The following is a 72089-nucleotide window of genomic DNA, read 5'->3' as shown; positions in this document are numbered from 1 at the left end:
GGTCTGAGTTTAGGTTCTTGCATGTAACTGACCAGTTTTCCCAGCACCATTTGTTGAAGAGACTTTTCTTGCTCCAATTTCTGGTTTTCTTTTGCACCTTTGTTTAAGATTAACTGATCACATATCTGAATGTCTGTCTTAGCTCTATTTCATTGATCAGAGAGTCTGTCTTTATTCTATGATCTTTTAGTTACTACCACTTTGTAGTAGACTTTGAAGTTAGGGAAGGTGATGCCTCCCATCTTCTTTATCCCAAGATATTTATGGGGGTTGAACGTTTCATATGAATTTCAGGAGTATTTGATCTGTTTCTTCAAAAAATGTCATGGATATTCTTACAGGGACTGCGTTGAATCTGTACAGTGCTTTGGGGAGTATTACCAAATAATATTCTGTCACTGTCACTGTCATCCTGTTGTTCATCTATTGCCTCGAGCAGGCCCCAGTAACGTCTCCTTCATCCTAGCGCTGAGATTTTAAAAAGTGCCACATTTGAGGCTCTTTTGGGGTCAGGAGAATGAAATCCATCATTTTTACTGGTTTTTGGCATATTGAATATGCCACGGGGAGTTTGTCAGACTCTGCATGTGGGCAAGATACTTTTGGTAGCCTGCCAGGTTCTCTAGAGTAGGAATTAGATAATAAGAGGTCACGGGGCCCCGCAACCATTGATGGGATTACATGGCACCGGGGGCAGTTGGTGGGTGTAACACGTACATACTGGAAGATGGGGGATCTGGGTGGAGGAGGCCCGTCCCAATCCGAGCAGGCTTGGAGATCTATGCCCTGGGTCCTGCATACCTGGGTTCCTCTGTCAGTTCCTTAATGTGTTAGGCTTGTCCTAACGTGTGGAGAGTGGTTTAAGCATGGCTGTGGCTGGAACCAGAGGTCTTCAGCTGCTGGGGCTCTGCTCGAGGCAATAGTTGGCAACTATAACTTCAAAAACATGGTCATTATAGTTGTAAATACAGAAAAAAGTTAGGCTTATTGATATTCTTTCTGTGCTTTGTCTTTTCAAGTGTATAATTATTATTGTGCAGAACAACAGCACATGAAAAGTTAGGTCCAAAAGACTGTGAAGATGTTCTTCCAGAGAATCGTGTGACCCTAAGAAAGACTTCCTGGGGTCCCCCTCATACAGTCTGACTCAAACTTACCACAAAGCTTGCTCTGCTGGGCTCAGAGCTAAGATTTTCCATTCTGGATGCTTCCAGGCTCCATTGAGCAGGGAGGGGAGAGGGAAGGAAAGGGAGGGGAGAAAAGGAGGGAGGGAGGAACAAAAGGAGGTAGAAGGAGACAGAGAGAGATAGAGAGAGAGCCCAAAAATGTCCTTCCTCAGTATCCCCATCCCATTCCTTGACACAAATAGGCCAAGGATACGCTCAATAGTAGGGTACCTGGGTTCCATGCCAATACACACACACACACACACACACACACTCACACACACGTTCCATCCTGAGGTACATGCACACACGCACACACACACATTTTTTTCTTTCCAAATAATATTGATAATATTAATATTGATAATATTAATTCCTCAATCCATGAGCATGGGATGTGTTTCCATTTTCCTGTGACCTTTAATTTCTTGGAGTAGCATTTTGAAGTTTTCTTTGTATAGATTATTTACTCTTAAGGTAAGCTGAAACTAGGGTACATGATTTTTGAGGTACAATTGTGAATGGTATAGATTTAAATTGTTACTCTTCTCTTTCGTTATTTGCATAGAGGAAAGCCTTGGACTTTTGGGTAATGATTTTGTAGCCCTTCTTCTTAGTATACGAATCTATTGTTTCTAGAAGTGTTTTTGGCATAGTATTTAGGATTTTCTAAACGTAGGATCATATCATCCATAAAAAGTGAGTGATTGAATCTTCCTTTCCTATCTGGATACACTTAATATCTTTTTCTTGCCTAATTGTTATGGTGAGAACTTCCAGTACTATATTGAATAGAAGTTGCTAAAGCAGACATTCTTGTCTTGTGCCTGATCTTAGAGGGAAGTATTTAAGTTTTCTCCCATTGAATACATTATTTGCTGTGGGCTTGTGGTAAACGGCTTTGATTATATTGAGGAAAGTTCCTTTAATTCCCATTTTGCTGAGAGTTTTTGTGATTCCTGAAGATCCTTTGGATTTTAGTGGTATCTGTTGTGACTTCCCCTCTTTCATTTCTGATTTGGTTTCTTAGGATACTTTCTTTCCTTATGGATCTTGCTAGTACTTTATCCATCTTCTTTACTTTTTCAAAGAACCTGCTCTTTGTTTTGTAATCTTTTGGATTTGTTTTTGAATTCCAGCATATTAATTTCTTCCCTGATTTTTATTATTTTCTTCCTGCTGCCTGATTTGAGCTCCTTGTGTTTGCCATTTTCCAGTTTCTTAAGTTGTACAGTAAAGTTATTTATATTGGCATTTTCTTCCTTTCTGATGAATGACTATATAGCTATGAACTTTTCTCTTAACACCACTTTTGCTGTGTCCCACAAGTTTGGGTAGTTCATATTTTCATTTTCATTTGTTTTATGAATCTTTTAATTTTCTGTTTGATTTCTTCTCAGACCCACTGCTTGTTCATTAAAAAAGCTATTTAATTTGCAGGCATTTTAGTTATTTCCTCTTTCTGTTTGTGATTAACTTTTATTTTCAGTGTATTGTGGTCTGGGAAGATAGTATGTCCCATGTGCACTGGAGAGAATGTGTATTTATATTTTGGAGGATGAAAAGCTCTAGCTACTAAATCCCTCTCTTCTATTTCTTCCTTCAAAGCAAGTATTTCTTTACTGAGCTTTAGTCTAGTTGATTTATTGAGAAGTGACAGAGTGTTGCTGAAGACTCCAACTACTGTTTTGTTGTTATCAATGTCTTTCTTCAAATATATTAGCAGCTTTTTAAAGTACCGTCCCCTCATTAGGTGTATATGTGAATTAATGAGTGTGAGTTCATCTTGCTGTATCTGTCTCCTGATCATTAAGAATTGACCCTCACTGTCTCTTAAAACCTTTTGGATCCGGTTGTCTATTACCAGTATGGCCATCCCAAAATTTCCTTGGGGATGTTTGCCTAACTAATTTTCTTCCAATTGTTTTCAATAAGCTTAACTCTGTGTTTGCTCTGATTATTCAAGTGTGTTTCTTGCAGAAAACAGCATGATGGGTTCAATTTTCTAATCCATCCTGCCACTTTGTGTCTCTTAATTTGTGCATTGAGGCCATTGACAGAGACTATTGTAAATGAGCTTTATGCCACCTTTCTGTATAAGTTTTGTATGCTTGTGGGATTCATCTTGCCTTAAAGTAGCATCTTTCACTTTTGTAAAGATGGTTATTCACCTACTAAGTTCTTGAGCTGTTGTTTATCCATGAAGTTGTTTACTATTCCTTCAAATATGAATGAGTCTGGTTTAGTAAAATTTTCTTGGTGAGGTGTTCATTCTATTGAGTAGTAGAATGAGTCACCATTCTCTTCAGGCTTCGAGGGTTTCACTTGGCAGGTCTGCTATACATCTTAAGAATGCTCCTTTGAATCTAACTTCCTTCTTTGATATTTCTGCTTTCAATATTCTATCTATATTTAGTCTTTTCTTATTTTTTTATTAATGAAACACCCTGAGGTACAGTTGTAAACTTACAAACTTTCATGCTTGGGTTTCAGTTATACAATGATCGAGTACCCATCCCTCCGCCAGTGCCCATTCTTTAACACCAATGATCCTAGTAGCCCTCTCACCCCCCACATCAGTCACCCCATCCATCCTGCCTCTGTGGCAGGGCATTCCCTTTTGCTCACTCTTTTCTTTAGGGTGTTGTAGTTTGCAATAGAGGTATTGAGTGGCCATTGTGTTCAGTCTATAGTCTACTTTCAGAACACATCTCACTTCCTGAGCAAGTCCTCCAAACATCCTTTACTTGGTGTTCCATTCTCTATCTGAGCTGCCTTTTCTCCTAGCATGTGCTGCTGGCTTCCAAGCCCTGAAGCAGACCTCCTGGTACTTATCTCAACTATTCTTGGGTGTTCAACTCCCATTCTGTTACTTTATATTCCCCAGACGAGTGCAGTCTTTCTATGTCTGTCCTCTTTCTGGCTCTTTTCACTTAGCATGATACTTTCCATGTAGAACCACTTGTATGTAAATTTCATGACTTCATCTTTTCTAACAGCTGCATAGTATTCCATTGTGTAGATGTACCAAAGTTTCTTTAACCAGTCATCTGTTCTCGGGCACTCAGGTTTTTTTCCAAGTTTTGGCTATTGTGAACAGTGCAGCAATGAACATAGAAGTCACTGTCACTGTCACTGTCCTCCCGTTGTTCATCGATTTTCTCGAGCTGGCCCAGTAACGTCTCCATTGTGAGACTTGTTGTTACTGTGTTTGGCATATCGTGTATGTCACAGGTAGCTTGCCAGGCTTTGCTGTAAGGGCGAGATACTCTCGGTAGCTTACCGGGCTCTCCGAGAGGGGTGGAGGAATTGAACTCAGGTCGGCCATGTTGGCTGCGTGCAAGGCAGATGCCCTACCCGCTGTGCTATCGCTCCAGCCCAACATAGAAGTGCAAATGTCATTTCGACTGTACTTTTTTGCCTCTCCGGGATATATTCCCAGGAGTGGTATTGCTGAGTTTTAATCTTCTTGATCTATTCAGGGATGATAAGGTGGTGTTGAAATCTCCAACTGTTATTGTGTTGCTTGTAATGTCCTTCTTAAGGTCTGTTAGCAGTTGTAGGTATTTGGCTGGTCCCTCATTGGGTGCGTATACGTTTAGGAGTGTGATTTCTTCTTGCTGTACATATTCCTTGATTAATTAAAAATGGCCTTCACTGACCCTTATAATCTTTTTCAACCTGAAATCTATGTTGTCTGATACGAATAAGGCCACCCCAGCTTTTTCAAGGGGGTTGTTTGCTTGCAGGTTTGTTTTCGATCCTTTGACTTTAAGTCTGTGTTCTGATCAGATGTGTTTCTTGTAGGCAGCAGAATCTTGGGTTCTGTCTCTGAATCCATTTTGCCACTCTTTGTCTCCTAATTGGTGAATTTAGATCATTGACCTTGAGAGAGATTATTGTTATGGGGTTTTGTGTCATCTTTCTGTATGGGTTTGTTGTGTTTGTAGGGGTTTGTCTTGTCTTACAGTAGCCCCTTCTTTTAGGTTTGATTTTGAGTCTATGAAGTTTGTGAGTTGTTGTGTATCCAGAAAATCATGTACCATTCCTTTGAGTTTGAGTGAGAGTTTATCCGGATAAAATATTCTTGGTGAAGCATTCATTTCAGTGAGTTTTTTCACTATATCCCACCATTGCCTTCAGGCTTGGAAGGTTTCCTCTGATAGGTCTGCTGTGAATCTAAGGGTTGCTCCTTTGTATGTGATTTGTTTCTTTGACCTTGCTGCTTGCAGTACTGTGTCTTTATCCGTGGCATCTATCATTCTAACCATATGACTTGGTGTATTTTTGTTAGGGTCTCTTTTAGCTGGGACCCTTAGGGACCCTTGAATCTGAATGCCTGCATTGTCCAGCTCTGGGAATTTTCCAGCAATGATTTGTTTAACCATGGCTTTTTCATTGGTACTGTTTCCCTGACCTTCTGGTACTCCAATGATTCTAATATTGTTCCTCTTGGAATCATCCCTTAGGACTCTGATTCACTCTAGGGCTATTTTGAAGTCTCTTGCCATTGTTTGTTGCTGCCTGTAGACTTCTTGCAGCTGATCTTCCAGCTCACTGATTCTATCTTCAGCTGTAGCCATTCTATCTTGAGGGCACAGACTGAGTTTTTTATTTCATCTACCGAATCTTTTATTCATGACATTTCTGTGCGTAGCTTTCCAATTTCTTCTCTCATTTCTTCTGTATTTTCTCGATTGTTTCTTTCATGTCCTCCTTTAATTTACTGTATATTTGTCTCACTGTTTCATTGAGTTCATTTAACATCTTCATTACTTCATATCTGAATTCTTTATCAGAGAGCTCCCCTAGGTGAGTAACACCTAATGAGGCTTCTGGTCTCTTTTCATTGTCCTTTCCTTGTGGTGGGGATTTGCGTTGTTTCTTCATGTTGGTGTGGTGGTATGGAGACTGAGATGCTACATGAGATTGCTTGGTATGAGTAATTACCTGCGGCTACGTGAGCGGCTGCAGGCCCAAAATTAGGCAACGCCCACTTCTGAAGAGGCCACACCCCCTACATGTACCTGGTGTGTGTGGGGGGGTACAACCTGGGGGAGGAAGAAGACCGGGCACCCTGTTGGGGATGAATAGGAAGAGCCTCAGGGATGGAGGGCAGCCCAGGGTCCTAGAGGACGCCTGGGGCAGCTGCACAGGGAAATCTGCGTCTCGGGTTCGAATAATGACTGACCTGGAGGAGGAAAAAGCCAGGTGCCATGTTGGGGACAAACAGGAAGAACTCTATTTGGTCTTTTCATCATTCTGATAAGCATCTGATAAGCGTGTGTCTTTTGTATTTTTATTTGTATATCTTTTTCATGGTACTCTTTCTGTCTCCTGGATCTGGGTGCATGTGCTCTTTAACTCTGGGAATTTTTCAGCAATGATATCCTTGACTGCTGCCCCTTCATCAAAATTTTCTTCCTGGCTCTTGGAACCCTAGTAATTCTTAACATGTTCCTCTTAAAGTCATCATAAAGCTCTGTTGTTATCTGTATGTGCTACAAGAGTCAGAGAACATGAGACCAGAAAAATAATACAGGGAAACAGTGCTTTCCTTGCACATGGCTGACCCTGGTTCTAAATCCTGGTATGAAATATGGTCTTCTGAGTACCTCACAGGTGATCTTCTGAGGACATATCCATGGGTAAGCCTTGAATTCTCTCATGTGTTCCAAACACCAAATAAACTAACAAAACATAAACTAACTGGGGCTGGAGCGATAGTGCAGCTGGTAGGGCATTTGCCTTGCATGTGGCCGACCTGGGTTCTATTCCCAGCATCCCATATGGTCCCCTGAGTCAGGAGTAATTCCTGTGTGGAAAGCCAGGAATAACCCCTGTGTATTGCCAGGTGTGACCCAAAAAAACAAAAAACAAACAACCAAACAAAACCAACTAACATACCTAGTAAGCAGAGAGCAACCAATGTGCTAAATAAATAAATAATCCGGTGTTTTAAAATAAGAAACCTACTGTGGAAATAAAACTTACAAAATAAAGGCTACAGGACCAAGAAATGCCTAAGGGAAAAATTTTAACACAGGAGTTTAGAGAGGCTTTATTGATAAATTGACATTTTAGCAACAGTGTTTGTAAAAGAGAAGGAAGCTAAGCATGAGAATATTGGAGCAAAGAACACTGCAAGAAGGTCTCCCAGGAGCTCTCAAGGAAGAGTATAATTAATATGGAACCAGAATCAAGCAAATAAGATGGAGAATAAAGAATTAAATGGCTTTAGGGAATGCTATACCTGGAGAGACCTTGATGTATACTCGAAGAAAATCAAGAATCATAAGAGATTGTTAAAGGAAAAGTTACATGGGGACTATCCATTTAAGTGTGTTCAGAAAATCAGCACAGAAGAAGGAGAAAGAGAAGGAAAAGAAGGAGAAGAGGAAAAGGAAGAGGAAGAGGAAAAGGAAGAGGACAGAAGAGGAGGAGGAGGAGGAAGAGAAGGAGGAGGAGGATAAAGAGGAGGAGGAAGAGGAAGTGAAGGAGGAAGAGGAGGAGATGATTGCACAATCTTCCTAACATCATTTAAAAGTCATTCTGACTCTCCCTGAGGCTTAAGAGTGGTATCAGTAAAAACTGGAAGAATTCTGAGAACACATAATTAGTGGTTGAGGTGACAGTTGGTATAAATATGAATTTGTTTTGAAGACCAGTTAAACAAATTGTGAAGTGTAAGATATGCTAATATAAATGGCATGAGAATGTCTCTAAGGCTTTTCATCTGACTTCCATGAAAGGTCAAAGTTGCCATCAAATAAAATGAAGATAGTAGAGATTTATATTTTAAAGAAAATTATGAAACCTCTAGTTTTCTACTTTTCCCAATACATAAGAAAGGGGATAAGTGTCATAAAGCATGTATTTTCCTCTGATTACTATAAACAGTTATTTGAGCTACTTATAAATACTTTATATCTCTATCTCTAAATTAAATACTATTTGTCCTGTCTACTTGCATTTTTGTAAGGTAATAACTAAATTGTGTTATATCAGAAAATATTAAGATTTCATGAGTTTATCCATGTATTAAAACTAATGTTAAATTATAAACTTTTTAACAGTTGTAAAATGCAACAATATGATAGTGAGCTATTGGTTTCATATCTAATGTGTGAAAGACATAAAACATCTTTAAATATTATGCCAACTTTACAGATGACTATACATGTGGCAATAAAATTCAAGTAATTTAAGAGAATATCTATTTGTGCATAAAATAAATAGTATAATTTGTAGTGGGGTGGAGGGTTGGGACCATACTCATTGGTATTCAGAAGATTCTGTGCTCAGGGATTGATCCTAGTGGGTTCTTGGTACTACCTGGGGTGCCAGGGACTGAAACAGGTTAGCTGCATGCAAGGCAAGTTCCTTTGTACTCCCACATCAGCCCTGTATAGTCATAATGTATGTTAAGACTTTAATTCACAATACACAGCCTCCCTTGTAGACATAAAATCACCAAGTGTGAGATAAATGTGGATTTTTTTTCCTTTTGAAAATTCTGCAAATAGTGTTACTGTGACCAGAGACCAATAGTGATTAAGCAGAGGGTAAAGAATCTAGAAGAGGAACTCAAAATATAATCATAAAGCTAAGATAATTTAAATGTTTTGCATGTAAGGATGCTTAAGAATGTTTAAAGGAATTACTTGTTTTTTCAGGGCTTTTCTTAAGTGTAGAGACACTTAACATCATTGAAATATTATTATGCACTTATTTAGGTATTTCTTACTAAAATGAATGGTCTTCTTAAACTTTTCCTCTTGAGAACTTGTTTCCACCTGAGAAATGTTTGTGTGTCTTGAGGCATAGAGATACATAAAATAGGTATACAAATTGTTTACTCATAATCAATCATAAAGAAATTTATTTTAAAGCAGCTTCCCATACTCAGTTATACAACTTCTGTGGGGTCAAGATACACAGTTCATACACTACACTAAGTGCTTTTGTATAATGCTTATCTGAAAGATGTTAATTTCTCTTTATTTTCTCACCAACTTATGCACTCACATTTTTTTCTTTTTATAAGAGAAAGACAATCTTTTAACATATTTGTTTCAAGTGCTCTAGGTTACATGTGAAGATAAAACATTCTATACTTCTAAATACTCATGATTATTAGACCCTAGAAGGTCAGAGACAAGTATTCCTAGAATAAGTTTAAAAATAGCATGCATGTTGAAAGTAGACTATGGACTGAACATGTTTGCCACTCAAAGCCTCTTTTACAGACCACAACACCCAAAAGGAGAGAGAGAACACAAGGGATTGCCCTGCCACAGAGGCAGGGTGGGATGGGAGGGATGGGGGTGGGAGGGATATTATCCATGGTGGTGGAAAATGGGCACTGGTGGAGGGATGGGTATTTGATCATTGTAAAATCAAAACCAAAGCACAAAAAATTGTAAATCTACAACTATACCTCATGGTGTTTCACTAATAATAATAATATATATATATAAAACATCTATCAGTAACTATATTTTATTTATGAAAAAATAAAACATTTTCTATTTTATGTATTATACTGGTTATCTAAAATAGTTTATTATATTTGATTCTGATGTTAACAGCTACTGCATATGCATAAACAAAATAAAATTACTAATTATAAAAATAGTAATAAAGGCATGAATATACAATACATGATGAAGTATTCACAGTATTCCATAAATTTCTCTTTTTATTCTAATGTAATCACCCTCTTAAAAAATCTAGTTAAATAGCATAAACACCATGATTTAAATACTATTATTAATAAAATTTCAGGCATACAATGTTCCAATAGCCCAACCACCACAGGAGTGTCAGCATCTCTCCATGTATGTCTCAAGGTTCGCTTGCCCCTCATGCTCACCTTCTTTGTGGAATCAATTCTGTAGGACATTTTTTGGAGTCTTTTGACATTGACCATTTGTTATACCCATACTATGAATGCCCTCCATGTTTTCATCAGCTTATATTTTCATGATCCATTTTTTTCCTTAACAAGTTGTACATATATATATGTATTTATTCAATTATATAAATACTCCAGTGGAGAGAAAAGACATAGACATCGACATAACCTGAAATAGGTATTTCTAGTAACAATTCAATTTGAGTGGGATGGGGGCTTTAGGGTCCACACCTGGGGGGGGGGGCGGTTCTCAGGGCTTACTCCTGGCTCTGTTCTTAGGGACCACTGCTGGCTGGCTTGAGAGACCAAATGGGGTGTTGGAGATTGAGCCCAGTTGACTGTCAATTTTTTAAATTAGTTCAAACAAGACACTCAAAAACACACACCAGTTTTTTCCAAATATCTTATATAATTATACCTTATTTGATGCTTATTCATTTGAAACAACGTATGTTTTACTCATAAAATTTGATAAGTAATTAAACTAGGAATAGTGTATATTATCAAATTTTATACTTCACTTTTATTTTCTCCTTTATATATGAGTGAACCGAATATATTTTTAGAGTTAGAAAATATGATAGGCAATTCTGACTGTTCACGAAGAAATAAGAAATATATCCAAGAGACCCATGATGACACAGAGTTTATTATGTACAGAAGAAAAAAAACATAATGTGTGGAACTCTACAGCTCTTTTCATTCTCCAATTGACATGGAGTATTCTGAATCTGTCTCCTAGTGTCCCCACCCTTTTTATCACCCAGATGTGTTATGGTAAAGAAAAATTTAAAGTAAAAGTTTTATTTTTATGAAATAATTAATAGAGTTGAAATAATCTACACCTACCACCTGTTGTAGACATATGATGGCAGAGGGGCTATAATGTTTATATTATATTATATATAATGAGTATATTATTAAGCAATAAGTTCAGGCTCTAAGAGAGAGAAAAACAAGGTAGAGCATGGTGGCTTAGAATAGTATAACCAAAGAAATAAATTCTTCTCAAAACATAAATTATTCTTAAAAGAATTCTAAAAATTCTTTTAATTCTGGGGCTGAAGCGATAGTACAGTGGAGAGGTCATTTGTCTTTAACAGAGAAAGCTGAGGTTTTATTCCTGGCATCCTGTATGGTTCACAGAGCACTGCCAGGAATAATTCCTGAGTGCATAGCCAGGAGTAACCTCTGAGCATTGCCAGGTGTGGTCTCAAAACAAAACAAAATAAAGATTTCTACTGATAGTAGAGTATTAAATAATTGAAACAGAAAAATGTTAGTATGAGTTTCCATGGAATTTAGTGAGAAGGAAATAAAAGTGTTTGATCAAAAACAAAATAAAATTCTATTTTCAGAAATAGCTATAATGTTCCAAATTGATATTCATACGATCATTTAAAATATGCATCTTCATATTTATATTATATAAAGCAGTAGAGACAGAATGTAAACATTTTATAGTGGAAATGAAACTTATTTACGGAACATCGTGTGAATTAATTCAGCTTTTCTGTGGGTAACATAAACTAGATATTGTTAAAAATTAAGAACATGTAAGAGAAATAGAATTTTTGCTCATGAGAACTGAACTCTGTGTCTTGTTAATAACAATAAAGTGAGTCAGATTAAACTTAAAGAATAAAATTTACCATATATTTATTACAAAATGCATTAGAATAAGAAACATAGAAAGGTAAATATGTATAACTAGTTGTGGATATATAGGTCCAGAGAAGTAAGTATTTGTAAACACAAACAAATCAGTGAAATTAATGACAATGCTTAAAAATATTCAGACTATTGACTTAGACTCACTTTTTAATTTTTATACTTCATATTAAGAGAAAATTTAAAAAAAATAATTAGAGGATAATTATGAGCATACCAAAATAGAATCTTATCTTTAAAGGAAAAACAGGTGAAGGAATATTTGAATAACTAGAATGCACTGAAAACAGCAGGCCCAGATGGTATGCACAATAGGGTATTAAAGAGAACCAGCTTGTGAACTTACCAGGCTAAGCTGTTTCAGTGAGAAATTAATCATGGATATGTGAATCGGAGGGCTCATCCATTTAGTGGGGGAATAAAAATTATACAACATATCCACATTGAAAGAATATGGCAACAATTTTTTTCAGTGAGCTACATACATAATGAAAAATATTTTGTGCAAAACCATGAAAAATAAATGCATAGCAAATCAATAAGCGAAGCACTTGAAAATAAAACCATATGAGTTTTTCACAGTTGTTTTTCCCCAATGTGAAGGAATTGTTTCTATTTGATTTCTTCAAGTTTAGTCAGATTTCTCATCCATAAAATTGCAATGAAGACACTATCTTAAAATATATGGATTCCTGCCTAATTGGGAGAATATAATTCAACTCATTTCTTACCATTGAATATTACTTGAATTTGTTTTTCTAGCATCTGAAATATGATTAAGAAATTTAACAACTGGCAATAGCATTATGTTTGTTGTGGTTTACTCATATGTACTTTTATAAAAATATAAATATTTGTTCCATGGTGATAGGATGAATATATATTTGGAAAATAATACAATTATATTTTCATGGCAATATAATATGCTAGATTGCAGGAGATCACCTACAGTGATCGACCAGAGTCAAACTGGTCCCTTCAATCCTTCACCAGAATTGGTTGCAGAGAATGAGACAATGGCAAGGTGTTTGTCAAGCCAACTTGCCTTGACAACCCCGTGGAGGGGCACTTTTGGTTTATTCATTATTTCAGCATCACCTCCCTTCTGACTCATATTAGGAGGCCCATTCTTTACAAGGTAACATATACTTTAAACACAAATAGATGGAATATTTATGTAGTTTTGCCCTAGGGTGATAAGTAATTAGCTAGTACTCTGAAGCCCTGTTACTCTTCTATTATAGCAGAAAGTTTCCTGCCTGGGCACATTTTGCATTCTTCATTGTCTAAACAAAGCTAAGTTTTTCCCTTGTATGAACATGGTAGATTTTATTATCAGGGTCAGGATTTCCCACGCTAGATGTAGTATTTTGCCTTTTTAACATTTAAGGTGTTATCACTTGTTGTGATATACAGATTGTGGTGCCAGGAAAGCCTCTTCCCTAAATAGTTTTACAGTATTATACAAAGTACTGCAGAAGTTCTTATCTTTGAAAAAGTGACGTCTGTGAATCGTGGTGTGAACACATGGGCTCTGGTTCTATTTCCTGATGTAGAGTTTTTTGACTATGTGAAAAATTAATTAACTTGTATCTGATGCTAGTGGGGTCCCAAGGTAACTTATATGAAGCAGGAAGAAGAAAATAGTGAAAGAGAAAGCCTCCGTTTTCCTTTGTCAGTGAGAGAGGAAGCTACAGTTTTCTCTCTCAAGATGTTCCATTTCTCTCCCATCAACCTGACACATTCCACCCCAAGTTTCTGCTCCAACATGCTCGGGGCTTCCCAGGAACATAAAACGCTGCTCTGGACTTTAGGCTGACAGGAAAACTAAGATGATGGGCAATCATGGCATCTAAGCTGCCAGGGAAAGTTGAGATATTTTGCAACTAGGCCCGGAAGATTTGCTTCACCTGGTCAGTGAAGAAGGAAGCCACAGTTTCCACTTGCCACCTTTCCCCCATTGACCCAACACATTTCATTCCCAAAGTCCTGTCCCAGTTGTTAGAGATTTCTAGAGATTTCCAGAAAGTTCCAGGGATTTCTAGAAAACTCTGTCCTGGAGACTCAGCTTTTAGGATGACCAAGATAAGGGGCAAAAATATCCAGAGAGATTTAGCCCCAGTGAGACATTGTTGTGATTTTCTGGCATCTTTTGTAAATCTTTGTCAACTGGTAAGGAATGCAAGGAGCCTTTAAAAGAACACACATAAAATTCCCTTTAATTTACTCCTATACTAAGGTCCTCTCCACTTAGGAAGCTCATTTTATTTTCTCTTTTACTTTCCAATAAACTTTTCTACTTTCCAACTCTGAGTCTAAACATCTTTATTATTCATTATTTTCATTCTTTAAAAACCTGGGAATCACGCACAAATACAGAGATCTGCTGCAGCCGCTGCTGCCTCACCTGCATTGGTGGCCTCAAGCAGTAGTCTGCCATTTCATCTTTAGTCACTCCTGCCTCCCTGGGAAATCCAGGGCTGGGGAAATTTAAGATTGACAAGAGTCTGTTGTGAGCCTTACTCCTTGCAGCAAAGTCAGTCCTAGATCTGACCCAGGCCTTTTGGGTCCTCCACTTCTGTCTCTCAGAACAAAAAATTCAAGAAGAGACAAACAGTGAAGTAAAAATGGGTTTTATTTGGAAGTTTTGAGGAAAGAGGAGTGAGAGAGAAAAAGCATGAGAGCAGAGATACAGAAATAGCGAGACAGGGAGAGAGAAAAGCACACTCAGGGGAGAATGCTGGCTTCTCCAGAGTGGAACAAGCTCAGGCACGCAACCCAGCCTCAGATTTGAAAGCACACTTCTCAAGAGAGGAGATGCCGGTGACACACATCTGTGAGACAGCAACACCTGCCCAAAAACAGTGTGAGTTCAAGGAACAAAGAGATAGGGGACTCTCAAATAGATGGTAAAAATGGCCTATTTAGTGCATAGCTTTTACTTTCAGAACATCTGAGGGGTCCCAAGATACAGGATTGCACATAGGTGTGATTGATCATTTGTTTACAGAGGTAAAGCGTTTCAGCAGAGACTATTCTCTTGGGGGGATTAGCTCAAGAGGACACTCTGTCTCCCAGGGACATCTATATTGCTTTTCTCTTTCCCTTACTATTAGTAAATAAAAAACAATTAAGTGTACTTCTTATTAATACATGCACTTATTTGGATAAACACAGTAAGAGAAACCGATTCCAAAAGTTAGTTTTCTGGGCTCCAAGGGCAAGCAAGTCTTTTAGTATAAATGCCAGACTAAATCTTCAGGCTGCTTCAGATTGTTCTTACCTCATGGAAGCCCTGCCTCTTAAGTTATAACAGTTATCATTAATACTGTGCTTTTATGCTTCTTAGACTATCCCATTTCAACACCGCAGTAGCTTTGCTGCTCGCCCTGGGTCCATCCACAACCCATGGTGAAACACTTCTTTTTAGGGTGTTAGGAACTATGCCTCTCTCTGAAAACTCAAGCTTATTCGCCAATGTGGGTTGGTGCAAGCCTCAGGCAACTGCAAGCGAACATCTGAGCTTGCAAAACAGTGCAGAGAAGTGATAAAGGAAGACCTCAAAGAGAGAAGGGAAGCAGTGTTGGCAGATGTGGCAGAAGCTGGGAAAAGCATTCGCAATGCCTGCCTGTCCTTCGCCAACTACAAGACCAAGATGACTGCCCTCCGATATCCTGATGGATCTATCACATCTTCCAGAAGGGCAATGAGGAAGATTATCCATGACTTCTACTCAGATCTCTTCGATAGCCACGTCCACCTGCCCACATAGCAATTTCCACAGGATGAATATGTCATTCCCAACATTCTCTCTTCCAAAATCCGCCACGCCATTTCGTCAGTAAAGAAGCGAACAGCACCAGGCCCACACAAGGTCAGACCCGAACACCTGCAGAACCTGCCGACGGTACTCATCAATAGACTGGCTTGGCTCTTCACAGGCTACCTGTTTGAAAGCAAGTTTCTGTCCCAGTGGAAAACCAGCAGGACTGTACTACTGAACAAGAAGGGAGACATCCATGACATTGGCAACTATCGCCTGATCTTCCTATTGTCTGTCATCTACAAGCTGTTCTCTCGATTCATCCTGAATAGGATTGGCAGAACACTAGATGAAGGAAAACCATGCTAGTAAGCTGGGTTCCGCAAAGGATTCAGCACCACATGATAACCAAACTCATTGAGGTTTCTCGGGAGTTCAAGATGCCGCTCTGTCTAACGGTCATTGATTTAAAGAAGGCCTTTTATTCTGTTGAGATGGAAGCAGTAATCGAAGCCCTAGCCAAACGGGGTATTCAAACTCAATACATCAGGATCCTCCATGAGCTGTATTGCGGATTCACTACCAGGATCTCACCATTCTACAGGGAAGTGATCATTGACATCAGGAGAGAGTTCAGCAGGGCGATACCATTTCATTGAAACTCTTTAGTGCCACCCTCAAGAAAGTCATGTGATGACTGGAATGGGAAGGAATGGGAGTGAAGGTAGATGGTTGGCAACTACACCACCTCTGCTTTGCTGATGACATTGTTCTAGTAACACCAAATATTAGCCAAGTGGCAGAAATGCTGGCCGACTTCAACCATGAGTGTGGAAATGTTGGACTACAGCTGAATCTCATAAGACAATGTTTATCAGAAACAGTTTCGTTCCTGACTTTCCATTTGCTCTCAATGGAATGAACACATCCGAATGCAACTAGTTAGTGTACCTAGGTCGAGACATCAACATGACAAATAACCTGGCACCTGAGTTGTGCAGGAGGAAGACAGTGGCTTGGAACGCCTTCAGGAGTGTCAAAGAAATAGTTAAGAAACGAAGAACCTCTGGCTCTGGGTACATCTCTTTGATTCCACTGTTCTTCCTGCATTAATATACGCCTCAGAGACCTGGGTCCTACAAAAACAGGATGAGAACGCTATTCAGGTCTCCCAAAGAGGAATCGAAAGAGCTATGCTTGGAGTATCAGGCTTCACTCAAATGAGAAAAAGAATCCAGAGTTCTGAACTCTGTCGATGGTCAAGGATCAGGGACACTGTCTTGTTTGCCAAGGCATCAAAAATCAGAGGGGCTGCACATGTAAATGAGATTTGGAGACGACCGCTGGACTAGAGCCTTTACCAACTGTTTTCCATGGGACATCAAAAGATTGCATGGCTGCCCACCTACTAGATGGTCAGATGTCTTCATCAAGACCCTAAACGATCAGTTTGAGGCTCTTTGTGTTCCTAGAACGAACAGATGCCATTGGGCTACACAAGCATGCAACAGGGACAAATGGAGACATTACTGGTGCCCGCTCGAGCAAATCGATGAGTAATGGGATGTCATGTGATCAAATCAAGAAGTAACTATAGCAATTGAAGCCTGAGTCAAGTAATTATGACGAATGCCCAGAGTAGATATCCCTAATATTAAGAGCATAGCATTAATGGTCTTTCTGTGCTTAAGCAAAGAACAGTGCTGTACAGCAAAATATGAAAATGTTATTGAGGAAATAGAAAAGCAAGTAATTCACTACAAATTCAAAGTCCAGAGTTACCAGAAAGTTTGACTTATAAATAACCAACCTGACTTGGGGGATTGTGACAACGGGAGGTAAAGCACAAAGGAAAGGTTAAAGATAAACTTGGGGTGGGGTGAGTTTGAGGGGGATGAGGCTAGAGGTGCTTGCAAGAGCACTGTAACCTTCTTTTTGGGGAGGAGCCGAGGAAAGGAGCAATTCACTGATGAAGGCTAAAACACTTAGGGTTAATAGCTAATAAATAGCAATTGAATTCAGGCAACATATTCACACACCTCCCTTGTTCAAGTAGGCTTTTATAGGGTTTCTCCCAACCTGCCCCATGTGGGACTTACTACCAAAGGGAGTTTATTCTAGGGTAGATGCTCAGGGGGTAGAGTTGGAGAAGTTAATGATCTTTGATATTCCTTTCCTGGCCTTTTTCCCTGCTGAAGCTTCTCTTGGAAGGGGGTCCAACCTTTTCTAGGTCTGGGATGGCACCAGATAAAGGTTTTATCAGGCCTTAATTCTTTTACTCATAAGATGGGAATTTGTGGGGCTAGTTGGTTTTATTACTTCCCAGGATCTCATTGCCATGGGTGGAGGGTATGATGTGTGTGGGAGGGGGTACTTTTCCTCTCCTTTGTCTGCCTGTTCATATTCATTTTGTTTGTGATTTTTTTTGTCTTTTCACATAAGATAAACTTTAAATAGGCAATTAAAAACCAAAAAAAAAAAATTCCTTTCTTGGAGTACCAGAGAGAGAGGAGTTAAAAAGCTGGAAGTCATATGCACTTCATAGTAATTTATTAACATAATGCCAGTAAATAATTTACAAGTGTAGTACATAATGTACTGTAACACTTTGCTCTTTCCAGGAACTCTTATTCTTTTTGTACCTTTCCAGGAAGTCTTGGAATGTAGCAACTAAAGTTCGCCTGACAAGGTGGATCAGAAAGAGACTATGCTCTAGTCTCCCAAACAGTAATCCTCACCCCATTATACTAGGAGGATCTCCAAGAATTTTCTACAGGTTACCAGATAAACAATGTATATCCTTATCTTCCTTGAAACCTGATGTAAGCTTTTGATCTACTGACAAAGCTGAACCTTATCATTCAGCAGTTCCTCTTCCTGAGTTCAGATTTAAAAAAAGTCAGAGAGAGAGTGCTTTGAAATAAGTATCCCTATCTCTATTACTCATCACAAGTGATAAGTTTCTCTCTACTTAAATAAGCATGGGCATGGTCAGTGACTTGGTACTCACTAGGAAACAAAACCTCAAATATGAGTCACAATATCCTCTGAAATCTTCATAAGCTCCATCTATAATTTTTAGGCACGGACTCCTTAATTGTGGAATTTGGCTTTATGTTATTGGTCTTTAAATGAATGCTTAATATCTTTATCAACCAATTATTTATCTTTGTTTCACTTGTTTGGCTAGTACATTTTATCTTTGAAGATACCTTTAGCTTTAGTCTCATGGAGGGTTTTGCCCACATTTTTTTTCATGTACCTTATGGATTCTAGAAGAAAGAGAGAGAGAGAGAGAGAGAGAGAGAGAGAGAGAGAGAAGAAGAAGAAGAAGAAGAAGAAGAAGAAGAAGAAGAAGAAGAAGAAGAAGAAGAAGAAGAAGAAGAAGAAGAAGAAGAAAAATGAAAAATACCTGCTATAGATACAGGCTAGGAGTGGAGAGGTGATGGAAGAGAAATTGCAGACACTGGTGCTGGGAAATGCACACTGGTAGAGGGATGGGTGTTAGAACACTGTATGACTGAAACCTAATCATGAACAGCTTTGTAAAAATCCATCTCACAGTGATTTAATAATAAAATCTTTTTAAAAAATAAAATAAACTTAAAATTAATTAAAAAATTAAAAAATAAAGATATGTAAATTCAGATATGATCTGAAAAGGTTTAAAAAGTCACACAGATGGGGCAATAGCAGTCTCATGGGAAGCGGGGGGCAGTACCAGCTCATCCTTCACACCCTACCGAGGTCATGAGTTGCCCCCCATGAGCGGCTGTCCGGCAGGGCCATGGCTCCAGAGGCACAAAGACTTAATCCAGGGCCTGGCAGCTTGTGGCAGAAAAGTGAATGGACCATGCGTTAACTTACAGTGCTATGCCTCTCCCGGAGGAAAAGGGTCTTGCTCCCTTCCGCCTTTCCCCCTATCCCCCAGCATCAAGGTGGCCGCTGCCTCAGAGCTTATTGGAAAGCCAGGTATGAGCTGGCTGTGACGGGGCAACTGCAGTCTCATGGGAAGAGGGGTGGTACCGGCTCATCCTTCAGCCCTACCGAGGTCACGAGTTGCCCCCCACGAGCAGCTCTCCAGCACAGCCATAACATCAGACTCACAGAAACCAATCTCAGAATTATCTGACTACTTGCAGAAATCCTTCCAGACTTACCTAGTAAAATATCAGAAATCCAAAATCATATGGTTCTCATAACCAGCTATAGAAATCAAATTATTTCACAAAGACTTTTCAGCAATTCTGATTGTTGGGGGGGAAATTTTAAACAACAATGGTGCATCTTTTGTCAAAATAATGAATGTAATCAAAGTAGAGAGAGAGTTAAGTAGAAATCATCAGCCTCACAGGCATTGGGAGGGGGAGAGGGGTGTATATTGGGGTTTTTGGTGGAGAAAAATAAGTACTGGTGAAGGGAAAGGTGTTTTATCATTGTATGACCAAAACTTATACTGAAAGCTTTGTAACTTTCCCCACAGTGATCCAATAAATAAATATAAAAAAGTCACACATATTTAACTTAAATTTAATTAGTATATTTTGATATTTATTTGAAATAACTCTTTTGAAAAAAATTCAGTTTGAATAATAATTATGTTAGTATGTTTTAATTTTTTGACCTATTTATTACCAATTTTAGTAAATCTTAAGACATTTAAGAAAGTATTCAAACTTCAGTACATCACTTATTCTATAAAATTAACTTACATCTTCAAAATTTTATGCTTTATTGTTAAAAAGCTATTCTTGTTTTAATAATTTTTTAAAAAAAACATTGGGCTAGAGCGAGAGCTTAGTGGACCAGAGTGAATGCTTTGCAGCAGGAATACTAGGTTTGATCTGCATGACATAGTGAAGTTGCCTCAAAGTTGACAGTAGCCCTTGAACATTGTAAATATAGTGCCAAAACAAGCATAAAGGAGGCCAGAAAAGTGGTATAGCGGGTAAGGTACTTGTCTTGCATATGTACAATCCCCTCTCAAGTCAACCAGTACTGTTATGTTTCATTAAACTCTTATAAATACTATTTTAGACCATTCCTAGACTATGACTCACCATATGTTCAGACAAAAAAAAAAAAAGCCAAGTAATGCACGGTTTCCATATAAGAAGTAAAACTTCCAAAGTGCATATGGGATCCCTCAATTTAAAATGTGATTAACAGAATGCAAGATTACCACATATGGTCCCCTGAGCACCACCAGGAATAATTACTGAGTACAAAGTCAGGAATAATTCCATAAGCATTGCTAGGTGTGACCCCAAAACAAACAAAATTATATACATGTGTTCTTCTCTAGAGAATATATACTTGTGTTTCTGAATGGTAAAGATAGAGAAGTTTCTCTCTTACAGTTTCATAGTATTTATTTTGCACTGAAATAAATGTCATCTGTAATCTCTGGAACAGAAATGAAAAAAACATCAGAAATGGCTAATCTTGGGGCTTCTGTTTTACAATTTCTCCCATAGCATGGGCAATACTTGGTCCCTATCATGTCTCTGTGAAATTGTAACTTGTGAAAATGGTATAAGATGTCACTCTAGTCACTACCATGAGTTGTAAACGACCATTGAACCCCAAACATTGTACTTTCTGCTATTTTCTTTTTCATGTAGGTCCTATTGAAGGTCCTATAGAGTAAGGTCCTATTCAATAAGGTCATCTAGAATCAAGAAGTTAAGCTTGCTTTTTTTTTCCAATTTTCTATATTGTAATTGTTTTTACATGTTGATCACATAGAAATCTTGTACTTGGCTTGATGAAACTACTACTTAAACAAGTTAATCTGATTTGGGTTATTAGTCTTGTATTTAAGTCAAATTTATAATCTTCCTTTAGCTGGACTGGACAAGAGAGTAGTTATTCAATTCCAAAATCACTCTGCTAACTGTTTTATCTTACATTTCGAAACTTTCTGGTCTATAAGATGGAAATGGTGTGAAAAGAGAATAAATTAATTGCTTAATTTGGTAAATCAAGAATGTAGTTCTCAATAAAATAAAATTTTATTTCACACATGGGAAGACTTTCAAAATTGTTCTTTTCTTTAAATGAGTTTTAGCAAATAAAGATACACTATATTTTATTTTTAAATTATTTAATGCTAATCAGACTTTCCTAACAACATCACTTATAGGATGAGCCCAAAAAGTTAATTTATGTTTTATCATTAGCAACTTAATCTCTTTAATTTGATTTTATATCAGGAGAAGAAATATAAAGTGCTTACTTGGACCATTTTCCTGTGCTTATTATGTCTTCTCACCATGGTAAATGAGGTGAAGGATTTCTTTCTTTCCTTATGTAAGGATGTGAATTTAGTTTTTAACCTACTGCCAGTATGAGTTTAGAAATGTTTAGAATTTAATTACTTGTGTAGTGTATATCTTTCTTTATTGGGTAAGATTTAGGAGTCATTTTCCTTTCCTGAAAAGAGCAATTCCTAACTGCAGCCTGAGTTCATAACTCCCTGAAACCACAGGTGACAGGGATCATCTTCCACACCATGCAGAACAAGTGGACTTCAATTATGATTTGATGACTCCTTCATGGGGCTGGATAGACTTGGGTATCTATGCCATGCAGGGACTCAGTGCAAATTTTCATTGGTTCTAAATTTCCCAGGCACTTCCCTGGGTTACAAAGACCGGTAGAGAGTCAAGCGATAGGCAGGTTTCCTTCTTTTGAGACCTCTGTCTTTCTCTTCCCCACTTCACATAAACTGCATAGGGAACCCAACTCCTCTACTGGTGGGTGTCTAGTCTAGAAGTGACAGTATCACTGTTTTATTACCAAATGTCAATGATAAAAAAATATGGAGGACTGGTAGAGAAAATAAAAAACAAAAACAAAGAGACTGAGATACTTCCACAAGCTTTCATAGAACTTCAGTCAAAGCTCTACAAGAGAATAAAATAATATGTTCACAATTCTGAAAGATCAAAACTTCCAGCTAAGATTTCTTTTTCCTTAAAATCTATCATCCAGATATGATGGAGAAATAAAATGTTTCTCAGATAAATACAATTAATAGACAGTAATTTATCAATTAATTTATTAATAGATACGTTAATAACTATTTTTATAGATACCAGCTCCACAGGAAAATAACTTGAGCAAGGTAGTCAATAGGAACACAGTAGCAAAACCAAAACAACATGAGATAGCAAATCATAAAAACTGTGGAAGAAAAGGTTTAAATCTGTATATGTAAAGGGAGAGAAGAGGCCAGCATACACACTCACTCAAAAAGACTGTTTTATACAACCCTTATGGTAACCACAAAAACCCACCAAACAAAAATCTGTAGCAAGTATTTTTAGAAGAAAAAATGAAGACCAACACCAGAGAAATCAATCCTAATAAAAAAGATTTATATTCAGGACCCATATATCAATATTCATCCCAAATGTGAATTTTTTTAACTCACCAATAAAATGACACTGAGTGGGTACATAGATTTAAAAACAATAACAACAACCAGGATCTATCTCTACTATGGATAATTACTCTTATGCCAAATGTCAAACTTAAACATATGTTTGTAAGTGAAAGTTTGAGTAAGGTTTACTTCCCTCTTGAGATATGTATTTTCATATTTTTATACTGGGATGTGTACTGGAACTCTTTCTCCACTTTGGAGAAGCCTGCATTCTCTCTTAAACACATTGTTTTCTTTCTTTCCCTCTTTCTCTTTTCCCTGAGAATTTCTGAATGAAACCTGTTTTTACTTCATTGCTTGTCTCCTCTTGAAATTCTTTTCTGGCAGGAAAAAGTGAGGAACCCAAAGGTTAGGGTAAGGTCTAGGACTGCCTTTATTTTCCTGCAAAGAACAAGGTTCAGAGACTCTTATCAGTCAGATATTTGATTAAGAAGGGATGATGTAGTGAAAAACTTGCCGAGAAAGGATACAGAAGAGGAAATCAGCTGTGGAGGTATGCTCTCCAGGAAAATCTCAAGATGGGAGATGTGGGTGACATGTGTGGGCAACATATGTGCTCGGCATCAACACATGAATGTACCTACTTTGTTCAAGTAGGCTTATGTAGGATTTCTCCCAAGCTGCCCCAGCTGGGACTTTCTACCTAGGTGAGGGTGGTTGCCATGGGTAGAGTTGGAAGCAGTTGATGGTCGTATTTGATATGGCTTTCCTGACCTTTGTTGGAACTTCCCTCTGAGGAAGATTCAAACTTCCCTAAGGTATGGGTTGGTGTCAGTTAAAGGTCTTCTCAGGCTTCAATACACATAGGCTGGGTCCTAGCAGCCTTAGGTTCTTTTACTCCTGAGAACTCATTACTCTGTGAGTGCCCTTTCATTATCTGCTGGTCTGCTTCACTCTGCTTAGCAACATATAAAATAGGAGCAGTTTGAACTTAGAACATATGCTAAGGAAGATAGTATGTTCATTTTAGATTTTTAAATATTTTCCAAATTTATGGTAGAATAAAGGTAAAGGCTGGAGCAATAGCACAGCGGGTAGGGCGTTCACCTTACAAGCGGCCAACATGGCCGACCCGAGTTCGATTCCTCCGCCCCTCTCGGAGAGCCTGGAAAGCTACCGAGAGTATTCGATATGCCAGACACAGTAACAACAAAGTCTCCAATGGAGACGTTACTGGGCCCGCTCGAGCAAATCGACGATCAACGGGAGGGCCTTTACCTTTACCTATGGTAGAATAAATTAACATTTATTCATTGACAGTATCATGAAATTTAGTTAAAAGCACATGTATAGCCTTAATCATACATGATTTATTTTATAAATATTTCTAAATACAATATTTCTTACAGTTAATTCCATGGTATCTGCCATTGTTCTTTGACAATACTTTATACAAAGTGAGTAATTAATAAATGCTTATTGAAATAATTGGATTTATATCTCTAAATAATAGATCCATGGTACTACATTAAGCATTGTAAGTGTAAGCCACAATAGCATAGGTGATATCACATTTCAGAAAGTATTTTATTTATAGACTGAGTTAGAGGAAAATCTTCTTAAATATTTTAAGGACTCTGCAAATGAAGGTGGGAATAAAGGGATTTCTAAATTTATAATATGTCCATCCATTAAGTTAAATTGGAGGTGCTTTGCATCTTGGATTTTGTTTGGAATCACAGAAAATATAATTAGCATGTGAGATTCAAGACCTCTAACTGCCAAGGGGCTGAGTATAAGATCAATAAGCAATTTTATGGAAAAGAAAATAATCAGAGTTGAGAAAATGAAAAACTATATCAGTCCTAGATCAGATTATATTATCGATAATACTAAAAGGGTATAAATCCATTTCAAAAATAATTACCTTACTAGAGCCAGAGTGTTTGAACTGGTACCCCTTAACACCCTAGGATGGCAGATTACAGAGTGAAAAGAAGTTCCTCCTTTAGTGACCTCTGACCTAAGAGAGTAATTAGCTTCCCTGGTGTTAACTTGTTAGAAAGCAATTGCTACTGTAGTGACTCTATAGACAGATTGTTTTCTGAAATCCATAGCATTATCTTGAGGCAAGACCTTAATTTACCAGCTACTGTAAAGGTTATGAAGGTATTGCAAAGCAACAGCTTTTCCCCCCTATCTTTTCCAGGTAATTAAATTGCACATTACAGTTAAATTGTATTGTGACTGGTAAACAATTTACTGTTTTGAAAACTAATCTTTTATTCTAGAAGCAATAGAGGATTGTGTAAATGTTTGATGTAAAATCACTTGATCACTCGACATCCCGTTACTCATCGATTTGCTCAAGCAGGTACCAGTAATGTCTCCATTTGTCCCTGTCACATGCTAGTGTAGCCCAATAGCATCTTCTCATTCTAGGAGCATGAAGAGCTTCAAACTAATCGTTCAGGGTCTTGACGAAAAAGTCTGACTATCTAGTAAGTGGGCGGCCATGCGATCTTTTGACATCCTGTGGAAACCAGTCGGTAATACCTCTAGTCCAGCGGTCATTTCCAAATCTCATTACATGATCTGCCCATCTGATTTTTGATGCCTTGTCAAACGAGACAGCATCCTTGATTCTTGACCGTCAACAGAAATCAGAACTCCAGATTCTTTCTCTCATTTGAGTAAAGCCTGATACTCCAAGCATAGCTCTTTCGATTGCTCTTTGGGAGACCCGAATAGCGTTCTCATCCTGCTTTCATAGGGCCCAGGTCTCTGAGGCATATGTTAATGCAGGAAGAACAGTGGAATCAAAGAGATGTGCCCAGAGACAGAGGTTCTTCGTCTCTTAGCTATTTCTTCAATGGTCTTGAAGGCGTTCCAAGCCACTCTCTTCCTCCTGCACAACTCAAGTGTCAGGTCATTTGTCATGTTGATGTCTTGACCTAGGTACGTATAACTGTTGAATTCGGAGATGTTCTTTCCATTGAGAGCAAATGGAACGTCAAGAATGAAACTGTTTCTCATAAACATTGTCTTCGTGAGATTCAGCTGTAGTACAACCTTTCAACACTCATGGTCAAAGTCAGCCAGCATTTCTGCCACTTGACTAATATTTGGTGTTATTAGAACAATGTCATCAGCAAAGCAGAGGTGGTGTAGTTGCCGACCATCTATCTTCACTCCCATTCCTTCCCATTCCAGTCATCGCATGACATTCTCGAGGGTGGCACTAAAGAGTTTCGGTGAAATGGTATCGCCCTGCCGAACCCCTCTCCTGATATCAATGATCACTTCCCTGTAGAATGGTGGGATCCTGGTAGTGAATCCACAATACAGCTCATGGAGGAACCTGATGTATTGAGTTTGAATGCCTTGTTTGGCTAGAGCTTTGATGACTGCTTCCATCTCAACAGAATCAAAGGCCTTCTTTAAATCAATGACCCTTAGACAGAGCGGCATCTTGAACTCCTGAGAAACCTCAATGAGCTTGATTATCATGTGGATATCGTCGATGGTGCTGAATCCTTTGCGGAACATGGCTTGCTCTCAAGGTTGTCCTTCATCTAGTGTTCTGCAATCCTATTCAGGATGACTCGAGAGAACACCTTGTAGATGACAGACAATAGGCAGATCAGGTGATAGTTGCCAATGTTGTGGATGCCTCCCTTCTCTACAGTAGTACAGTCCTACTGGTTTTCCACTGAGATGGAAACTTGCATTCAAACACGTAGCCAGTGAAGAGCCCGTGTATTGATGATTACTGACAGCAGGTTCTGCAGGTGTTCGGGTCTAACCTTGTGTGGGCCTGGTGCTGTTCGCTTCTTTACTGATGAAATGCCGTGGTGGATTTCGCAAGGGAGAATGTTGGGAATGACATATTCATCCTGTGGAAGTTGGTATGTGGGCAAGTGGATGTGGCTATCGAAGAGATCCAAGAAGAAGTCTCCATTGCCATTCTGGAAGATGTGATAGATCTCAGGACATTGGAGGACAGTCATCTTGGTCTTGTAAGTGGCGAAGGGTAGGCGGGTGTTGAGAATGCTTTTCCCAGCTTCTGCCGCATCTGCCAGCACTGCTGCTCTTCTCTCTTTGAGGTCTTCCTTTATCGCTTCTCTGCACTGCTTTGCGAGCTCAGATATCAAAATCTGTATATTTTGATGTAAAATGTGAAACTGTAAATAAAAATATCAATGACAGGTACAGACATGTAGTCTTTATGAATAAATTTTCTCACCATTGGGTATTTTATAAACTGAAGAAAAAAACAGGACTATTGATAATCACTATGTTTATAAGTTGTCACTTGATCACTTGATCACTTGATCCCCCATTATTCATTGAATTACTCGAGCGGGTGCCAGTAACATCTCCATTCATCCCTGTTGCATGCTAGTGTAGCCCGGTGGCATCTGTTCGCTCTAGAACATGCAGAGCCTCAAACCGATCTCTCAGGGTCTTGATGAAGAAGTCTGACCATCTTGTAGGTGGGTGACCATGCGATCTTTTGACGCCCCGTGGAGTCCAGTCAGTAATTGCTTTAGTCCAGCGGTTGTCTGTAAACCTCATTACATGTCCAGCCCATCTGATTTTTGATGCCTTGGCAAATGAGACAGTGTTCGTGATTCTTGAGCATTGACGGAGATCAGGATTCCGGATTCTATCTCTCATTTGAGTGAATCGTGATATTCCAAGCATAGCTCTTTCGATTCCTCTTTGAGAGACCCGAATAGCGTTTTCATCCTGTTTTCGTAGGGCCCAGGTCTCTGAGGCATATATTAATGCAGGAAGAACAGTGGATCAAAGAGATGTGCTCGTAGCTGGAGGTTCTTCGTCCTCTTAGCTATTTCTTTGACGCTCTTGAAGGCATTCCATACCGCTCTCTTCCTCCTGCGCAACTCAGGTGAAAGGTCTTTCATCATGTTGATTTCTCGACCTAAGTATATATAACTGTTGCATTTGGAGATGGTGGTTCTGTTGAGAGCGAATGGAGTGTAGTCCGACCTTTCCACACTCACGGTCGAAGTTGGTCAGCACTTTTGCCACTTGGCTGATGTTTGGTGTTATTAGAACAATGTCATCAGCAAAGTGGAGGAGGTGTAGTTGCCGACCATCTATCTTCACTCCCATTCTTTCCCATTCCAGTTGTCACATAATGTTCTCGAGGGTGGCACTGAAGAGTTTTAGTGAAATGGTATCACCCTGCTGAACCCCTCTCTTGACATGGATGATTACTTCTTTGTAGAATCGTGAGATCCTGGTAGTGAATCCGTAATAGAGCTCACGAAAGATCCTGATGTATTGAGCTTGTACGCCCTGATTGGCTAGGGCTTCTATGACCGCTTCCATCTAAACAGAACCAATCAATATAAGTTGTTATGTATCATAAATTATGTTTGATTTATTAGTTTATGGTAATATCTTTGTCAAGAAAAGTCTAGTATATCAGAATTTCTTGGCTAAAAGACCATAGTATTGTGAATGATGAATTTCATAATGATGATTGACTAGATTTCCTAATTATCAATCAAGGGTTTGACATGTCAAGTTTCTGAGTCTCCATTGCTTATGTTTTATTAATTCTTGACCTGATTTCTACTTAATTTTTATTTCTTACTGTTATCTGTGGAAATAAAAGATAGAGAAGAACAGAAACACTTTCCTTGACCAAGGAAAGAATTTTAAATTACAATGATAGTCCTATAGGTAATAAGTATAAAATAATTATGCTTTGTCTCATGTGGGGTGGAGCTTCCCTAAACTATATTGATAGAATATACAAGTGAATCTACATGTTATGGTTAAAGGTACATCTAAAAGTTAAGGCCATAAACATTAAGTACTGTTATAATAGCTCACTTGGTATTGTTTAAGATACATGGAAAATGCTAAAGACCACTGTGATAGGTAAGGAGTTTTATTTAGAAATAATATTTAGAACCAGAGGTAAACTTGACCTCTTCAATAAAGTGTATGTGAATAAAAATTGCTTCTATAAATTATAAGTAAAATAAAGCTTAATTTTAGTCCCAGATATAACTAGAGAGTACTGTAGTCTTCTTCCCAGTATGATCAAAATGGGTACTCAAGAGAAGTGAGTCATAAACAACCAATGTACCCAGGGAAGGAACATCATTGAAAATATAAAAACTTTTCAGTATTCTAATTAGTGTTAATAAAATAATCCCTGGGCTTTTAAATAAATACTCTTGGAGAGTGAGCCTCCAAGAGGTGCTCATGGACCTGAGGATCCCCATTGACAATTCTCAAAAATGAGGCTGGCAGGTCAATGCAAGGGCCTGAGGATGAGGTGTTGCAAGGCCTCTGGGTGCTGCGGATTACTGGGACCACTGGTAGTGCTCAAGGGTCTCCTGGGTTTATCCAGCAATGTTTTGGGAACCGTATGGTACCAGAAATTGAACTGGGTTAGCTATGTTCCTTAATCTCTCTCCTGTAACTCCAGGTTTTTGTTTGCTTGGTTTTTTTTGGTTTTGATTTGGATAGGACCTCACCTGGCAGTTCTCAGGGTATACTCCTGGTATATGATGCTCATTGGCCACTCCTGGAAGTGCTCAGAGAACAATGTGGTGGCATGGCTTAAGTCTAGGTTGCCCACATGCAATCGAACTAGCCAATTGAACTAGCTCTCTGATTCTTGAATTTTTAAAAAAAGTACATGAGGTACATTTCAGGTTCCAACCCTGGCATACCATATGGATTCCTGAGCCCCCAGGAGTGATCTTTGAATGCAGAGCCAGAAGTAACCCCTGAGTATCACTGGATGTTTCCAGTGATAAAAACAAACAGCAAACAAAAAAAATCTGTGACTTGTTTTGTTCAGTTCACATTATGGTTTTAGACATGAGGTGCATAAGAATTCCTTCTTAAACTCATCATTCACCATTTAGGTTTCTAAAAATTTTTTTACTGAATTTTTATCAATTCTACTAAAATTAATTTTGTAATTCTGACTATAATTTTAACTACCTCACATTTATATTTCAATTCTGGTGAAAAAATAAGTGTCTCCTTCCTCAATACCTTAAATTATCATTTGATTTCTTTAATATGGTATAATATGCCAAGTCATAGATGCTAATTATTGTCACAGATTACTTGAGGCCTAAGTTAAATATTAAATGTAAGCATGTTTAGGTAAGGACCTGCAAAGTATTTTTTTCCATATTTCAATTTACTCTTCAACTTGATTCTATTACTACCTATAGTCTCACATCTCTAATGACATCTGTCACTAAAGTTTGTTCTTCATCTTTTGGTTTGTTATGCGATCTGAAAGCAAGGCACTTAGGCTTTTGGGGTTTAGTTAAAATGAGCAAGTTGAAGTGGGAGGGGAGGGCACTGAGAAAATATTACAGGGAAGTTCACATTCTGGTGGAGAATACAGTGTTGGAATAGTTTATGCAATAAACTATCATTAACAGTATTATAAATTACAGTGCCGCAAATAAAACTAAAAATAGAAAACAAAAATAGCAAATTTAATATATGGCAGGAAACAAACTTGGCAGTTTACTAGTTGGGGTACATTGTCTCATCTAGTATTCCCATAAGCATGGTGGAGAGGTAAATTCTAGTACTATCTATATGTTACTAAAGACGACCGCTGGACTAGAGCTGTTACCGACTGGATTCCACGGGCTGTCAAAAGATCGCGTGGCCGCCCACCTACCAGATGGTCAGACTTCTTCGTCAAGATCATAAACGATCGGTTTGAGGCCCTTCATGTTCCCGGAGCAAACAGATGCCATTGGGCTACACTAGCACGCGACAGGGACAAATGGAGACGTTACTGGCGCCCGCTCGAGCAAATCGACGACTAACGGGAAGTTAAGTGATTAAGTGATTAAGTGATCTATATGTTACAAACAAGGAATAAAGGTCAATAATACAAAAAAAAAGAAAAAAAGAAGAGAAAGAAGAAGATGGAGGAGGAGAAAGAGGAGGAGAAATAGAGGGGAAGGAGGAGGCAGGAGTAGAGGAGAGGAGGGAGGGGTGGAGGAAAGAGAAGGGGAGGGAAGAGAAGTGGGAAAAGGAGAAGAAAAGGAGGAAGAAAAAGGAAAAGGAGGAAAAAGAAAAAAGAAGAAAGAGGAGGAAGAGGAGAAAGAGGAAGAAGAGGAGGAGGACAAGGAGGAAAAAAGAATTTATGTATAAAGAAGTTGCATGTACCAGATAATTCAGTTTGGACAATAACCTATTTTATATACCATGTTAGGGCCAGAGAGAAAACTGCCTGCTACATGGCATATGAACTGGCATAAAGTAGTGTTAAGGTCAGCTTGAGGAAGGAGTTGTTTGCTGTACTTGTGCTGTTCTGCAGAGATCTTAGTCCCTGATTCTTATTAGCTACAACTCATTCAGTCAACACACATTTTCTGATATTTATAATAGATGCATAGAATTAGGCACTGGTGATCCTGAAGGGCTGGAGCTATAGCACAGAGGGTAGGGAGTTTGCTTCGCATGCGGCCGACCGAGCCGACCAGAGTTCAATTCCTCCACACCTCTTGGAGAGTTCGGCAAACTACCGAGAGTATCTCGCTTGCACGGCAAAGCCTGGCAAGCTACCCGTGATGTATTCGATATGCCAAACACAGTAACAACAAAGTCTCACAATGGAGACGTCACTGGGCCCACTCGAGCAAATCGATGAACAGGAGGACAGTGCTACAGTGATCCTGAAGTCTGAATATATATATTATATATAATAATTATATATAATTATATACATTAAATATATAATCAATATAACTATATAATATATATTTTATACTAAGAGGAAAATCTAAAAAAAAAAGACTATGTCTTTTCATAACAAAATCTACTGTGAAAAGAATGTAATACGCAATTGATTTACTAGAGATACATTCATGATTTGTAGATGTAAAGAGAAATGTATCCACCCTGAAAGCTGAATTAAGCATTGGGGAAGCTTTTATGAAGAAATAATATTTGAGGTAATCTTGGAAGATAAGAAAAAATCAAATGGGAATGAGATGCCAGAGACTTGAAGTTTAGGAATTTCAGTAAAACCTAAAAACAAATGGTAAATGGTCTAAATGATAATGAGGTCAAATAACAAGACCTCACATTACCAGGGTGTATATACACCAAATAAAAACTTTTTAAAAGCCAAGTTTCCCTGATTTATCTCTAAATGTCATCCATTTTCCTAAAATTCCATTTTTATAACCACTTGTTCTCTCACATACTCATTATTCATAGTTCCTAAATCTTTCAAATCATTTTTGGCTCATCATAATCCATTTTCAAACTTTTTCAATGTTTTAATGACCTCTTGTTCCCTTTCTTAAAACTTTCAGTGGCTTTTCATTTCTCTTCAGTGTGACCCAAAGATCTGACACAGAGGTCACAACGCACATGACTCAGCTTCATCTTCAGGCTCCTGGAAAGCAGCAGTTAGAGCAGCAATGATTTACACCAGCTGCTTTTCTCTGATTCAGACAACCCTTCTCTCAGAATCTCAGACCCGGCTCCAAATGTTGTTAAGGATTCAATATAAATGTCAACTCCTTTGAAAAGTCTACTGATTCTGTAAGTGGCCCTCTCCAATCTCTTCCAACATCACAGTTGGTCAAAGTTCTACTTAAGTTTTTCCTTTTTTTTGTATTTTGAGTATTTTTCTTTTCACATTTTTCATACTTGAATCACTTTTATTTATTATTTTGCTCCATTCCATATCCATGAATTCTATTTATATGCATAATAATAGTGGTGAGACTGAACAGTCTTTTTTTTATTAGTGAAACACCATGAGGTACAGTTGTAGACTTACAAATTTTTGTGCTTGGGTTTCAGTTATACAATGACCAAGTACCCATCCCTCCACCAGTGCCCATTTTCCACCATTACGGGTCCCAGTATCCCTCCCACCCCCCATACCCCCCATCTCACCCTGCCTCTGTGGCAAGGCATTCCCTTTTGCTCTCTCTCTCTCCTTTTGGGTTCTGTGGTTTGCAAGACAGGCCTTGAGTGGCAATCATGTTTGGTCTATAGTATACTTTTAGCATGCTTCTCCCATCCTGGGAGGATCCTCCCAACACCCTTTATTTGGTGCTCCCTTCTCCATCTGAGCTTCGTTTTCCCCTAGCATGTGGCTGGCCTCCAAGTCATGGAGCAAAATTTCTGGTACTAATCTGGGCCACTCCTGGGTGTTAGTCTCCCATTTTGTTACTTTATGTTCCCCAGATGAATGCAATCTTTCTGTGTCTATCCCACTCTTTCTGACTCATTTCGCTTAACGTGATACTTTCCATGTAGTACCACTTGTATGTAAATTTTATGATTTCATCTTTACTAACAGCTACATAGTACTCCATTGTGTAAATGTACCAAAGTTTCTTTAACCAGTCATCTGTTCTCAGGCACTCAGGATTTTCATGTGCTTAAGTTTTTCTTGTGCTTCTCATTTTGTGAAACTGTCTTTCTTACCTATCTAAATTTCTAATCTATTCTGATTAGAATGGTTACTTCTTAGTAGTGCTCCCAATTAAAACTAGAACATGACTCACAAAAATTAGTAGCTCAATAGTATTTGGTTAAATGAATAAATTTCGTTGAATGAATGAATGAAAACAGGAACTTTGTCTCCCTTCGTTTTATTATTCCATATAATCATTTTAATATTGGGGTGAAAAAAGAGCTTGCTAATATTTTCTCTTTCCTTTTGTTACTTGTCTGTATGGCCCCCTTGTGTTGCATTTACTAGATTTCCTTTCTTTTAACTAAAGATAAGTGAAATTGTGATGTGTGTATGTCCAATGTACTTTTTGTTTCCCCAATAGTCTAATCACGATCACGACCACCCTGTTGTTCGTCGATTGCCTCGAGCAGGTGCCAGTAACGTCTTCTTCGTCCTAGCCCTGAGATTTTTTTTTTTAAAGTGCCATATTCAAGGCTTTTTCAGGGTTAGGAGAATGAGACCCATCATTGTTACTGGTATTTGGCATATTGGGTATACCACGGGGAGTTTGCCAGACTCTGCCGTGTGGGCATGTTACATTTGGTAGCCTGCTAGTTTGACCAAATTAGGAATGAGATGATAAGATGTTGCGCGGCCGCAAATGCGGCCGCGCGCTCCCAGGAGCTGAGTGTGATGATCTCTGGATCCTGGCCGTTGTTGGAGTTACACGGCAGTTGGTGGGTGTAACTGCCAGTAACTCTGGCAGGTCCAGTCCCAAACTGTGCAGGCTTGGAGATCTCAGCCCCGGGTCCCACACACCTGGGTTCCTCTGTCAGTTCTTTTATGCGTGAGGCTCATCCAAGTGTGTGGAGAGTGCTCCCAGCATGGCCTTGGCTGGGCCTCGATGGTCTTCAGCTGTTGGGCCCTGGTGGAGACAGTCAGGCATAGGGTAGGAGACTCTGTCTTGTTCTCTCCCAGGAGCTGAGTGTGATGATCTCTGGATCCTGGCCGTTGTTGGAGTTGTGTCTAATAGTCTTGTGAATTTTATATGCCTATACACAAGTCTAATAGTCTTGTGAATTTTATATGCCTATACACACTTAAATAACTCTTCCAATGCAGTGTTTATATAATATTTTATTAATCACTAATTTGAAGTATTGACTTAAGGATGTTTTCTAGAGTACATAAAAGATTTTTTTCTAACTGCTGTCCTCTGCCTATAATAGCCACTTCTGAAAATCCTATTCATGATACTTCTTATCAGTTTGTCTCCTTTAGGAGCAATTTTGCGCTATACATTGCAGAACATCTAAGAAAAATTAATTAGTACATCGCAACTTAGATATGATCTACAGTTCACCAAGCCATGGAGTAGAATTGTAAACCATGCTGTGGCCTTGAAGCAATCTTTATTGATCTAATATTTTAATAACATCAATCAAGGTGTATTCTGACAGTTACTTGATATTTTTTGATGATGGTGAAAATTTTGCCAACATCTTAATAGTCTTTCGTCATCTGTCTCCTGGTCTGCTGTACTCCTCCACCACCAAAATTTACTTATGGCAAGTATGTCAACTCAAGGGAAGAGCAACATCACTTGTTTGATAGAAAAGCCAGAGATTTCGAGCTGTCTTTTGCTTTCTTATTTTATGCTCCTAGGCATGATGGAGCAATCAGGCTCCAGAAAAATGCATCTTCTGTTGACTGTCTAAGCTTTAAGTAATTTCTTCAAATGTTGTTGAGAGGCTTATGGCACACTTTATGTTGAAAAAATTCCAAATAATTTTTCATTTTAAGATGGCTCTTTTGGAACTAGGAAAAAAGCCCTCAGATGTAATTTTTCATCTGTAATAATTTTAAAAAGTCATTACCTCTGCTTATGCAAATTCACATTTTACCTTAATTTTTTGCCAAATTATCCATAAAAATGACTAATATAATATAAAGCAAACTTTAAAAGGAGAAAGTTTTATGTGAAAATTGAATGATTCTCATTATTTTTGCATTTCTAGTTTACCTCCTCTGGAAACTATCTCCCAGTAGGCAGAATTGTTTTTTCTCTTTTGTTTATCAGTATAGTCAGAGCTTTCCATGTACATCTGGACTGTACGCATTCTAGTTAGCTTTATTCATGACTGCCATTTTCTAATTTCAAACTCTGTTTCATTCATTAAGCCACAAGGAGTTTGAGGTCACAGCAAGTGGTAATCAGGAACTGTTCCTATTCCTTTGCTCCAGGAACCAGACACGGGGCCTAGGAATTGAATCATGTTCAGTAGCATGCAAAGTAAATGTCTTACTTTCCAAACATTTCATTCATTTCTTTATGACTATTTCAATACTCAATTCTAAGAGACTCAAAACACATTGTACTAAATGAAACATTTTAATGTCAGCTATTTCTATCTTACAAATTATTTTGATTACTTTCCAAGTGCTAGACATTGTAATTATGTACTTAATATACAAAAATATTCAGGGGAATATCATAGCTTCTGGTCTAGTGGGAAATTCACATATATGATTTTGACAGCACTACAGTATGATTGCATTCGTAAAATAGTAAAATTAAAATTTGTTGTATTTTTTCTGTTTTGAAATCACAACTATAAATGCTAACACTATAAACCTTCCAAACTTCTGTTTTGTAGTGAAGAAACAAAAATATTTTGGCAATATTTTAGAGAAAATAAAATTGACCTTGGTCGTGAAACTATTTACAAACTGACTTTTTAAAATAAATGTACAATAACTAATAGGTTTTATGATAGTCCAGGTAATATGATAAACAATGTGTTTTTATGTTCTTTTTTAAGACAAACTTTAAAATAATAATTACTTCTCTTTCATAGAGAATTATTGATAGGGATACTAAATTATATCCCCACGGTACAAATAGGAGATTAAAAGCCTAGAAACTGCTATTTCCTACTTGTAGGAGTTACCTGAAAGGATCAATGAGCAAGCACTAGTTTGAGAGTCCTCTGAACTAAGTGGTTTCCCAAAAGACTTGAATTTTCTCAAATGATCACAAGGTGGCAGTGTATTAAACATTAATCCAGGAAGGTAAAGTTCATGTACTTGTAGTGTATCAATACTGTCCTCAGATATAAGTATGGAGAAAAACAAGGTCATTTATGGATGTTTAAACTAAAATTTAAACAGAGATAAAGGCAATTATAATATTGTAAATTTAATTTCTTGATGATATACACAGTTAAAAAATGTTTTTCTTCATTTGAAGAGAAAAATCATATATAAATTATTGAAATTAATTTTACATTTGAAACATAGGGGTTCTATATTTAATAATAATTATGTTATCTATGGGCTGGAGCTATAGCACAGCGGGTAGGGAGTTTGCCTTGCAGGCAGCCAACTTGGCCAATCTGAGTTCGATTACTCCGCCCCTCTCGGAGAGCCCAGCAAGCTACCGAGAGTATCTAGCCTGCACAGCAAAGCATGGCAAGCTACCCGTGGTGTATTCAATATGCCAAACACAATAACAACAAAGTCTCACAATGGAGACGTTACTGGGTCTGCTCAAGCAAATCGATGAACAGTGGGAGGATAGTGCTAAAGTGATATGTTATCTAAACTTTTCAAATAGTTCTTATGTAAAAACACTTGGCATATTATGACTATTTTAAGTATGTTTTACTTTTATGAGCCATAATAGAATCTGTATGACTTAAGCAATATTGATCACTTGATCACTTGACATCCTGTTACTCATTGATTTGCTTGAGCAGGTGTCAGTAACGTCTTCCTTCATCCCTGTCGCGTGCTAGTGTAGCACAATGGCATCTGCTCATTCTAGGAACACAAATATCCTCAAAACAATTGTTCAGGGTCTTGACGAAGAAGTCTGATCATTCATAGGTGGGCAGCCATGCAATCTTTTGACATCCTGTGGAATCCAGTCTTTAATGGCTCTAGTTTCAGTGGTCGTCTCCAAATTTCATTATGTGTCCAGCCCATCTGATTTTCGATGCCTTGGCAAATGAGACGGAGTCCCTGATTCTTGATCGTCAACAGAGGTTGGAACTCCGGATTCTTTCTCTCATTTGAGTAAAGCGTGATACTCCAAGCATAGCTCTTTCTATTCCTCTTTGGGAAACCTAAACAGCATTCTCATCCTGTTTTCGTAGGGCCCAGGTTTCTGAGGCATATGTTAACACAGGAAGAACAGTGGAATTAAAGAGATGTGCCCAAAGTTGGAGGGTCGTTATCCTCTTAGCTATTTCTTCAACACTCTTGAAGGCGTTACAGGCCGCTCTCTTCTTCCTGCACAAATCAGGTGCCAGGTCATTTATCATGTTGACTTCTTGTCCTAGATACACATAACTGTTGCATTCCGAGATGTTCATCCCATTGAGAGCAAATGGAACATAAACATTGTCTTTGTGAGATTCAGTTGTGGTCCAACCTTTCCACTCTCATGGTCAAATTCAGCCAGCATTTGTGCTGCTTTGCTGATGTTTGGTGTTATTAGAATGATGTTATTAGCGAAGTGGAGGTGGTGTAGTTGCCGACTATCTATCTTCACTCCCATTTCTTTCCATTCCAGTCATCGCATGACGTTCTGGAGGGTGGCACTGAACAGTTTCGGTGAAATGATATCACCCTGCTGACCCCCTCTCTTAAGTTCAATAATCATTTCCCTGTAGAATGGTGAAATTCTGGTAGAGAATCTGCAATACAGCTCACGGAGGATCCTAATGTATCGAGTTTGAATGCCCTGTTTGGCTAGGGCCTCCATGACTGCTTTCGTCTCAACAGAATCAAAAGCCTTCTTTAAATCAATGAATGTTAGACAGTGGCATCTTGAACTTCTGAGAAACCTCAACGAGCTTGGTTATTATGTGGATATGGTGGATCGTGCTAAATCCTTTTCGGAATCTGGCTTGCTCGCATGGTTGTCCTTCATCTAGTGTTCTACTAATCCTATTCAGGATGACTCGAGTGAAGCTTGTAGATGACAGACAATAGGCAGATTGGGAAATAGTTGCCAATGTTGTGGATATCTCCCTTGTACAGTAGTACAGTCCTGCTGGTTTTCTATTGGGATGGAAACTTGCATTCAGACAGGTAGCATGTGAAGAGCCTAGCCAGTGTATTGATGAGTCCTGACTGCAGGTCTTCAGGTGTTCGGGTCTGACCTTGTCTGGGCCGGGTACTGTTTTTCTTCCTTACCAACAAAATGGCATGTTGGATTTCGAAGGGAGAAGGCTGGGAATGACAGCATTGTTATGTGGGCAGGTGGATGTGGCTATCAAAGAGATCCAAGTAGAAGTCATGGATAATCTTCTCCATTTCCCTTTTGGAAGATGTGATAGACCCATCAGGACATTGGAGGGTACTCATCTTGGTCTTGTAGTTGGCGAAGGACAGGCAGGCGTTGCGAATGCTTTTCCCAGCTTCTGCCGCATCTTTAAGCACTGCTGTTCTTCTCGCTTTGAGGTCTTCCTTTATCACTTCTCTGCACTGTTTTGCAAGCTCGGAAGTTCGCTTGTGGTTGCCTGAGGCTTGCGCTAAGCCACACTGGCGAATGAGCTCGAGAGTTTTCAAAGACAGGCGATCTCTTTCTCAGCGTTCTTCGCACAATCATGGAGGTGCTGAACCAGTCGATCGTATTCCTCGTCAATGTTGCCAATGACAGCATCTTTCCATGTTGCCACAATAGTGCCAAAGAGTTCCCAGTTGGTGGTCGTTCTGGGAGTTCTCTTCTTAAACTTTGCAGCACTTTCTCCCCGCTCTGTGAGTAGAATTTAGCATGAAGGAGACGTGATCCGATCCTGTTTGGAATTTGGGGACAACAGTGACATCGGTCAGGCAAGACCATCGATTGAACATGATGTGGTCAATTTCATTGTGTCTATTGGTAAATTTCATTGTGTCCACCAGTAGACTCCCATGTCCAACGTTTAGATTCGGCCTTCTTGAACTGTGAGTTACCATGGATGGTCTTGGTCGACATGATGAACTCAGACAGTCTCTCACCCTGTTCATTCCATTCTAGGCCATGGGTCCCAATGTGGAGTTTTTTGGCTGATCTTCTCGGTCCTATCTTGGTATTAAAATCATCAACAATGATCTTGTAGAAGGTGTGGTCTTCTTTATAGAACTTCTCCAACTCCATGTAGAACTTCTCAATTTCTCCTTCATCATAATTGGATGTTGTTGTGTAGACAATGAAGATAGAAACTGCTGGCAGTGAACCACATCTATTCAAATGTAATTGTCCAATTTTGGTTGTTAGGCATTCGAATGAATAAATGTTTATGGCCAACCAATATTAAATAATTATAAATATTATCTCCAAGTCAATTAAAATTATACTTCTTTAATGCTCCACATAAATTTAACATTATTAAATAAACTATTATTTTATTTTTTGATATTTTTCTCTTTTATATTTTTTATTTATACATATATTTTTATATTTTTGATAGCACAGCGGACCGTTCTCTCTCTTGCTGTAGCTTTCAGACCTTAATTATTCTTTTGAATTAATAATTTTATTTTTATTTATTTTTTATTGAATCACTGTGGAATATAGTTACAAACTTTCATGATTAAATTTCAGTCATATAATGATTGAACACCCATCCCTCCTCCAGTTCACATTTTCCACCCCAATGTATCTTTCCCTCAACCCCTACTCCATTCAACCTCCTGCTTCTACAGCAGGCAACTTCCTTCTTTTCTCTACTTTTGGGCATTATGGTTTGCAATATAGATACTAACATTATGTTTTGTCCTTAGACTACTTTCAGCACACATCTCCCATCCCGAGTGATCCCTCCAACCATCATTTACTTAGTGGTCCCTGCTCTATCCCAACTGCCTCATGTGCGGGGAGTTAATATTATTATTTCCAACTAAAATAGTTCATAACCTCTGTTTAAGAAGAAGAATAATATAATCCTTATATTTCAAATAGACAAAGAGTGAACCAGGGGTGAGTCTGATACTTTATATACTTTAAATGTAAATTTTAATTAAGGTTTATTTTCTTTCTGCTGGATTTTCTAATTACATTCAAATAATAAGAAGCAAGACCTTTCGAAGGAGGCCAAAATAATGCATATGCATTCTTTAATATACTAATCTAAGATCATTGAAGTTTAATAATTTATCTAAGTCTTGTAACAGAAAACAATTTGTGTTTTCTGTGTGAGTTTTATTTTTGCTCAAACATACATCACATTTCACAGTTCATTTTCTACCTCTCTTGCAGTTGACTGAAGTGAAAACAGTATGATATTTTTTAGAGATAATTTTTAGATGGGCTGGAGTGATAGGACAGGAGGTAGGCCATTTTACTTGCACGCAACTGACCCAGTCGACCTGAGTTCGATTCCTCTGTCCCTCTTGGAGAGCCTGGCAAGCTACCAAGTGTATTTTGTCCTCACGGCAAAGCCTGGCATGCTACCCGTGATGTATTTGATATGCCAAACACAGTAACAACAAGTCTCACAATGTTAATGGGCCCATTCGAGCAAATCTATGAACAGGAAATCAGTGACAGTAATCATTTAATTTTTTAGAAAATATTTTTAGTATAACATTTTAGAGATAATTTTTTTAGAGATAATTCTAAGTATAGGTAGTTTTTTAATCCACAGAGAAAGCAAAAACAGGTGCTTTATTACTGTTTAGAAAAGAGGTTTTTTGTAGTTTTCTTGGTGTCAAGATACATATATATACATACATACACATATATATGTATATATATGTACATACATACATACATATATGTATGTATGTATATATATATTAGAAAAAGAAACCTATCAAAGTCTTGATAGGTAATCAAAGTATTGATAGGTAACCAAAAAATCAAAATCTGGTGTTAATAAACATTTTAATTAATAATGAAATCAACATTAGTTTGCTCTCCAAAATTATCTTAGAGCAAAATACCAATTTCTGTTTTTAGCTTTAAATATTATTATTACCTTAGAGTACTCCCTGCAAATTTACTGAAAGCAAATTTATAAAATAAATTATATTATTTTGCATTTTATTTTCTTCACTTTATCTTGTTCATAGAATAGCAGATTTAATTTCTTTTGTATATAAAGCCTTCATTTTATTAGTTTTTCTTAAAGTTTTTCCACACCTTCTTGCATACTTTAACAGTGAAATAGACAAGAGAGGATCCAGAGAACTCTATATTTTAACGTATTGTTGGATACCATTATTAAATAAGCTGACTCTTGTCTAAAATTTTCTGACACAGTCTTTTAGGTATTCATTTTATCATGAGGGAAGCACTTTTTTTCTTTCTCAGTGCCACAAATCATGAGGAGAAATTTTAATAAAAATGAAAACAGATAAGATAAAAATTTAAAAACCTAAGATTAGGGAATAATTCATACAATAAAGCTATAATTGTGAATCCTATCTAAGTTGAATTTTAAAGTCTGTATATAATAAATTTATGCACTATTTATTATTTTTGACATTTATTCACTCCTATAATTTGACTACTTGGGGTAGAAAATTGATAGTGAGGAGCACTGATTTTGTAGCTCTTATGAACAAAGAGTACAATAATTCTTCTGAACAGGTTTCATTTCATTAGTCTTCCTGAACTACTTTCTATCTCTGCAGATCATATCTTCAATACTTTAGTAAGATTATTCATATCCTTTTAAATGTGCCTTATTTTATACAATAAAAATAAATTGCCACACAAAATCTAGAGTTATTAAATTTTTTAAAATCTATAGTTGGAGGGAAACATATGCCTTCACCATTAAACTCAATATCTGGACCTTCTACTTTGCCAAATATTCTCTTTCCCTAGAGGAAAATGTATTTTTTCCTTTCTGTCAAGTTTTCTTAATTTTTATAAATCTACTTACTCTGTGAACATAAGTTTCATAATATTCTACTTGAGTTTAATTTTACATTATTTATAATGTTTTTTGAAGTTTTTATTAAAATGTAGTTATTTTAGATAATGAAAATTCTAATTAGTATTCTTTACATATATTTCTTGATTGATTTATAAAAATCATGGTTTGATCAATGAAAATATTCTGATATAAAAGTTATTGAGAAATTATTTTCTAAATAAAACATTAAGATGACTTGTTTCAGAGTTATTCAGAAATTACATGTTTTATAAATATATCTTATGAATTAATATACTTCATAAGTGATTTATCTTCTCAGATATTAAAATTGATGGAATTAATGAAATGTTTATTATAAAAAACATATAAACTTTAACTTATATTGATTTCTAACTGGGCTAACATATATTATTATTCCTTTCCCATTCCAGGACTATGTTATCAGTATTTCTTTCTTAAAATATAAGTATGACCATATCATTAAAATGTTTATTAATACCAGATTTTGATTTTTTGGTTACCTATGGTGGAGTACCACCATACCCACTGTTAATATCAACTTCTTGATATATTAGTGTTTGCCTATGTACTTAGATGGGCAGAAGAGTTTCAAAGCAGGTGGGAAACAGGAAATTTTTGAGGGTGAGGATTCATTCATTATTGGTCTTAGTGATAGTTTTCCAGAAATTCATTAGGTACATTTAAATAGTTTAGAACAATTATAGCTCAATAACAGTAAGTTAAAAGATGCTGTTGAAACTTTTCCATTTTTTCTAGCTATCATTTTTATTTAGGAAATTCTTTCATGGCATTTCCACATTTTGTGGTTAAGAACTGATTTCATCTTATTGGTGGATAATATTTCATAGTATGGGTTAATAGAATTGTTTAATTGAGCTAATCTTGGGTTGAAAATATTGTACAGGGTAGTTTCTGTGCACATGGCTTGTAAGGTTCAATTCCCAGCACCATGTATGGTTACCTGAGCACCTTGAGAATTGAGCCTTGAACACAGAACCAGGTGTAAGTCCTGAGTATAGCCAAGTGTGTCCAAAACAACAGCAGCAAAAAAGTAAGTCTTGATATTGGCTTGGACTAAGGTGGTAGTGATAGAGAAAAAGAAATGGTAGGATTTAAATGATATAATAAGGTATAGGTCCTGGAGCAATAGTTGAGAGGTAGTGTGCTTGCCTTGCACATGGCAGACCTAGGTTAGATTCCCAGAACCCAACATTGTTGCATGATTCTGCCAGGAGTGATTCCTGAGTGCAGAGCCAAGAGTTAGCTCAGAGCACTTTTGGGTATGGCCAACACCACACCCACCCCCAATCTATCATATAATAAGATGTAATAACTGTTGTATACTATTGATAAATAAACAGGTTGATAATGTAGTTATCAAAGAAAAGTTCCAGGTTTCCTGTAAGCATACTGAAATGGATGATAGCATAATTTAAGGCATATGTCAAACAATACAGGAAGATCATGTATGATGATTGAGTCATTCAAAAGGATATATCCAAAACATTATAAAATGTATGTAAAATGTAGATATCTGGCATTGAATAAAAGGTGTGGTGTAGAAATAAGAGATTGTAGGTATTTTCTACAAGACTGTGCTGTTTGACGTTCATTTCATATTATCTTTCATCTTAATGGAACATCAGTAAGGCTTAGTAGGAGGGAAGAAGACAAATGTGCTTATAACCCACTGAAAATATTTTTTTTACAAAAATGAAGATAAAACTTGATTTTGAGACCCACAAATGAATCTTAGAACCAAGCAGCTCGCTGCCAGCATTGTTCCAGACCATGAGACAGGCTGATTTTCACTGGGCACCTCAGACGGGAGCAGGTGTCCTTTCTCTCCCACCAGCCATTTCCATCTCATTCTTCATGTTTTGGTTTCATTCTATTACTCCAGGGAGTTTTATTTGATTGTTCAGACTATTTAGGGCCTTTCTTCAGGCTTTGGTTGCATCTTGCATGCCTGAATTCTCTCCCTTACAAATTTCAGTCAAGACTTTGGAGTACATGTGTTGGAGCGTGTGGCTTCAGATTCCTTAAACCATGAATTTAGTGTTTGGAGAACATTTGTGGCATAAATTGGACCAACCTAAATGTGGGCTAGACCCATTCAGAGGAATAATAAAGTTTCTGAGAGAATAAAAAAAAATTATTTTGACCTTAGTATGCTCTTTTCCTGTTAGATCTTTCCTTCTTTTTTACTTGTATGAATATTTTTACTCTAAGTTTTTCTTCAGTTTCATATGATAAATGAATCACCTTAACTTGATAAATAAATTTGTTGCTTCTCCGGATTTTTTATGTGCTTTATCATCAGGCTGTTTCATCCATAATTGTTTCTCCACATATTGGCTTTTATATTTTCTCCACTTGTCATAAGTTCTTCACATACATATAAGGCGATTATGATTTCTGGTTACTTGTAAGTTTATTCTGTTTATCTTTGAGAATTACTAAACTTGTCTATCCACCTCTCGTTATATTTTCTCATTGGTTGAAAAAAATCACATGACACAATGTGGAAAACACATCTCTTCTTTAAAAAAAAAAACACTACAAATGGTAATGTTTTGCCTTTCTAGGGCGGGTTTGGATTTTGGGCCACACCCAGAAGTGCTCAGGACATTCTCTTGGCTCTGTACTCAGAGATCACTCCTAGCATGCTCGGGGAATATATAGGGTGCCTTGGGTCAAATCCTGGTGTATCTTTTACAAGGCAAGCGCCATACTTGCTGTACTATCTTTCTGACCTGTTTTACGTTTTTTGTAGATTTGTTTTGGAGCCACACGGGCCATGTCTAGGGATTGCTCCTGGCTCTGCACACAGGAATCGCTGTTGGCGGTGCTCAGGGGACCGAATGGGGTGCTGGGATTGAACCAAGGTTGGTAGTGTACAAGGTATTGTGGCTCCAGCCCCGTTTCACATTTTTTAAAAAGTCGGCACCTACCCCATTGCGAGGGATGTTTTAGGACTCATGCCCTTTAATAATCAACTAAACGGTACAGACTTGACCATTGGTGCTCAGTGTACAGTGCAGTGCTGCTTGGACCTTGGTACTCAGGGGTCACCAGAGCCACACCGGAGGGGACATGCTGTGCTGCTGATTGAGCTCCACCACTTTGAGTTATCACCGTAGCCCTGCAGTCTTTTTTTTTTTTAATGAAACACATGCCACACCTTTTCTTTTTTGTCTGTTTTCCCACTTAAAAAAGATCTATTAAGAATATTAGCAGAACAATAATATTAACATTCTATTAAGAATATTCAGAATAAAAAGAATATTAGCATAGAATATTAGAATTTAAGGTTGTAATTCTTAATGCATTTAGAACGTTAGCATCAAATATTAAAATTTTTAAAAAAATTTTCTGGGATAAAAAATTATCTTTGATTTCTTAAAAATACCTAATAATATCTGTTATAGATGCCATGTCAGTTGCAGTGTTACTTTGATTTACTCTTTGCTGATTGGCACATGGCTTTCTTGGAACATGTTGTTAGTTCTAAGAAAAGTCATACAAATGAATAGATAAATTGAAGGTATTGTTTTCCTATAAATATTGATCAGTTTTATATTTAATGCAACCACCTAATTCTAACTTTCTTATATTGAATTTTGCATGTATGTAGAATTTGGATCAAATATGTAACATGTATTGATTTTAAATTTTATGAATCATAATCTTTTACTATTAAACAATATCTTTTAAGAGATAATGAGGATGTTTCTAATATGCTAGAGTGGATTAACCTGCTAGAAATGTAAAGCACTATTTATTTATTGAATCACCATGAGAACAGTCACAAAGTCTTTCAGTTCAAGTCTCGGTTGGTCATATAATGATCAAAAACTCGTCCCTTCACCAGTGCACATTTTCCACCCCCAAGAACCCCAGTATACCCCCTCCCACCCAACTCCCATCTGTGTGGCAGATTTCCACTTTACTTTCTCTCTCTCTCTACGTTGATCACATTCAATATTACGACAAAAGACCCAACATTGTTATTTGGAATTTTCCCCAACATTCAGACCTTCCACAAAGACATCATTAGAAAATTTGTTTTCTATTGCTGATTATGTAGGGCATATGATGTCGAGTGGCCACAATAGTGGCCACGCGAATTTGGATTTCTGATATTTTAGTAATAAACCTAGAGGGATTACTGCCAGAAGCCCCTGGGTTCCGAGATTGGTATGTGTGCTTCTGGGATCATGGTCGGTCAGAAGCCGGAGAAGGCGTTTGAGGATGGCAACCCGGAGCATTTTCATGGCAGGGAGCAGGGCCGATTCCACCCCCATCCCATGAAGCCCCACGTGCCTCGCCAATGCAGTCTCATACCTGGCTGTTCATTAGGCTCTAAAAGATGCATGCCACCATGTCGCCACCGCAAAGGGGGACAGGCAGAGGGACAGACACCTTTCCCTCACAGGGCGGCATAGCACCATAGTTAAATACATGGGTTCAGATGTATTTATGTTGGGCATTATCTTTTGCTCAGATTTTCCCACAACCACTCAAGCCTGATTTTCAGGGACAAATGCTAGATCATTTACTTTCCATTGATAACTTTGCATATCAGGAAATGTCCCGCAGCTGTGTAAGCGGCCACACGGTTTGGAAAATAGTCCTGGTACTCACATGCCAGGGCCCTGCTTGTAGAAGCTCATGGTCACCGGGATTTCATCTGGAGAAGCGGGGAGACAGCACCTACCCCATCTGGGACCTCCCAGAAAGCACAATTTCTTGAGAAATTTCCCTTGTCAATAGGTTAACCTTGACCCAGGGCAAATCACAAATAACAATGCAACTTTAACTGCAACTCTCCTAGATTTTTGTGTCCTTTTCAATTTGCGTTTTTGGTTGGTATGCTTATGACCAATAGATTATTTTTCATTGCTAGTATCTATAACTGGGCTGGAGCTATAGCACAGTGGGTAGGGCGTTTGCCTTGCATGCAGCAGAGCCAGGTTCCATTCCTCTGTCCCTCTGGGAGAGCCCGGCAAGCTACCGAGAGTATCCCGTGTGCATAGCAGAGCCTGGCAAGCTCCCCGTAACGTATTTGATATGCCAAAAAAAGTAACAACAAGTCTCATAATGGAGACTTTACTAGTGCCAGCTCAATCAAATCAATGAACAATGGTAGGACAGTGCTACAGTATCTATAACTGAAAGTTTCTCTTTCCCCAATTATTTGACCATTTCAGTTAGATGTACAAAACACATTCATTCTTCTTCTGGTGAGACAACAGAAAATGTGATTAATTCGTCTTTTTGTTTGTCTCTTTGTATGTGGCATTTAGTCAATTTGATGTATTTGTTTTTGTTTGGGAGCCTCATACAACAGAGCTCAGGATTTACTCTTGGCTCTGTGCTCAGGATCTCTCCTAGCAATTCTCAGGAAAAATACGCATGTAGTACCTGCAGTTAAATCAGGGCCAGGAGAATATAAGGCAAGTGCTTTAAGCCCTGCACTCTCTATCTGGCCCCTAAATTAAAATTTTTATTTATAGCAGTTTCTTGGACTCTAGACTGGTGAATTTGTTTTCATGTTCACTTTTGTCCTCTGGCCGGATTTGTAGAACTCAATCTGTAAGCATCCTGTGCATTTGTGCTTGTTTCTTTGTGTTTACATCTGAGAGCTCAACATCCCTGGCTAAATACAAGACATTTTTCTTTCAGGATACTTAACCTCCAAGGTGACCTCAATCATCCCTGTCTCGTGGTATTCAATTTTTCTGGAGCTCTCTCTGACTTGTGATACATTTGGTAAATTGGTATGGGTGACCAATCACATGGAAGATATGTTAAGTTATGGGGGGAGGGGAAGGGGGGAGAAAAAATACTGTGGATTCCACCTTGCACTCACCCTTGTTTTCTCTTTCTCTCTGGGAGAAGGAAGCTGGCCATGTTACGGACACATGCTGTGAAGAAACTGCTTGTGGTAAGAAACCCAGGCCAATTAGTCAGGGAGGAAGTGAGGAATCTGTGGGAGTGTGTTTGGAAGCCCTGTTGCACTGTGAAAATACTACAGTCCTGGACAACCGCCTGGCTGCAAACTCAGGAAAGATTCTGGCAGAACCACCAGACATTTCTGCATTCCTGACCTTCAGAATCTGTGTGACCTAATAAACAACTGGTGTTTTAATCAGCTTAATTTGGAGCAACTTACTAAACTGTGATGAATAACTAATATATCTATGGGTTTGTTCATTTTTTAGTGAGTCATATTTTGAAGTAAAATGCTCTTATCTGATTTCTGACTATGATAAAATAGTAGCTTTTATAAATTTAATACCTACAAAATGCTTAATAATAAGAGTCTTGAACTAATAAATTATGTTTTGGATTAGAAATTTTCTGACAGAAACTGCTAGCACAAATATTTTGCTATGAGATCAAGTTAATAAAATTAAAGCAAATCTATGAGCAAATTATTTCAGCTTAATAGTTTTTTAAAAAAATAATGGGAGCCAATGAGATAATAGTACAGAGGGTAAGGTTTTTGCCTTTTATACAGCTGATTTGGGTTTGATTTCCCACCCCTCAGCACCTTTTGTGGTCCCCCAAGCCCTGCCAGAAATAATCCCTGAGCACTGTTGGGTGTGGCCTCAGATCCAAAACAAAACAACAACAACAGCAACTTAAAAACAGTGAGATTTTTACCAACAGAACTGTTCACAATGTGGAGGATAGAGTGTATGTGGTAAAGTCCTGGGTATTGTGGGGATAAAAGAGGACATAGGAATAGAGGCGGAGGGATATTGCCATTCTCGTAGTGAGTATAATATAATGATACTATATTACTAAAACATAAATATTAGTACTATATGGCTCACACATTAAAAAGTAAAATAATACATAAGTTTAAAAATAATGTATAAGTGTGAATGAAATAGAAAATGTTTTAAAATAATATTTTTCTCATACATGGACTAATTCATTTCAATTTTTATCGACTCCTATACTGGTTTACTGTTAAAATAAGTTAAAACTAATCATATATAGCATTAAGACTATAAAAATACATTTGTGTATAGCTAAGATGAAAGATAATTATGACATAAATTTATAGCAAAAATAAATATGTTCTATATATAAACTATACCATCATTCTCCAAGTAGTCTTTAGATCGTTGAAATATTAGAAAAATATTAAATTGAGTTGATTAATAACTAATCATTTAATACCTAAATACTTTCTAAGTAATGTTTCTGACTAAAGAAAAATTGATTACCAAGCATAATATTTTTTGTGTTTGCTACTTTGGGACAAGTTAATAAGTATATTTGCTTTTATAAAGTGATGTCTGTGGCCCTAGAAAATTGTGAGTAGTGCTAGTCGACTAAATGGTTGTTTGTGAAAGTTCACATATAATCTTCAAGTTTCTAGTGTAATATTAGTTACTTGTGTTAAAATTTAAAATTAATGTTAATGTTTGAGAACAGGAACAATATAAATAGAATGGACAGCCATACCCTCAATTAGGTGGATGAGATTATAATTCAAGGAATTAGAAAAATATTTTCTTATATAAAGCATTAGTTTTCATCATAATATGAAAGATAAGAGTCAAGGGCAAAAGTTGAAAATTCATTTTAAGTTTTTAAGTTCATTTTAAGGATATGAGTGAAGAGAAATTGATTTACTTTGTTTCTGATATTTAAACCCAAAAGGAAACTGGAAAATATGTTAAAAGTTTGAACCTGTTTTCTTAGTTTGATAAGCTATTGCTAAGATATTTTTCTCAAGTGGAAGCAGGGGCCTCCTGAAGCATTTTCTGCTCAATAATGGTGTAAAAGTACAATTTTCCCTGTTTATTAAAATGAAAAAAAACGGGCATTTTCAAGTATGTGTTCCCTCTGAACATTTCTCTCTCTTTTACCCCTCTGCTTTTTCTTCCAAGCCTGAGTTGTCTTAAGCATGTACATTTATGTATCTCTCCCTTCCTCCACTTCATATCTTCACATCTCTCTGAATTTATTTAATTTTTTTTTTTGCCAAACCTAATTGTTCTCAGGGCTTACTCCTTTTTCTGCACTCAGGCATCTCTCCTTAAGGGTTCAGGGAACCATATGAAGTGCCAGGGATCAAACCTGGATTTGATTCATGCAAAGCAATTTCCTTACAGTTTCTTCTGATCCTCTATTTTTTTGTTTGTTTTTTCTTGGTTTGAGGGCCACCCTTGGCCATGCTTAGAGTTTATACTGAGTTCAGTTATCACTTTGATGGTGTCTAGGGATACCAGGAATCAAACCTGGGTTTGAGATATACAATGAAAATGCTCTAACCACTTGTACTATCATTCTGACATCTGGCCCTTATAATTTTTTGTTCAATAAAAATTACTTTGCTTCACTAAGAAAATGGAGAAGCAATATTAAAGCAGTTAATATAGGCATTAGTTGCTTACTCTTTACCCTCTTGTAATTCTTATGATAAATAGTTTTCATGGGTCTAGAATAACTTTCTCTGCTTTAACTGATTATATAATATTTTGATTATTTACAAAAATTAGTCATTGTCTCCTTTGTGTTATTCTTTACCTTCTTAGAATGTTTATAAGTTATTTTCATATAACTAGAAAAATTTTGTATGCTTTTATTTTTCTATTATTTTATTTTATTTTTATTACATAAGGTTTCAGTCATATAGTGTTCCAACACCTATCCCTCACCAGTGTACATTTCGCACCATCAATGTCCCTAGTATTCCTCCTGCCACCACGACCATCACCTCTATGGCAGACACTCTCTCACTCTCTCACTCTCTCACTCTCTCTCTCTGTCTCTTTCTGCTCTCTCTCTCTGTCTCTCTATCTCTCTCTTTCTCTCACCCCTTTTGGGGATTATGGTTTGCAATATAGATACTGAAAGGCCATCATGTTTGGTCTTTTACCCACTTCCAGCACATTCAGCAATACATTTACCACCAGAGCAATTCCCACATACATATGAGTGCAGTCATATTATGTCTGTCCCCCTTCTTCTAATTTCACTTAGCATGATACTCTCCATGTCCATCAATTTATAGGTGAATTCCATTCTGTGAATATACTCTGGGGTGCAAAAACACACAGGAGAAATAACATATGCACTTGCATGTTCACTGCAGCACTGTTCACAGTAGCAAGAATCTGGAAACAACCCCAGTGCCTGAGAACAGAAGAGGGGTTAAAAAAAAAACTATGGTACATCCACACAATGGAATAATATGAAGCTGTTAGAAAAAATAGGGTGGTTGTTAAAATCTAGGCATGTATTTTTTACTGCTTTCTATTCATCGAATGTGGGCAGGAAGTTGCTGGTCTGTTTAGCTAGGTTGAGCAAATGTCACATAGCCCACTCTGCACTGACCTTAGTGCACAGCTCATCATAGGAATATTTTCCTCAGAATATATCAATTTCAAAGGATTAAAGCTGCCTTTCCCAGAAAAGTTGCAAGAGGCCACCACGCTGAAGCCTGCAAGTGATTTAGTCCCCTGATTATGTTGCTCTGTAGAATCTCTTACTTTCTGTTCTGGTATTATAATTACAGAAATGTACGATTAAAATATCAGGTTTTGTTTCTGTTGTCATTGTTTTTACTTGACCCCTACTTTTTCCAACTGTCTTGAAGTTCCATGAGCTTTTCTCCTGAGAGACATCCCCACAGCAATTGGTCACTCCTTTAGGCCCCGTTTCTCAGTGGGGTTGTACACCTTAACTTTGGATTCTAGGATGCTTCTTGTTGTTCCCCAGAGAGCGTCCTCTCTTGTGAAGGATGTATCTCTTGTTGGTGGGGACTCAGACAAGATTCTGCATTTAGTCTAAGTTTTGTATCCATTTTTCTGTGATCACAGAATGCTGCACAGACTCTCCCTGTTATTCCATCTTGATTTTTCTGATGTAATCCAATTTTCTTTCTTAATGCTCCCAAATGTTCTTGACTCTAAAATAAACTTTCTACCTTCTAAACTGATACTGTCATTTGTATATATGAAAACAATTGGTGGCTCTCCAATTTCCATATGATAATCTAAAGTACAGTTAGCATAGCATATTGAGGTCTTTATAAAATGACCTATATTCTATATGTGGGTTGGTATGGGGAATATTTTAGAGTACAATGTAAGATAAATTCTTCATAAGGGTTCCAGCATGCTTAATTTTTGAGCGTTTATGACTTTACTCAGTTTTTATTCACCTTTGAATGTTTTTTCTTCTTTTATATTTATAGCAAACATACTAATTATTTAAATACATTCCATATTTGAAGTCATCTGTGAATAAGCTAAGTATGCAATCACTGTCACTGTCGTCCCATTGTTCATGGATTTGCTCGAGCAGCCCCAGTAATGTCTTCATTGTGACAATTGTTACTGTTCTTGGCATATTGAATACGTCACGGGTAGCTTGCCAGGCTTTGCCGTGCGGGCAAGATACTCTTGGTAGCTTGCTGGGCTCTCCGAGAGGGACAGAGGAATCGAACTCGGATCGGCCATATTGGCCGCTTCCAAGGCAAATACCCTACCCACTGTGCTATCGCTCCGGCCCAAGTATGCAATAGTGAAAATATTTTCTGCAAAAGAAAATATTTTTCAAGAGGTTATTACTATAACAGTATGGTATCAGAATGGTTGAGCTAACCATCTGGGTTGTGTAATGCTATATAACTATTCAACATAACACCAGTTTTCCTACTCCAACATAATTTTTGCTTAATTTTTTCTAGATTCTGTTCATTGGATTGTTGGGTTTATGTAAAACATCCCATAATTAAATTATATTTATCTTATAGCAGGTAATAAGTTAAAATTATTATTTTATTTTACCAGTGAACTCCAAATACTTTTCTCAAATTAATTTTTAACTATTTGATTTTTTAAATTATTTTATTTTAAATTAATTTTGGTCCGGTCCTCCCGTTGTTCATCGATTTGCTTGAGCTGGCCCAGTAATGTCTCCATCGTGAGACTTGTTGTTACTGTGTTTGGCATATTGAATACGCCACGGGTAGCTTGCCAGGCTCTGCCGTGTGGGAAAGATACTCTCAGTAGCTTGCCGGTCTCTCTGGAAGGGGCGGAGGAATTGAACTTGGGTAGGCCATGTTGGCTGCATGCAATGCAAATGCCCTACCTGCTGTGCTATGGCTCCAGCCCTTAAATTAATTTGATGACTAATTTTTTTGGTAGGAGTACTGCTATTTATTCAGCCATTGATTAGCTGATTGAATTGGGCATGAACTCCAATTGATGACTAATTTTAATTATCAATTAAATTTTTAATTAATTTAAAAAACTTAAATTATTTTTTTTAATTTTTACTAATGAAACACCATGAGGTACAGTTGCTGACTTAAAACTTTTTGTGCTTGGGTTTCGGTTATACAATGGTTGAATACCTATCCCTCCACCAGTGCCCATTCTCCACCTCCAATGCTCCCAGCATCCCTCCCACCCCCCACCCCTGTGGCAGGACATTCTCTTTTGTTCTCTCTCTCTTTATGGGTGCTGTGGTTTGCAAAAAAGGCATTGAGTGGCTATCATGTTTGGTCTATAGTCTATTTCCAGCATGCATCTCTCATCCTGGAAGGGTCCTCCCAACACCCTTTACTTGGTGCTCCCCTCTCTATCTGAGCTGCCTTCTCCCTCAGCATGTGCAGCTGGCCTCCAAGCCATGGAGTGAACCTCCTGGTACTTAATCTCAGCTATTCTTGGGTGTTAGTCTCCTATTTTGTTACTTTATGTTCCCCAGATGAATGCAATCTTTCTATGACTGTCCCTCTCTGACTCATTTCACTTAGCATGATACTTTCCATGTAGTACCACTTGTATATAAATTTCCTGACTTCATCTTTTCTATCAGCTACATAGTACTCCATTGTGTGAATGTACCAAAGTTTCTTTAACCAGTCATCTGTTCTTGGGCACTCAGGTTTTTTCCAGATTCTAGCTATTTTAAACAGTGCTGCAATGAACAAACAAGTGCAGACGTTACTTCCACTATACTTTTTTGCCTCTCTGGAATATATTCCCAGGAATGGTATTGCTGAGTCAAATGGGAGCTCAATTTCTAATTTCTTGAGAATCGTCCATACTGTTTGCCAAAAGGGCTGAACCAGTTGGCATTCTTGCCAGCAATGAAAGAGGGTTCCTTTCTCCCCACATCCACAACAACACCAGTTACTTTTGTTCTTGTGGATGTGGGCCAGTCTCTGTGGTGTGAGATGATATCGCATTGTTTTGATCTGCATCTCCTTGATGATTAGTGATCTAAAGCATTTTCTCATGTGCCTTTTAGCCATTCAGATTTCTTATTTGGGAAAGTTTATGTTCATTAGATGTTTTCTTCTTGTAGAGTTCAACCAGTGCTTTGCATGTCCTTGATATCAACCCTTTATCACATGGGTATTTGGTAAATATACTTTCCCATTCTGTATATTGTCTTTGTATTCTGGTTATTATATCTTTTGAGGTGCAGAAGCTTCTTAATTTAAGATAGTCCCATTTGTTTATCTCTGTTTCCACTTGGTTGGTAAGTGGAGTGTCGTGTGTATCTTATGGATTTTGACCTGTTGTTGAGATCTTTAATCCATTTTGATCTGACTTTTGTGCATGGTGTTAGGTCAAGGCCTAAGTCCATTTTTTTGCATGTGGTTGTCCAGTTATGCCAGCACCATTTGTTGAACAGGCTTTCCTTTTTCCACTTCACATTTCTTGCTCCCTTATCAAAGATTAGATGTTCATACATTTGGGGTTGTGTGTACGGATATTCCAACCTTTTCCATTGGTCTGCGACCCTGGCTTTGTTCCAGTACCAAGCTGTTTTAATATTACTGCTTTGTAGTAGAGTTTGAGGTTGGGGAGGATAATGCCTCCCCATGTCTTTTTCCCAAAAATTGCTTTATCTATTCAGGGGCGGTTTTTTTGTCCCATATGAGTTTCAGGAGTGCTTGATCTATTTCTTTGAAGAATTTCATGAGTATTCTTATGGGTTTGGCATATAGAATACGTCACAAGTAGCTTGCCAGGCTTTGCCTTGTGGGCAAGACACTCTTGGTAGCTTGCCGGGCTCTCTGAGGGGGCAGAGGAATCGAACTTCGCTCGGCCGGCTGCACGCTAGGCAAACACCCTACCACTGTGCTATCACTCCAGCCCAATTAGTTAATAGATCCTAAAATATTTTCGAAACATATCAACATATGAAACTATACGTGTTTTTATATAAACTAACAATTAATAACCTAAAGTCAAGAAAACTATTCAGAGGCTGAAGAGGTAGTCTAGCAGGTAGGGAACTTGCTTGAATGTAGCAGACCTGATTTTGATCCTGGCACTCCATACAGTTGCCCGAGCCCTCCCAAGAGTAATTCCTGAGTGCAGAGGCAGAAGTAAGCCTTGTGCACTGGTGGGTGTGGTCCCCAAACAAAAGCAAAATATAAACGTATATTTATAAAGCTTTCCAAATAATAGAATATCTGAGTAAGTTTAAACAAACTAGTGAGTCAAACAACAAACATGTACACTGAAAAGTTTTATATTCTAATATAAAAGGCAGAATCTGAAGTCTAACAACTCCAGCTCATTTTATATCCCAACACTGTCATATGCATAAACATTTTATGTTTCTCATTTATTTATTATAAAATGTTGAGTGTAATAGCTTGTTGGTTGTTTAGTTATTAAAGTGCATGACATATGATCAGCACTAAGTAAATGTTTATTAGGTGGATTTTATCCTTAGTATGCCAAACAAATCCAAGGTACCTATTAAATATATGTTGCAAAATATAAAATGGATGAATGATTACTTTTGAAAAACATATTTGAAAATTTGATAGATTGAACATGGAACAAAGGAAATAGAAGTTTCATGGTCACTTTGGCAGGCAGTTGGAAAAAAGAAAAAAGGAAACAAAATGAAATTAAATGCAAAAGAAGATAGAATTATTAATGGATCACAAAATGTTTTTAGCCTTAATCTTAGATTTTACTTCAGGTCTCGAGTGTAGGCATGTGAGTATACTGGAATAATTCGGGTACTTGACACATGGCCAACACATAGCATTTGTACTTTCGTATTATGATTGCCATAAAAATATTTTCCCGAGGCTGGAGCAATAGCACAGCAGGTAGGGCGTTTGCCTTGCATGCAGCCGACCCGGGTTCAATTCCCAGCATCCCATATGGTCCCCTGAGCACTGCCAGGGGTAATTCCTGAATGCATGAGCCAGAAGTAGGCCCTGTGCATTGACTGGTGTGACCCAAAAAGCAAAATATATATATATATATATATATATTTTCCTGACTATATGAAGTTTACAAACCATGTAAAATAGTGCTTGAGAATCCCTCCAGAATTGGATGATTGCTTAGATGTCTGGATTAATTTATATTTAGAATTGTCATTTTTAAGATTTTAACAACATTGTGATAGATAAGTCTTTAAGAATTATTATGCAACATTTTCAAATCTTTTAACCATTTTGTAGTTTACATTAATGTGAATACATTTATCATATTCTTTCATCTGTAAATATGAAGAGTTTTAGAGGTCAAACCCCTGGCCTCTCTCATGCAAGCCATGTTCTTTATTCCTGAGCTATGCTCCTGTTATATGATACTTTTTAGAAAATGCTTTGAAAATAATTTAGACTGGGAAAATACAATTTTTTTATTCCTTACTGGTAACAAGATAAGATGAAAATTGGAATACCAGCAACACATAGAATTAATTCAAAAATTTCGGAAAGAAGGTCCTAATCAATAAAATTTAAATCCCTTATGACTTCAAATTGGACTATAATATAGTAGGTCTCAGAGGCTAGAAAATGTTTACTGAATTTTGAGAGATAGAAGTATTTTCATATTAAGTAACAAGAATGTACACTTTCATTTGCAGCTTTTTAAAATTCTGCCCTTGCAACTTAATGACCCTATGAATCACTAAATCGAATGTAAATAACAAAACTGTTTGCTTGAATAGGCTGCTAACCAAATTCCTTTATTTGTTAGCAGAAAAGCAAGAAGTCATATTTATTCTACTCCTTATGGAGTCTCTGAATGAGGCATAAAATGATCTTGAAGAACAGTCAAGGCAAAATTAACAGTAAGGGCTTCCTGTCTTATCAAAGAAGCATATAATGGCTCTTCTTGTTTTCCTGGGGCACATATTAATACGATTTTCATTACATTAAAATCTATTTATGTCACAAAGTGGATAATAGCTAGGTACTTGTTTAAAGTAAAACAGTCTAAGAGAAAAAAGTAGCAAAAATAACGCACTGACAAGCGTTATCGGGGAAAAATAACGATTAATTTATACCACTTTGCTTTCAACACTATAGGTCTACCTTCTTCCAATTACTCTGACTCACTTGTTTAGGTTTCTCTTTAGGGTAATGTTTCCATAGTGAGCAGTACTGCCCCCAGAGCATGCTAGAACATTGCGGTGGAGGGGGCGGGGGATCCAGGAGTGGCTGTGAGTGGAAATGGGGTGCTTTCAATTTGCTTAATAAAAGTAGATTTCCAGAACTAGAAAGATAGTAAAGAAAACGAGGCACTTATTTTGCATGTGACCAGTTTGAATCCCCGGTCTGCCAAACACCAAGAGCCACTCCTGAGTACAGAAGGAGGAATAATCCTTCAGCACCTCTGAGTGTGCACCTCCACACCCTGCCCAACTAAATTTTCAGCGGGGCACAGAGTGATTTTTTAAAATTCTTTTTTTTTCTGGAAAAGGATTGGTGGGCTAAATAAATCTGGGGATCTCTGCTTTATCCTTCTTTATCCATCTGTTTGCCATTCTATAAATTCAAAGTATCATCTACTAATTTCCATCTATGGCATGCCCTATTTGTTAAGAAAGATTTGATTAATTAGAGAAATGAATATTTTATTGAAAATATTTTTTAGACAGTGAAAACGATATCCTCTATTTTCTTGACTCTACTTTTGCAGTTCAAAGTTAAATAGCAACAGGGGTCACTAAGGAAAACAAAACAAAAGCAAAGCCTACACAGTTAATCTTTTAAACGATGTCTTACTATAGTGTTTTGATTCAAAAGATGAGTTTGACTCTTGTCCCTGCAACACTTCAACTTCCAACCCTTGCAAAAGTAAAAAATATGTTTTTATTATTGAACTTTAATAGTTTCCAAAGGACATAGAATGCTCTATAAATTTTTTAAAGTCTTATAAAAATTGAATTTTGTGTAATTGTGAGACTCATTTCCACTGATGTTCTGGAGCCAATCAAAGGAGAAATGAGTGAGGTGAATGATCAAGAAAGGAACTTTGTTTTCTATATACTGGCAGGTCAGAAGTTAGTGGACTGGTCCTCAAAGAAACTATACTGTCTGCATGGTCATAAGAAAGGTTTCACAGAGAAATAATAGGCCATCACATTCTTAGGGAGAGTGGGTTGTAGGCCAGTGGGTAGCACTGTAGTACTGTCCTCCTGTTGTTCATCGATTTGGTCGAGCAGGCCAAGTAACATCTCCGTTGTGAGACTTGTTGTTACTGTTTTTGGCTTATTGAATACGTCACGGGTAGCTTGCCAGGCTTTGCCATGTGGGCAAGATACTCTCAATAGCTTGCTGGGCTCTCGGAGAGGGGCGGAGAAATAGAACCTGGTTGGACCGACTGTGCTATCACTTGCAGGCCAGTGGGTACCAAGCTAATTAATAAATCACTCAGGAACTGATTCCTTGAATCATACCTCCTATGTGACTGCAAATAAGATTTCTGCTTCCATTTTATTATCTTTTGAAAAAATTTAAGGGGCAAATTTTTAACATTTAAACCATCACCTACTAGACAAGTTCTCTGTACTCTAATGCATGCAATTACTAATTTCATCAGTCTGGCTTCAGTTGCAAGCTCAAATGATACTCTTCAGTTAGGTTCTTAAAAGTAGACTAGAGATATATACTGTCTTACTTAGTGGTCTCCAAAATTATATGATTACATGTAACATAGCAGTTCACAGAAAGTTTTAAGATATGTATGCTATTTATTTTACTGAGAAATATAGCTTAACTCCCAATTTTTAAGCACATTGTGACTTCTTTTCTAAGGGAAAAAAACTGATAAATTTGTAGTGCAGAGGTCTGATGATAAGCAGGAGTGCAGCTAGGGATTAAGGTCATAAATCATGTTGATTGTCCTTTTACTTGATACAGTGTGATGGCGATGACAGTGGCAAATTATCTCTTTGATCTTTGTCTCAAGGACTTATTTCCCTGGATTAATTGTGAGGAAAGTATTAGTCATATTTAAATACATAGGGGCCTCCTATAGAATACCCAACTAGTACATGTCAGAATTGTCAAGGACAGAAAAAACAGGGAAAGTTTGAGGAACCCTAACATCTCAGAGTTTCCCAAGGAAACCTAATGGTGAGATATAAAGCCATAACCTAGATGGCATACAGTAAAACCACATTGTATAAAAGGGAAAAATACTCATTATATTTAAATTAGGTTTAATTTTGTAATAAAGCAACTTATAAACAGTATCAGACTACTGTGTATTGCCAATAATAGGGGAAAGTGAGTGCAAAGTTTATGGAAATTTCCTGAGATATTATCTTAATCTTAGTTTTGGAATTTAAAATTACCCTGATAAAGTAGCCTTTAAAATAGTGAAGCATAATTGTATTAAAACATATGAAGCAACTGGTAAAAGGAAATAGTGTTCAGACAAACTGAAGTAAATAATATTTTTCTATGACTTTGATCAGTCATAGTAAGGATTCACTATTTTTTTTTTGTCTTTTCAAGGAACCAATTTTACTTTTTGTAAACTTCCTAATAACTTGTGTTCTTTTTTATTCTTTACTTATTTATTTAATTCTGGTCTAAACTGTACATGTTTAATTTGTTATTCTGTTTATAGCTTTCAGTGATATATGATTCAGTAATTATTTAGACATTTTTTTCTTTTTCTAAGTAAGTACATATGCTTTTTTTTAACTAAAGAGTACTAAAGCTTCTTTTTTTAAAAATTAAGCAGAAACAGTTTACAAGTGTGTAAATGTTTATAAGTTTTAGAGGTATAGTATCACCATATGACATCTACCACAAAAGTGTCACTATCTAATCACAGACCCCTTCCCTCTCATTTCCCCACAGTCCACATAACTTCTCACCCCTTAACTTCATGTCTACTCTCAGTATCTAAGGGTTTTTCTTCCCTTAGATGTTGTCTGCCCCCTTACTATGTTTGTATGACACATACAAAGAGATTATCTTGTGTTTGTCTTTCTCTTTTGACTTATTTTGCTCAACCCAGCACCCTTTGGTTCTAATCATGTGGTAACAAAATAAAATTTCATCTTATAGGAAAATAATATTTAATTGTGCTTGTATTCCTCGTCTTCTTTATCCAAAACATGTGTAAATGAATTTTGTAATTTCAATTCTGATGTCAGGGACTAAGGACTTCTTTTCATAGGATATTGTTTGTCACTTTGCTTTATTTCTTTATATATCACATGAATTAAAATATCTGGTTTTTGTCTTTGTATTTCTTCTTTTGTTTAAAATCACACTCCCTAGTTCTGTCCAAGTTGTACCAAATGCCAAGTTTTTTATCTATTCTACATTTATAGAATAGTATCTCATTGTTTTTACATACCCCATTTTCTTAATGATTCATTGCACACTTGGATTTTTCTATATTTTTATTACTGTGAATAGTGCTGTATCAACCATAGGAATGCTCATATATGTTTTTTGACTTAGTGTTTTTGGTGTTATTGAGATAGATGCCAAGGAGTGGAATTGCTTAATTAGGTATCAGTTCTAGTTCTAACTTTCTGACAAGTCTCATACTTTTCCCTAGAGACTGACAGATTACAACCCCACCAAGAGTGAATGAAGGTTCTGCATCACCACTAATACTTGTTTTCCTACTCCTCTCTTCAATGCTTAAATCACTTTGTTTTTAAGTATTTTTTGTAATAATGAAAAGTATTCATTATTAAAGTTGAGTTCTGGTATAATGATGATGGGAGAATACAGGACCAATCTCACCTATTCAGCCATCTTTGCCTTGTGTCCCTCTATTTTTATTTTTAAAGACCTATCCATATCATTTTCCATAGAGTTTGTACCAACTAACTCTCTTACCAACAATGTACAAGGGCTTCTTTTTCTGTGTTTCTGCCAACACTGTTTCCAAATCTTATGGCATAGACTTTTCTTACTGGGATAATGTGGATATTTGACTTCTAAAAGGCTGTGCATTTTGTTATATATGCTATTTAGTTCACTAGATTTTACTTTATGTTCTCTATCTGCATGACCCTCTTTTCTTCTCTCTCTCTCTCTCTCTCTCTCTCTCTCTTTTCTTATAATCACTCATTTATTATGCTTCTGAGCAGAGTTGAAGTAGAACTAACTTTGTTCATTTTTAAAGTATTTTTTAAAAGCAACTTTGTCTTTCTTTCTTTCTTTGGTAGGACAGTAGCATCTTAATTGCCACAGGTGGCACAGAAAAGAAAAAGCAGCAACAAAAAGATGAGACAGGAATGAAATAAGAATGTGTTTGAGACTCCTGTTCTACTCCTCTTTTTCTTCCCTTTTCCTTTATCCTGGTGTCTCTTCATGTGAAATGAATGACCTGAGTTTATGAGTATATGATTTATATTTTATATATACATACTATTATGTTTTTCACTGACCATTTATTATAGAAAGACCCTCCTTATATCTAATAACACACCTTCTGTTAAAAACTTTTTCTAATATTAATATGTCTTCCAATATTTTATAATCTACATTCTGTGGTACAATATTTTTATCCTTTATTTTCAAATTATTTCTGTATTTATAATTATAATAAATTATAACTTACTATGATATAACTCGTAATAATATATTATATCATATATGATAAATAACATGTAATTATATTATAAATATATTATAGACAATATATTATAAGTGAATCACATTATAATAAATAAATATAATCAATTATAAAGATTATAGTGTTTCATAGTTAACACGACCGTTTTTATCTCTGACTTCAGTTTTATTGTTTACACTATAAATTTGTGATTTCAAATTTCAACTGCGGGTAGGGCGTTCGCCTTACAAGCGGCCAACATGGCCGACCCGAGTTCGACTCCTCCGCCCCTCTCGGAGAGCCCGGCAAGCTACCGAGAGTATTCGATATGCCAGACACAGTAACAACAAAGTCTCCAATGGAAACGTTACTGGGCCCGCTCGAGCAAATCGACGATCAACGGGAGGGCCTTTACCTTTTTACCTTACCTTTTCAAGTAATCCACAGATCACCTGTGTATCATTTAACAGAGGCATTTAGACTAGAATTCAAAATGATAAGTTGTCATATAAGTTCTATTTTCATAAAATGTTTGACCCACATATGAATGAATGCATTTATTAATGTTACAAGTGAATAAATGCATTATTTAGTGCAAAAATGAACACAAAAACATATTTGATTGTAAAAAAATCACATACATATAAGTATCTTATATATATAAAAATATCTTATACATATACCCTATTTTCTACAGTTCTCAGAACATCAGAAATATATGTTTAGTAAAATAAGATAATTTGTAGATGAAGGATATCTATATATTAGTAGCAAAAAGTAACATTCTCTATTTTCACCATGAGACAAAGTTATTATGTTGATTAATTTAGAAAAACATTAGAAAAGCATCTGCAGTTACTATTATCCAACTAACCCAATTCAAGTTGTTTGATCCCTAGAGCAGTTTTCTGACCTTATTTTATGAGTATAGTTGTTTATTATACGGATCCTAACTCAAGTATGTATAAAACACCACAGAAAAGTTATCTTTACTATATCATAAGCTGTTTGTTAAGCATCAAAATGCAGTGTATACAGCAAGTAGTTAAGGCAAGAGTTGTCTATAAAAATAAAAACAGTGAAGTAACAAGGTATTTTTGAATCAGCAAGAAATTTTCAGTAGTTTTATAGCATTTGTAAAGAATTGTTTAAAAATAATAAAAATATTGGATTATGACTTCTTTTTTTGACTTGTGTTGTAATGACATGAATTTTTCAAAGCATATGGTGATTCTCAAAATTATCTCTTTTCTACAACCAGTTAGAAATTTTTTGCTTGCTGATTTCACCATCTCTTAAATGGTGTTAAAATCAGTTAGTGAAACATCAATGTTTTTTTTTAAATAACAGATTTTGAACTACTACAGGATTCTTGCATATTCAGTCCATTGAAAACCACGAGTTCATGAATTTTGACCTGTGCTTATGAAGCTAAAATCCACAAGTTTTTTTTTTTTTTGCCAACTATAATAAGACAGAATCTGAACTGCAGGATTAAGAGTTTAGAAGTGATTTTTAAAAATTAGAAAGAAAGTATAATTCTGCAGTTCTACAGTGAAAACAATTTTTTATCTATTCCCGCCCCTCAGCAAAACACTAACTATGCTTTAAATAACTAATAATCACGATCACTACCATCCTGTTGTTCGTCGATTGCCTCGAGCAGGGCTCAGTAACGTCTCCTTCGTCCTAGCCCTGAGATTTTTTAAAAAGTGCCATATTCAAGGCTCTTTCGGGGTTAGGAGAATGAGACCCATCATTGTTACTGGTATTTGGCATATTGGGTACGCCACGGGGAGTTTGCCAGACTCTGCCGTGTGGGCAGGTTACATTTGGTAGTCTGCCAGTTTGTCCAAAGTAGGAATGAGATAATAAGATGTCGCTCTGGGATCTGGGTTTTATAGTCTCTGGGTCTTGGCCGTTGATGGGATTACACAGTGCCAGGGGTCCAGTTGGTGGGTGTGACCCCTACCTACTGGAATTTGGAGGATCTGGGTGGAGGATGCTCAGACCCAATCCAAGCAGGCTTGGAGATCTCAGCCCCGGGACCTGCATGCCTTTGTTCCTCTGCTAGTACCTTCATGCGTGTGAAGAGTGGTCTCAGCATGGTGGTGGCTGGTTCTGGAGGTCTTCGGCTGCTAGAGCTCTGATCGGGGCGGGGAGGGAAACTCAACCCGCTCCCCTCCAAGGAGCCCCCGCAAGTACAGCTAATAATATAGCTATGTAATATGTATTAAAGAATAGTATATATTATCTTGATATTTTGGTGTGTTCCTCAATAGTTTTTTCTATTCTACAATATGCTTTCATCAGGCAGTAGAGAAACTTATAACCTTTAATATATCTAGAAAAATTACAGGAACAATAAGGTCTGCTGTTTGGGCTTTTAGACTTGGAAAGGAAAATTTCATAAGGTGCACAGTGGACCAACCCTTAGCCAAAGACAGTAGCCAGATAAATCATTTTCAACTGCAGTGGAAACACACCAGAATAAATTGACCCACCCCATATACACTATGTGCCCAGAAAGTGGAACAACCTGTGAACAGGCACACAAAAATTATTGTCTCATAGACAAAGCCAGCAGCATACGACAAATTAGTTTCAGGGTCTACTACCCAGGTCAGGGCCACCATGTACATGATACTGGTGACTCAGTTAAATGTAGAAGACAAATCTCAGTAAACACCTTCCTCCTCCTGTAATGCCAGAGATAGTGGAAATCTGGCCATTACTAAGCTACAGAATATGACTCCTGAAGTACTTGTTCCATCCAACTGCTGATAATTGTTTGACTTAACAAAAAATCTCAGGCCCAAGTGATAGTACAGCTGGTAGGAAGTTTGCAGTTTGCTTACTCTCCCTGGTATCCCATATGGTCCCCCCAGCACCACCAGGAGTATTTTCTGAGTTCAGAGCTAGGAGGGAAGGGCGTTTGTCTTGCATTCAGCTAACTCAAGTTTGATCCACTGCACCAGATATCACCCCACTAGTACCATCAAGTGCAAAGCACAACTAGCTCTAGTTCAAAAACAAAGACAAAAAAAAGAGCTCTGTGGGTTTTTGCCACTGAGAATACAGAAGGCACTCATGTGCGAGAAAAAAAATGAAGCAGAAGAAAATATTACATCTGTTCAGAAGACTGAAGTGTTGGCTATAGCCCATAAGATAGACCAGAAATTATATGTGAAGCATAACAATTACCTACTAAAATAGAGAATTGGAATAGGATTAAGAATCTTCCAATAAATATAGACAATTTTAGGATATAGATATATATTTTAAATCTTGTCACCATAAAATTCTTTCAACAAGTAATTACAAATTCCTTTGGTAAAATGATAAAATAGAAAAGAAAACCTTTGGAAAAGGATAGGTATTATAAAGAAACAAAAGGGAAATTACAGAACTGTACAATACAACTGAAATAAAGAAAGCTTACTTGAGAGATCAATGGTAAGGTGTATGACTGATTCTTAGACTCAGTGAATTTGACAGTTCAATAGAATAGCTTCAATCTTAATAGAGAGAATTGAATTAAAATAATAAATAGGGACTTACGACATGTAGGCAATAACAACAAAAATGTTTATGTCAGTAGTGTTCCAGGGGAAGAGAAGAAAGAATGAAGGAGTGAAAATATATTTGAAGTCATAATCACTCAACTTGATAAACTTGGAAAAATTGATATACTGGAGCTGGAGTGATAGCACGGTGGTAGGGCGTTTGCCTTGCGCACAGCCAACCCGGCCGAGCTGGGTTTGATTCCTCCGCCCCTCTCGGAGAGCCTGGCAAGCTACCAAGAGTATTCAATATGCCAAACACAGTAACAAGAAGTCTCACAATGGAGATGTTACTGGGCCCGCTTGAGCAAATTCATAAAGCTGAGTAGGAGCCATATTGAATAAACCAACACAAAGAAATTCATATGGGCAAGGACATGTTATAATTAAAAAACTTAATAAGTTTAAAGAAAAATATTATAAGCATAAATTGAAGTTTATTAAAATAAAAATTTAAAATGTATAACTATCTCTAACTGTTGCTATATACAAGAAATAAAAGCTGAATGAATGAGTTTTAAAAAAAGGATCACAGAGTTAAATAGGTTTTAAGGCACTTGTCTTGAACATGAAATGCAAATTAAAACCTGAATGACATATTAGTATGTACATACTGAAATAGCTGAAATCAACAAAGTAACTGCACCAAACACTGATCAGGATGTACTATAGTTATAAGTTTCGTACATTTCTAGTACGGAGGTAAAATTATATATTCTCTTTGGGAAATACTTGACAAATTTTCTAAGACATGAATTTCCACTACTAATTATAATCCAGGAACCTCACCAAGAGGCTTTTACCAAGGTGAAATGATTATTTATCTGCACAAACACATGCAAATATTTATAGCAGTTTTATTTCTAATGCTACTAAATGGAAACTATCTCACATATTCCATAAACTAGAAAATGGATAAGCAAATATTTGCATATGCATAAAATGGAATGCTATGCAGCAGTAACAGGAACAATTTATTGTATATAAAATATGATGAATGAATCTAAAATGCAGTATAACAAGTGTAAGGTGCCACGCTCAAAGTCTATGCATTTTCTGACTCATCTATATATTTGTAACATAAAGTAAACATACTATTGTTTCTGGCACTTAAGAGTTGTGGAGAATTTAAGTATAAAGTGATTGGAGAATTATTTTGTGTGGCTAATACATTTTTTTTTTTTGGTTGGGGATCAGTTGCCATTTAGTCCATTTTCCACACAGGACTGTTCCAGTCTCACTAAACTTCCCATTCCAGTCTCACCCTGTCCTTCATTCCTGTCTCCTCCTGTGCCCCATGCTAGTCTCTCCACACTCCTTCTTGCAGCATAGGTCTTTGGAGTGTGGTTTACTCAATACTCTCTTTACAATTCTGAAAATCTTAAAATGATAGCCAAAATTAACTTTTTACTCTGTGAATGAAAGAATGATATTAAATATTTAACTATACTATCCCTTAGAGTTTTACATTTTTAAAATAAAATTGCGGTCTTTAGTTTTATTTATTTTAATTTTATTTATTCATTTATTTATTTTTGGTGGCAGCTTTATTGAAAGAATTCACACACTAAATAATTCACTCATGTGACTTAATACTATTACACTGTATGGTTCCATTCATCGGTTTGTGGACATTTGGGTTTCACCTATTCTGGCTACCAAGAAATATTCAAGCACCTATTTTTGCATGGGCACATTTTTATATCTCTTAGGCATAGGTCTAGGAGGCAAATTGTGAAGTCTTATGGCAACAATTTAACATTTTGCGAAACTATCAGACTTTATCTACTAAAGTAAGTATATTTTACCATTTAACATAGAAAGTTAACTATCATATATATTAAGGTCAACACTAAAAGTCCAAGTTTATATATATTTTTTAACAATGTAGGAGTATTGCTATTTGTTCAGCCATTGATTAAGCTGGAGCAATAGCACAGCAGGTAGGGCTTTTGACTTGCACACAGCCAACCCGGGTTTGATTCCTCTGTCCCTCTCAGAAACCCTGGCAAGCTACCGAGAGTATCTGCCCTCATGGCAGAGTCTGGCAAGCTCCCCATGGTGTATTTTATATGCCAAAATCAGTAACAATAAGTATCACTATCGAGATGTTACTGGAGTCCACTTGGGCAAATAGATGAACAATGGGAGGACAGTGTTACAGTGCTATTGATTAAGCTGATTGAATTGGGCATGAACTCCACATTACTTTTTTTAAATTGTATCACCATGAGATAGTTACAAAGCTTTCATGTTTGAGTTTCAGACATACAATGATGGAACACTCATCCCTCTACTAGTGCACATTTCCACCATCCACATCCTAGTTCTCACCTTGTCTCTCTGGCATATAATTTCCCCAATATTCTCTAACTTTGGCCATCATGTTATGCTTGAAATTTCCCACAATCATTCAAGCCTATCTGCTAGAGGCAGACACTAGATAATTTATTTTTCCATTGACTTGCATGGCCACGATTGAAATGTAAATTTCTAGATTGTAAATGGCTGGTCCCAGAGACATCTCTGTTTGGCACTAATCCATTTTGGGATTCAATTGAGAGTTCCTGGGCCTGGGATGTAGGTGCACTAAGATGGAGCCCAGAGGAAAATTGTGGGAGTGACAGCCAGTCTGCTGGAGGGTGGAGACCCGGGGAGGGCCAGTCCAGGTCCTCTGCAACCATGCAGACTGGAGATTCAGTCCTGGAACCCACATACCCACATACCTGGACCTTGCTTGTGGAAGCTTTTGGTCACCAGGATTCCATCTGGAGTAGGCGGGGAGACTGCACCTGTTCCATCTGGGGTGCCCGGGTGAAATTGGCCCAGTATGAAGCTTGGAGAGATGTTCAGTGCTTGCTGTGGTGTCTTCTGGGACTTGCTACTGTGTCTCTGGGCCAGGGCTGTTCGTGTGCTAGTATGGCACCTGGAGGCAAATTGTGGGTGTGACAGCCAGTCAGCTGGGCGGGTGGAGACCCGGGGAAAGAAAACCCAGGTCCTCTGCCACCATGCAGTCTGGAGATTTAGTCCTGGAACCTGCATGCCTGGGCCTTGCTTGTAGAAGCTCTTGGTCATGGGGATTCTATCTGGAATAGGTGGGTAGAACACATCTGTTCCATCTGGGGTGAAATTGGCTTGGTGTGGGGCCTGGAGAGATCTCTGGCGCTGTGGTGTCTTCTGGGACTTGCTGCTGTAGTCTCTGGGTCAGGGCAGTTGGTGCACTAAGTAAGATCCACATTAGAAAATTTTAAGCATATTATATTTTGGTGAGGTCCAGTCTCAGACGGTAGATTCAGGCTGAGGATATGGTGGCGATTTTGGACTGTAGAAGAAAGAGGCTGCCAGGGGCTCTGCTTGGGTGGGCACAGGTCAACACACCTCCCTCCATTTATCCCTGTCTGTTCAGCCATGCACGGTTCTGAGCTTTCCTGCAGCTATTTAATTAGGGGTCTCTGAATTAAGGGCAATAAGTGAGCTTGTATAGCTAGCTGAACCAGAAACCATGGTTTGTGGTTGTGGCTCCCACATAACTAAATTTTGGCTGTTTAATTTCTTGGCAAACTTGATCTCAAGTTGTTGGGGTCTGGCCATCAGAACAGCAGCAATTTTTGGTTATCAGTGTGTAAACACACAAAAAATAAAAAGGCCGGCGGTCTGGCCACTTCCCCACTCCAGGGAGGTCGATGGCGATGGTCAGGTGAAGGAAGGAAACGAGGCCAAGCTAGTTGGTCTTAGTAGCCGTTTATTACATGGAAGAGATGTATGTCATGGAGGCCTCAGGAATCCTCGAGCACGTGCACCTTTGTTCTCTCCGCTTCTGTCCTCAGCCCCATCTTCCCAGGTTCTCTGATGCACGTGTCCCCCCAGAGAGCCCTGAAATCTCCCTTATATAGATCATAGTACCTCTAAAGGGCGCAATATAATGATGTCATCAAAAGGAGTTACAGAAAGAACACTGAGGTGGCAAACACACATTGTTTCCTTACATCCACAGGCCAGTAATCCTGGCCTCACCTTTTCACAAGCTACAAGCACTTAGATTAGCACAACAAAGACCAGTCTGCTAGAGCTTGGAATCTACATCTCCAAAAAAGCAGTCTCATCCAAGCTAGTCAGGACACACAGAAAACTGCCTCTAGGACGTGTTTCTCCTCTCCTTGTCCAAACAACATATAAGCATACATAATATTAATCATTTCGTATGGACACAGTAAGAAATACTTTGAGCTTATAGGATTGCTCTCCTAGGGCCATCTCGATCTCAGACTGCAATGCTCAGGCCAGATATCTTTCCTATTCCTAGCAGCAGGGCCCTAGTCTCGTCGTTACTTTTGGATCATGACAGCATTTGCCTATGATCAAACTCTTAACTTACAGTTAAGAATCGTGGCACCTTGGCCTGGCCCATCGCGATGCCAGGGTAGCACATAACTTACCGGCTTGCCCTGGTTCCATCCAGTCCCACGTCGGGACCCTGCCCTTGGGATGCTAGGAAGTGAGGGCAACTGAGGCTTAAGTTGAGAAGGCAGATGCCCAGGAGTGAATAATATTCAAAGCCAATCAATTCCTAAGTTATAAAGCATAATATTAATTAATTGTCTTCCTGTATCTATACAAAAGGACATTGCATTAAAGTAAACTGCTCAAAGACATAAGGAGAGGAGAAAGGCAATATTGACTTACAGTACAGCTTCAGTGTCTAAGAAGGATGAGACCTTACGAATTGGTTGGGGAAGAGAGCATAGAAGAGGTTTCAGACAGACAAAGTAATGGGAGTGACTCGGGAGCACTGTGATGGGTACAATCTGATAAACCTAAGCTCCGTGTACTCCAACAATCAGGAAGTCTGAAGGCACCATCAGGCTTCTGTTGTACTCGCCCAGCAGGTACAGTTTGACTTGCTGGCAGCACCATAACCCCAAATTGTACTCTTTAAACCTTCAAGTTCCATATGTGACTTACAAAGGTAGAAGTTTATTTCTTCCAAACTTTGATATTATAGATGGAATAATTGTATGACCATAAGGCAATGCGTGGCAGTGGCAAAGGTCTTAACCTATTATAAATTCAGAGAGGAAACTTAATGAGTAAAGATTTATGCAGCAAGAACTGTGGTAATTGAAGTTATTTGAAGGTAATTGATCTTCTTACTAGGATCAAGTTTTCAAACCCAGTATTTCATTCATTCTTCCCATATTGAAAAAATCTAAATCGCTTTGTATTTTTTATTATTTACTTCCATTTTCATATAAAGTGCTAAATTCTCATGAAGTTCTGCTTCCTGTAACACTTTTACCTATTTGCCTTCTTTTTCTTTGTTACCTTACAGCTTTAGGTCCTGATTCCCCTGGGTGATATGCAAAAGCATTCAAAGTGCCTTGTGTTTGTTCTTAGATGACCTTCACAAATTTTAGTGAATACAATGAATATTGAACATTTCTTTCAATTTGCCCCTTACTTATATTCCTTATACTTAAATCATTTGTTTTATATCTCAAATTATATAGGAACTAACTTACTACTGAATAAAAACAAATAGGAAAATCAATGTTTTGCTCTTACCTAACATAACTTCACTGACTCTTATGAGGAGGATGTTAACTTTATTATGCCCTGAAGCATCAGTCAGTCTTTGTGTTGGTAATAACTGTAGGAAGAAAAATACACAAGTTTATTTAAGACTTAGACAATTGTGATATCAGAGTAGAGTGTGGATGTGTATATAATTTACTTATTAAGGAAATACTATAAGTAAAATGATAAGAAATTTGGAAAGCCCTCACAGGGAAGAAAAGTAAGAAATTATTTCATACAATTAAATAGCATCCTGTTGAATTATGGAATGATGAATTATAGCATGTACCTATATGGGACTAGAAAGCTAGGTGTACATATGCCAGTACACCAGTTATTCTTCCTGAATAATTTACAATTCCAGAAATTTTATTTTTATTTTTTATTTAGAATTTTATTATTGAAATACCTTGAGGTAAAATTGTAGACTTACAAATTTTTGTTCTTGGGTTTCAGTTATACAATGATTGAATACCCATCCCTCAACTAGTGCCCATTCTCCACCGCCACTGATCCAAGTATTCCTCCCACCCCCCATTTCCCTCATTCCACCCTGCCTCTGTGACAGGGCATTCCCCCTTGTTCTCCCTCTCCTTTTGGGTGCTGTGGTTTGCAATAGACGCATGGAGTGACAATCATGTTCAGTCTATAGTATACTTTCAGCACGCATCTCCCATCCTGGGAGGATCCTGCCAACACCCTTTATTTGGTCCTCCCTTCACTCTCTGAGCTGCCTTTTCCCCCAGCATGTGCGTCTGGCCTCCAAGCCATGGATTAAACCTCCTGGTACTTAAAACCTGGTACTCTGCTATGCTTGGGTGTTAGTCTCCTATTTTGTTACTTTATGTTCCCCAGAT

The sequence above is a fragment of the Sorex fumeus genome, unplaced genomic scaffold (assembly GCF_029834395.1).
Source record: "Sorex fumeus unplaced genomic scaffold, SorFum_2.1 ptg000128l, whole genome shotgun sequence".
Taxonomy (NCBI): domain Eukaryota; kingdom Metazoa; phylum Chordata; class Mammalia; order Eulipotyphla; family Soricidae; genus Sorex; species Sorex fumeus.
This window is presented reverse-complemented; position numbering follows the sequence as displayed.